Genomic DNA, 72,089 nt, shown 5'->3' with positions numbered 1-72,089 from the left:
ATTTTTTTTTGTTAGGGTGAGTTTTCTGTTACAAAAGGTGAAGATTATGAACCTTAGCAACATTGATGCATCTGTAGGTGTTCAGTTTGGTAAATTTTGCCCTTCCTAGATCTGTGCGTAACATTATCCCATTGCAATATTTCTTGCACGATGCTTTTTCAGACAACAACAACTAACAAATAATCTAAACAAATATAACCAATTCTCATAACGTATGAGAGAGAGCAAAATACAAAATCTTAGGACACAAACCTAAGCATAACTGAAATAAATTCAAATTAAAAAAGGTGATTCACTTCTAACTATGATTAGAGCAGGGGGATTTAGTTAATATTATCTCTTTGGGGGGTGTGTGGGGTGTGTGTGTGTGTGTGTGTGTGTGTGTGTGTGTGTGTGTGTGTAAGAGAGAGAGAGAGAGAGAGAGAGAGAGAGAGAGAGAGAGAGAGTCTCTTTCAGCCCAAGGACTGAATTCCATTTAGGAGGAGCTCTTGGGTAATGCACTCCAGTGGTGGGCGGGGCTGAAAGAAAAAGGGGTGGGGCCAAAATCCCCAAAATACAAGCACATTGTAGCCTAAAGCTCTTACTGTCAACAACTAAGCCTTAGGAGACATATTTCAATCTTTTAGAATGGTGGGTGGTGGGTGGGAAAGATGCACAAAAGCCAGGACCCCACAAATGATCAGCGATTCAGGGAAGGAGGTGGGGCCATCTTGTGGGCCAAATTTGGTAACTGGCTTGAGGTTATGCACCCCTGCTTTATAGTATAGACATATCTAGTACTTACCCCAAGAAGTTCTCTTGTATAGAAGAATTGTTCCGGAAGGTCATATATTAAGTAGTAATGCCAGAAGAGGAAGACATTTAAACCCAGCCATACTATCTGAAGGAAGAAATATATGATTCAAATAATTTTTAGTCCTTTGTAACAGAGCTGAGGAGACTTCAGGGGGGTCGACTTTGTTTCCTATTAGAACCCCAAGGTTCACTAATCAGAGTCAGTTGCAAAGTTGGGAGTGGGGTTGGAGTGGAGTAAATTGCCTACCTCACTCAATGAGCCTTACACTGTGCATATAAACATCCATCTGAGTTAATACACATCAGGGATTGAAACATAAAACTCTCAACGTGGCCAGCACAGCTACACAAAGAGCTGGTGAAAGACAACCAATTAATACTCCTATTTTACAGATGAGGGAACTGAGCCTAAAAGATAAACAATTAGCACAAGGCAAGCCATCACAGAAACCCCTTGTGATCTTCTGCAAATCACCTAGACATCTACAGATATGTTCATATCTATATTCTGTCCACCTGTGCTTTACAATACCATGGCAAAACTTTTGTGTGGTCGAGAATCCAAGGGCTTATGGTGGTCCACAACAAAGTCTAAATAAGGGAGGTAGAGGGTTCCTTCACACAAGGCATTTATTGTGCACTCAGGATGGTGAGTGCACTCAGGATTTTTCATGATCTCGTCAACCTCTGGTGCCTCTCCCATCATTTTTCAGCTTTATTCCACCATTTTGTAACTCATCAAAAATGCAGTAATATATAAAAACTGTTATCAAAGAGGTGGTATATTTGAGAATCGCGTAATGTTGCACAATATTGCAGCTCCAACTACTGGCTGTATAAATGATCCAGCATGTCTCTTCTTATGTTCTTATTTCATTGGGATGGGTGGGGAACTAGGCTGGGTGCAGAGACCCCACTGCCTGCTCTGGATGCCTATATGCAGTGCAACTATGTTGTGATCATTCCTAGCCAGGCTTGGTGCCAGCAGGCAGTGCCCTTGGGAAGCTCCTAGTGCCCCATCATCTAGGCAGGGCCCACTACTGCCATTCCAGGCAGCTGGATCTCGGAATGGCCTTTCAAATTTCCAACCATGTCCGCAACATAGTATTGCCATACTGGGGGTAGTTAAATGACAGTTCCAAGCCACGCTCCACACTGATAGCAGTACTGTTACCTCCTTTCACTGCTGCCACTTGCTGTTGCCAAATGAACTCTCAGGACCTACAAAGCAGGAGGAGAGGGCACTAATCCCCTCCCCTGATGGCACATTGCTGAGAGCCACCTCAGACTTGGAGTGGGCCTGTTCCTGGCCCCTTCTTCATGTTACTGGTAGCAGCGAAACATCCCATATTCTGATAAATCCACCATTTCCCACAGCCAGAGATCACAGCCATTTTAAAGCTGAAAGAAGTGCAGGATCTTGTCAAAACTATAGTTCGGAAATCTCAGGGGGTTTACATATTACCTGTTCTAGTTTAACTCTAGCAGTTTAAATGGTCTGATAATTATCAATTCCAAGTGCTCCATTTGTTTATTAACCAGGTAGTTTTAATGCTAGTTACACTGTAAACTCAAAAAATATTATTAATAGTACATTATATAGAAGGGTAGTACTAATTTCCTGTGTGATGTGTAATGGAGATTTTTGAAGTTTATTTATTATTCCACTTCTTGAGATCCCAAGGCCCTGATGGCAGAATGATGGTTGTCAGTTATGAAGACAGCATCTTGTGAAGGGGGGTTTGTATCAAGACCAGATACAAAAGAGGGCAGGGCTATTGGGAGGTATAGAAATGCAATAAATAAATAAATAAATAAACAAGGGCTGCTCTAGCTTTAACTGTAATGATAAAGAGGGAATTTCACCAGGTACTGCATACATACAAATGACACCTGCTGAAATTCCCTTTTCTATATGACTGTTAAAGATACAGGAGCCCTGTCCTCCTTTTGATATGGTCACCCTAATTCTTGTGCATAATCAGAACTTGGGAAAGTCTTTCATAAGCCATGGTCTCTGTGCCCAGCCTAGTTCTCTACTCATCCCAATAAAATAAGATCATAAGAAGAGACATGTTGGATCAGACCAAAGGTCCATCTACTCCAGCACTCTGTTCACACAGTGGCCAACCAGCTAACAACCAGGGATCCACAAGCAGGACATGGTGTAACAGCACCCTCCCACCCATGTTCTTCTGCAACTGATGTATATAGGCTTACTGTCTCCATTACTGGAGGTAGCACATAGCCATCATGACTAGTAGGCATGGATAGCCTTCTCCTCCAGGAATGTATTCAACACCCATTTAAAGCCATCCAAATTGGTGGCCATCATTACAACTTTTTGCCATTGTTTGATTTTGATGGGACTAAACTGGATAAATCCTACAAGTATACATCTTCTTAAGTGGGCAGCCCATCTTTCAAATACTAATTTACACTGGCCAATAATCCCTTATGCATTTGTTTAAAGGCAGATCCAAACCTCTTGTTTTTGGTAAGCCTGCTTTCTATCACATCTGTTCCCCCACTAAGAAACAGTGTATTCCACAGTCACATCTGTGCAATTAATGGAACATTTTGAAAGCCATAAGACTTTTCATGCTTAGACTTCAAGCATTTATTAAAGCACCTTCTGCAGCTGAAGAGGTTTCCATGAATCTAAATCAATGATAAGCACTAGTCTTTAAAATGTATAATTATTGTACTTACAATGACAAAAATTGAGAGTCCTTCATTCTCCACCCAGTTGCCCATCTTGATGGCTGCTTGAATAAGAACAAACTGGCGTTGATCATTCTAAGGTAGGCAGGGCAAGAGTTTGTTTTCACTCCAGCAGAAGGAAATGAAAGCAAGAGTCTTGCAACAAGCAGGTTCCTGTTTTATTTTACATGTAATCAGTGGGACTTACTAAAAAAATGACAATACTTGCACATAGGAAAACCATGCTTGCCCATAGGGAAACGTAAGACAGTCCTTGTCCATAGGAAACGTAAGACAGTCCTTGTCCATAGGGATCCATAGGAAAGCACTTGTCCATAGGGAAAAATAAGATAGCTCTTCTCCATAGAGAAACCATACTTGTCCATAAGACTGCACTTTCCCATAGGGATCCATAGGAAAATAATTGTCCATAGGGAAACCATACCTGCCCATAGGGATCCATAGGAAAGCACTTGTCTATAGGGGAACCATACTTGCCCATAGGGATCCATAGGACTGCACTTGCCCATAGGGATCCATAGGAAAGCTCTTATCCATAGGGAAATATAGGACAGTTTTTGTCCTCAGGGAAACCATACTTGCCCGTAGGATCCATAGGAAAGCACTTGCCCATAGGGAAACACTGGACAGTCGTTGTCCATAAAGAAACCATACTTTCCCACACTTCTATGGTTTGTCTATGGACAAATGCAGTCCTATATTTCGCTATGGGCAAGAGCTTTCCTATGGATCCCTTTGGGAAAGTGTAGTCCTGTGGATCCCTATGTACAAGTATTGTTTCCTATCAACAAGAGATGTCCTGCACAGCACTTCTGTCTAAAAACTGGAGATCCCCTTGATGTCAAGGGCTGAATCTACTCAAGGTGCAAGATCCCAAAGAGGAGGTTTGACAACCTGAGTTTGAAGGGTATGACTCCAGTGGTTTTTAATAATAATTACTGTAAAACCCTGAACTTTTTTTAAAAAAATTCTAAAAATAAAGAGATGAACAAGGTGCCAAGTTTCATGTCTTTATCTTTAAAAATTATGGAGATGTAAGCATTTTTTTGTTAATTTCTGGCCTTCAACACAGTCACATTTTTGGGTCACTTATATTTTTGTACCCACACCCAGCCCTATAGAAATTTTGTTAATTTCTATAGACAATGGAGTGCTTATTCCAACTTTTAAAAAATCCTAAAAATCAAGGGATAAACAGATCTGTTTCAAACTTAGCATGGCTAAAGCCCTACTTAAGACCTATCACGTTGCCAAGTTTCATTTCTTTATCTTTAAAAACAATAGAGTTGTAAGCATTTTTGTTAATTCCCATTGACTATAATGCAGCAGTTATTCTAAAACAGAGTGAAACGTCGTCAAAGCTTTGACAAAGTGGAGTAACAGCGCTACTCCAAAATTTGGAGTAGAGTAGTCCTTCAACAGAGTTTGGACCTCAACAGAGCTGCTCCACACAGCCCTACTATATACACCAGTTGCTTGGGAATATGGGTGGGAGGGTACTGTTGTACTCATGTCCTGGTTGTGGATTACTGGTCGACAGCTGGTTGGCCACAGTGTGACCAGAGTGCTGGACTAGATGGACCCATGGTCTGATCCAGGATGGCTCATCTTATGTTCTTATGGCTTTGGGGTGAGGTAGTCAAAGAAGCCTTAACGAATTTTGTATGTGAGAAAGAACTCTCTCTAGCAGCAAGACCTTAGTTTGCCCAGTATACATACATCAGAGTGTAGCAAGATGTAACTTGGGGAGATTCCACACGTCGTACTGAGGGCGCTTCCATGCGCCCCCAGTGTGACCCCAAAGCGATGGTGTAGCTTGCCTGGAGAAGAGACGAGGAAGAGGTGTCCTTGCCGCTGCCACCACCCACCTACTTCCTTAAATTATAACCTTCTATTTGTTCCTTACAACACAGTTACAATGGGTTCTGGACAGCACTGGTGCCTGGGTATCATCATTTTTAATGAAAAACAGGTTATCATTGTGGATTCAAGTATAAACAGAGCATGTACCAGAGAAAAAGGAAAAGTACTCCTTTCCATTGCAGGCCTGTATTTCCGAATGGCCATAGGAATACATGGGAAATATACCTAAAGCCCCACAGGAAACAGAGGGAGCCCCAAAATGCTTGTGGAGGTTCAAGTTAGCACCTCTCCTTCTCTTTGTGAACTACCCAGAGAACCTGTGTTATGGGGCAACTATACAAATTTATTTAATAAGTAATTAAATAACACACACTCACAAATGGGCAGTCTGTAATACAGGGGTAATTAATATACTTACTTATAGTATAGATTTCTTGTAAATATTACTAAGATAATGTATGTGAGGTGCTTAGAGAATTCAGGAAAGCACTATAAAAATAGTACTAATTAATATAAGATGATGTTTTGGCAGATCTCCAGATGTCTCTGACTACGATTGTGTTGCATGGTTTATGCATTGGCTGCCTATACGTTTCTGAGCCCAATTCAAGGTGCTGGTTTTGACCTATAAAGCTTTACATGGCTTGAGATCAAAATTCCTGATGGAACGCCTCTCCCGACATGAACTTACCCGCTCACTGCTCTCTACATCTAAGGTCCTCCTCCGAGTGCCTACTCTGAGGGAAGCTTGGAGGATAGCAACCAGGGAGAGGGCCTTTTCAGTGGTGGCCCCCCAATTTTGGAATGATCTCCCCGATGAGGCTTGCCTGGCACCAACATTGCTATCTTTTCAGTGCCAGGTTAAGACCTTTCTCTTTTCCCAGGCATTTAACAGCATTTAACAACATGAGCTGTTAAAAAGAGAATAGCTGTTTTTATAAGGATACTGTTGTTTTTATGCTTTTTATGTTTTTAAACTTTGTATATTTGTTTTTAATGTTTACTGTTTAAACTTTTGTAAACCGCCCAGGGAGCTTTGGCTATGGGCAGTATATAAATGCAATAAATAAATAAATAAATAAAAATTCATTCTGTACTGCTCTCTACTGGTCCCCACAGATGTCAGGAACCCATGTGAGTCCTGCAGAGGAAATTTCCCAGAGGAGAAAAACGCAATCTGCTATTTTTCAGGACAGTTGTACTTACTTCTGCCTGAACACTACAGTGTGCAATTCTGAGTCACTAGCATCTCTGTTAGGGGAACAGATTCAAACATCATAGAGGACGGAAATGAAACCCAGGTTGCAGAAACCAAGTTGCCATCTAAAAATATCGCCATTGGTGTTCCTTGTATAACTTAGCCTGTGTGGCTGTCCCTCCCACATAGCCCTGGCCCCACACATCATGCCTGACAGTCATAAACCCCTTAATTGGGCAATTCCCTTAGGCTCAGCTTCCCCATCTGATTGTTTTGAGGGTGAATGTGATAAAGTGTTATATGACTCATGAATAACTTGTTTCAGTCACAAATAGAATACAATTGGTGCTAAATAGGTCAAACTATGCCCCTCCAGCAAACATGTTTTTTCACAAAGGGCTGGATTCTCACGTAGTGCTGCTTCACAACAAATTTTGCCCCATGTATATACCAAGGTAGTATGAGCACTGGGCTTTTCTACATGAGGCATTGATCATTTCCCACTCACAGTTATTTACAGGTTCTGTAGAGTTTCACTTCTATGTCTAACCAGCACTTTCAACAAGTTTTTTAGAGCAGGGAAAATTCAACATTTAATTGTGAAAATGAAAGAAAGCACGGTTTCCTCTTGTGTATTTGCACTATTTTACTACAGCACAGTGCACTTAGCAGAAAATCGGGAAAGGAAACACTCCTCAATGTTGTGGCGAAACTGGAAGTAGATACAGCCGATTAGCAGCTTCTTATAGAAAAGCTTAGGTTATCACATTTGAAATGATCCTCATGGTTCCCTGACTTAAGCATTCAAATTCACTGGCCTTCAACACTGTCACATTTCAGGGTCACTCATATTCTTGTACCCACACTCAGCCCTCTATCCAAGATACTCCACCTTCCCTATATAGTCATGATATTTACATCTACTGAATTTTGCTCCACCTGAACCTCAGTACAATGCAGCTGCCAGGAGGCCATTTTGGGCAACTCCACTCTCATCCTTCAAAGGCCACATTGGACAGGGGGTCCTCTCTGACCCTCCTAAGAGGCTTTGGGGCACAAAACGGGCCAGGCAGGAGGGGAAGTTGTGACACTAGTCATTATGCATTGCATCAAGAAGTGGCCAACAGGTCTCCAGGACTCTCACATAATCATATCGCACAATAGCAAGGAGTGCAGCATCTGGGAGGAATAGTTCATTTTCTGATAGCTGAATCATATTGTGATTCAAATTCTGGGGAAAGGCTTTTGTTTGCTTAGAAGTCCCTCTTTCCCTACACCCTGTAGTTCCCTAAACCAGAACTTTCCAGTGTTCAGACTGAAATTTTCAGATTTCCTACAACTCCTCTTTCCTGCTCTATACTTGTCTATATTGAGGTCAATCCTTGCCACCACACACTCTTGGGCTTATCCCATATTAGGTTAAAACTGTTAAATGATTGCATTCAATCGAACAAACATTGAATAGAAGCAAGACCCAGTGATCAGACCATTGTCACTAAGACAATGAGAAAATAACAGCATAATCCTATATGTATCTAGTCAAAAATAAGTATTCAAGGGGGCTCATTCCCAAGTAAATGGGTACAGGACTGCAGCCTGAGTGTAATGTTACATAGATCAACAGCAGACAAAAAGGGGTTGGACTCGATGGCCTTATAGGTCCCTTCCAACTCTACTATTCTATGATTCTATGGTCATTATAAAGGAGATTACTATTTTTGAAATATATCTGAGAGTCAGTAGCTTATGTTCATGTAGTGGGGGATTGTGGACTATTTAAAAAATAAGCTACTGTGCATAGCTTATTAACCCATTGTGGACTATTGTGATGTCTGAATGAAGCAAGTGTGGCTTTCACCCCAGTGATATAGGGCGGGATACAAATGTTTTAATAAAAGAATTAAATAAATTGACAATAGGGTACTAGAGTTGGCTTTCAGATGTGAACTTCATTGGATGGACTTAAGCAAGCCCACTACTTCTCAGATCCATTTTCCTGTCTGTATGAGGGAATAATGGGGATACGCCTTACCTGTACAGAGACTGTTTGAGCATATGAGCAACACACCAAATTCGTTAAAAGCATATCAATAACATGATATTCAGAAGCTTGCTGGAATTTAAAGTCAGGCAGGTTTGATGCATATCCTTTAATATCTTGATATCTTACTGAGTGGCTGTTATTAATTCAACATTTTTTCTTTCATTTATTCCCTTTTCATTTGCTTTTAGAATTTCCAGAATATTTTGCCAGCTCAGTAGACACGATAAACACAAGCAAAAATGCACCATTCAGTGAGAGCCTCACTCTGTAACTGAGCTAGGAAGCAAAGTAGGCCAAAGCAAGGAATTGCATGAATTGATTAATAAGATCAGCAGACTAAAGAAGGAAGCAAAGAAATCGCACCAACATATTGCAGCAAGAGATGGCCAGGCATCATGTGGTTCAACACTCACCATGAAGAAAGAGCGCCCTTTTGTGGACAGCAAGGGAGTTTTGTACACATTCTTAAAACCCAGCTTTCACAATTACTTTACTTACTAAAGACACAAAAATACTTGGAAAAACAGATGGAAGTTTGGCTGCCAGATACTTGGGAGGTTCACAAGGATCTCTGTGTTGGAACTGCGCACATACAAAGACAATTTTGTCTGGCATTTTAAAAGACATGGGAAGGAAAAAATAATATCTGAAACACACCTGAGAGGTCAAGTTCGAAATAAAAACTGACCAGATTAAAGAAACAGTACAATATTCTGGATGCATCCCCAGCGGCAGCTTCTTGACCTCTAAGACTGGAATATGTGAGGGAAAGCATGGTGTGGACTAATTGAGTATCTTGAAAAAAGCACACAGTACATCGTTTATTTCCAGGCTCAGAGTGAAAATCTGCACATGCTAGCCCCACAACTGCTTTGTGGTAGTATAAAAAAGTGGTCTGACAGGTTTGGCAGCTGGGGTATAGGAGGTGTTCATCAAGGAGAATTAGGGAAAGTACATGGTGGATTCAAGTCCAAACCTGTCTTTAGCCCTATTCAGGCATTCCAAAAGTTAGTGAACAGCCCTGTGGGGGAAAAGAGTGTAAAGGAGACAGGAGCAGGCAAAGGGAACATCAAGGCCTGCTCCAGTTAGACTGCCCCCCCTCCACCAAGATGAGGAGGGAAGCAGGGTCAAAAATCAGCGTTCCAAATCACATGAAGAGCAGGGGGGTTTTAAAGCAAATTTTCCAACTGCCAAATGCCCTGTCAGACACTCTCTCCCCACCCCAGCCAAACACATTATTTCTCTTTCACGAGTGCACAGATTATCACCAACACTAGTAGCACCTTAAACTTAAAGACAGATTGATAGGGCCATATGCATACCCAGGAAGGACGACAGACCAAGAGAAGTACACCACTGGTTGTCACCTACAACCCCAAATTGAAGCCACTGCAATAGATCATCAGTGAACTCCAACCCATCATCAGCACAGACACTTCTCTCACACACAAGCCTTGGGAGGCAGACCAGTCCTGGCCTATGCACAACCTCCCAACCTGAAGGGGATGCTAACCAGCAATAGTACACAGGACAGAGACACAGACAGAGGGACCAGACCATGCAACAGACCCAAGTGCCAACTCTGCCCTCACATCTATTTTGGCAACACTATCACAGGACCCAACAACATCAGTCACACCATCAAGGGCACTTTCACCTGCATCCTTGCATAATTTGTGTTACATGCCATCCCTGACTTCGTCTATTGTTAAGTTCTTAATAAAACTCATACACATAACATGTGTCTTATTTTTTCACCATTTTTTTCAACTGTGCATTATCTGATTTCCAACTGCACATTTTTCCCCAACTGCACATTGTCTTCAACCAATTGCACACTAAAAAAAAACACCTCCCGATGGAGAGCCTTTACAGACAGAGAAGGCACTCCCCTTCAGTCATCCTCCAGATGCAGGGGGCAACTGAAATGATGACGGAGGAATGCAGGCCTGGCACACTCCTCCCCTTCTCATGCATTTACTTTTCTCCATTTTAGAACAACTGAATAGATTTCTTGTCGCACACGAATTTACATGTACAGTTTTTTTTATTTATTAATTGCATTAATACTGCCCAATAGCCGAAGCTCTCTTGGCGGTTCAGGTTAGAATTAGTGTAGCTAGGGAGTGTGGCAAGTTTGTTTCTTTTGTTCCTGCTCTTTTGTCTGTGGATAAATAAGCCCCATTTTGAATGGTCAGTGAATTTCATAACATGATGGTAGAGATTCTTTCTTCACAGGCCTCCCTACAAGGCCCCTGCTCACTGTATTCAAATTTATCATTGTTCGGACAATGATGTTGTTCGGACTTTATACTGTTAGTTTTACCCTACCCTGTGCCTGTTTGCATTCTCTTCCCCTCCTTATTGTTCTACTATGATTTTATTAGATTGTAAGCCTATGCGGCAGGGTCTTGCTATTTACTGTTTTACTCTGCACAGCACCATGTACATTGATGGCGCTATATAAATAAATAATAATAATAATAATAATAATAATAATAATAATAATTATCAAGAGAGCTTCAACTATGGGGCAGTATATAAATGTAATAAATAAATAAATAAATAGTGCTCACAGCCCAGCCAGGTGAAATGGGGCGTGGCAGGAGTAATACCAGCTGAGCAGACTTTTGGTGTAATTAGTTATTTATTAATATTGGAGAGTTTCCTAAGACATAAGGAGTTAGCATGAGTTATAGGTAACAACCACCAAATACTAACAAACTATTTTCTGCTAAACATTAGTTGGACTTCGTTTTGAGTATTGTTTGTTCAGCTAAAGGTAATATTTACTTGGGGATATTATCTGCTAAAGAGAGATTATGTCAGGTGTTCTGGCAGAAGCAAATGTTGTAAAGAAACTAAAGCTTTCCTTAGGTTGTGCTACATTCCTGCAAGTTATTATTCTGTTAGTTGAACTACACTGTAGTCCTATGGAGTTTTGAAAATGCCAAGGAGTAAGTTTCTCATTGGCAATTAGCTCTTTAGTTCAATTTGTTTCTGTTAGCCTAGGAGAAAAAAGTGTTGTATGCATGGATTTAACACATAACTGTTGGAAGTTTATATTTGCATTGTTAACTCTATAAATGCCTGTATCAAGAAGTCAGTCTTAAGATTTACCATCACTCTATGTTATGATGGCACTTGGTGAATACAATCCTGGGTCTTTAACTTTTGTATTTTATAGCTTGGAATTTCTGTTATTTATATGACTCCTGAGTCCTAAGAGGCCTGGATCAGGGTTTCATCCTGCTTTGCAGAACTCTTATGTTGTTATGTCTGAGACTTCCTCCAGCACCAAACTGAGGTGTCAATTCAGACAGCACAAACACAATCAAAGCAACACAACAGGGAGAACACACTGCTCATTGTGTTTATAATATAAAAGGCAGCCAGAAAGCTCATTTTCATTAGAAATCTCTGTCAAAGATGCAGCCCTTATGACCAAACTATAGCAACATCTAACTGAATGTACTAAAATCACTACATAGGTGTAAGGTAGGCACTCAGACTGTTTAAGCATGAATTTCACCAGCAGTTACCCAGGCTAAGAGAACTGGGCTGAAATTTGGCCCCTACTTCTCCCAGGCCTCCTCTCTTAGCCCATGGCTTCCTTCACTCACCAGTATGAATTAAAAATGCAGTTTCTTTAACCATTTACTGAGCTGAAATCTCTGAGAAATGCTCTTGAAAGCTTTGTTTTTCACTAACTCCTTCCCCTGATTTGTTGGAGAATTCTGCCTCCTTGGAGAATACCTGCAAATAGAATAGAGAATCATGGGAGGCCATTTTGCTCAGCCCTCAGTTTTTATTTCAGGCACAATGTCTGCAGTAACAACTGAGGTCTCGGGTGAATGTGATTTGAACCAAACCCATTCCCACCCAGCTAATTTCCTATACCCTCTACCTTCTCTGTTTTTCAACTGTCAACATCTCAGTTTTTGTCCCCCTTCCCCAACTGTCATTCTATGCTCCCCCTTCAATGTTACCTCCCACTTACCTTAGCATATTCCAAGCAATTTCATCTCCTCCAAACAGGGCAGGTCCAAGACATTTTGCTGCCTGAGGCAAAAGACAAGATGGTGCTTCCTCACCCCAACCTATGTACAAAAGCTGACTGGACTGGCGGCTGAATCTTACCGCAGAATTGGTGATCCTCCACCTCACTTGAGGGCAGCAGGTGAGTTTAGGGGGCACGTGGATGCTGGATAGTGGAACCAGGTCTCACAGAGATGCAGTGCAGGCACTTTTTGATTAGTAGGGGTGCTGATGTCATCTGCCACCACTCTCAGAAATCCCTCTTCCCTCTGAGCTTAGCTGCAATCCTCAGAGTAGCTGGGTGGAAACCAATTTTATCAGCAACAATATATAGTTGTGAGCTATCCCTGTTGTAATGCACAGTATTTGGGGGTAACCTGGTCTTGAATGGTCAAATAAGACCCAATAGTTTCATAAAAGGACCTGCTGCGGATAGAGATGAAAACTGCTAGAATTGGTTTGTTGAGATGGACAGCATTTTTGGCCTCTCCTTGGGTATGTAGCTGTGATAGTCATGATGAGAACCTGTCCTTCAAAATTCATCCCTGTACCACTCTAGAGAAGACTGCGTGGCACACAGAGCTCTGCCTCCAACACCACTCTGCCAATCTCTGCCCAACAGCACCTGCCCCTGAGGTGGCCACTTCACTCTGACTAATGGTGGAGCAAACCCCAAACATTGTTCATTACAAACGTACATACAGAGACTTCTCTCCAGAGACCAATGATTTTATTCTAGGAGCAAATCAGTCTACCAGATATAAAACAATAATATCTTCTCTTTCAGAATAATATTATTAGGGGGAAATGTTGGCTACACGTGCACAAATGAGATAACAGTATTATATTTGATATAAAAAAATAAAATGACATACAGCTTTGTCATGCTAACATACGTGGATGCTTGCCTGCTGGTCCTACCTGCAACACAGTTGTACTGTTCAAGATCACTAAGAGGGTGCTGGTTGAAGACAGCACTGTTATTATGCATGTTTCAACAAAAAAAGTGGAGGCACAGCAGGATGGTTCCACCCTGAACCAGCAGAGCACAGCATGAATTTTAGCTGCCAAGGTGCAAACAACTGTCAACACTGTGGTAGTGAAAGCTGGACTTTATTATTGTTAATTGATTTGTTTCAGTATATTAAGATGCTTAAAAATTCTTACTTCATTTACCTTCATAGTAACCCTGCGAGTTAGGCTAGTGTTGGGTCTGGGAGTGGGAAACTCTAGCTCAAATCCCTGCCCAGGGATTTGAACTCTAGTTCAAATCCCTAAAATTTGCTAGGTGGCCTTGGGCAAATGTCTCTGATATATCTCGCAGAGTGAATGGAGGCTAAGACTGGGCCCCTATGCACACTTTCCTGGGAGTAAACTCCCTTGAACACATAAGGACTTGCTTTTGAGTAAATATATACAGAATTGCTCTGTAAATCACCACTGGGCAACTTGGATGAACATGGAAATACAGAAGGTAGTAAATAGCTAAAGATAATGACTTGTTCAAAGCCCACCTAATCAGCTTTTGCAGCTAACTGGACTTTGTACCAGGTTCATCCCTGTTATTGAAACCCAGCTTGCCAACCTGGCCCCTGCTTTTACGATCTAATTTCAGTTTAAAATAACAATTCTAGCAATCAATCCATTTCTTTTCTTTCATTTTAAGGAGTTTGATTTGACAGAAATATTTGGAAATATTTATATAAAATAGCAGATATTGCTCCTCAGACATCGCTAACACTTACTTTCAATGACTTAAAACTTGCTTAATTACTGCTAATATGGCATTCCCATTGTACCTCTCTGCTGGAGCTTTCTCAGCACTGTACAAAGCAGACACACAATTAATCAAGCCAATCAAATGAGACAACAAAAAAGCAAACCTAAAACCAGTTTTTAGGCTGCCTTTTGGAAAGAGAAAACAGCTACAGCACTTTGAAGGATGATTTGGCAGAGTTGTGCTGAATGTCTGAATTAAGCAACTACATTCTTTTTCACATTCCGCTCTGGATCCAGAAGCCCCCAGTTTCAATCTAGACAATTGGGATGAGATTGTATCAAATGTAATATGGAGAAACTTGGCACTGGGGGAAGAAGTCCAGTCTGTACAATGCTTTAACACACAGCCTAACTCAGGATGCCTATTCCATTGATCTATTAAGTCCTATTTCCATTTATTTATGCTCCTGGCCTGAAATAGAGAGTTCCTTGGGGTGTCCACTTTGTCATCACATTGTTTCACGACTTGGTGAGGCTCCCTGGGAAAAGGTTTATGAACCTCCACTCTAAAGTCAATGCCCTGGGAAGCATATTGTCCAGAAGGGAGGGCATCTGTCATGATCACCCACCATTCCAATTATCTTTACACTGTCTGAACAATCAAACCAGTATCGCAACAGCTTGCTTGGGCAATACAGCTCCTGACAAGCAGAAGGGTAACTGGAGATCCTTGTTGTTGTTTATTCGTTCAATCGCTTCCGACTCTTCGTGACTTCATGGACCAAAATTACTGTGTTGCATAAGTCTACAACCATTTGTTCAGTCATACTGCTAGTCATATGCCTAACTAGGCATTCCCCCTTCAACAGTCAAGGTCTCGAAGGGAGTGACCGCTGGCTTTATGTAGTACTTCCTTGACATCAGAAACCTGCTCTAGGCATTGGAAGAAACACTCTGGTGGGCATTTCCATTCTGGGATTCATTTGCCTTGTAACTGGCCTGTGTGTCATTTTCCGTGTCCTCTGGTGATTTCAAGTCTGCCTTTTCCACAGAGGTGCTAGACGCAAGAGGTTTGCAGACATAGCAAAATAACTTGAAACACAGCACCAGTCCTTCTGAAATATTGGATGAAAAAAGCTTTTTGCACGGGTGGCAAAACTGGTAGAACACAAGCATAAAAAGGACAGCTATGCAATAGCCAATCAGCAGCTGCAAGAACAGCATCGGGGCGCATATGTACGTGTAGACGTCTGTCTTGTAGAGATACCACATCAGCAAGAGAAAAGCATTCTCCAGGAACCTCAGGATGTAATACAAAGCCAATCTGCACCAGTTTTGGGATTTGTCAATTAAATCCGAATCGTTAAGCTTGAGCTGCACGGCTGACCAGCAAAACATATTGATACCAGCATAGAGGAAAGTGAGAAGGCATAAGACAATGGTGGTGCCCACTTTGCTCAAAGCCTTCTCGATATTTTCTGGCAAAGTGCACTTGCTTTGCCAGAAGAGAATCCACGGGTGGAAAAAAAATGCAAAGACATTCACAAGCACCACAGGCAAGGTCCAGATCTGAAGGACTGAACTGAAGAGGACAAGGACGATCACCCGGGTAGCGATCTCAAAGCTTCTCCAGAGGAAGATGCAGAGGTAGGCAGCAGGTTTCACACTGACATCATAATCGTCATACTTGATCTTAATGGCCAGGATGTTGCAGCGCAGCGCGCCATAGACAATCGACAGGAGAGAAAGGGCCATGAAGATACCTGAGAAAAGAAAACGCCATCAGAGCTGCCCGAACGCGGCACTGTCCAGAAAGCATCCAATGGCAAGATCATGCTTCCATGGGAAAGAACTCGAGTGGCACCAAACTGAGGCAGCTTCTGTTGTCTTCGCAAATGCTATCACACAACACTTTCCCCCAAGCCTAATGGCCTAAAACATTTTACTTGGAAATGCTGGCAAATAGGTTTGGGGACTCAAATGTATGCATGCTTTTTACCACTGAGCTGAAAGCTTTCCTGAACCATTACGTTCACAATGGGAGGACAGGGGCTTCAGCTAAGCCTAGCACATACCAGCACTTTAGGACTCAGGAGAAGCCCCATCATTATCATCATCATCATTCAGGAGAGACCTTGAAACCTTCACATACAGCTGAACTTGCTTTCAGAATTCCCATGACTGAAAACCCTGACAAGGCAGGCTTTGCGATCATGAGAACCCTTAAGTGTGTTCAGCTGAACGTGTTTACAAAACCCTCTTCAGACTTTTTGTGCTCAGTACACAAAGGTCTAATTGGGTACCAGCTGCATGTGGACACTGGGCTTACATGTGTGCTCACATCCAGCTCCACACTTTAGCCCTACACACAAACAGGCAAATGTTTGCATAGAGCTTGTGACTCTCCCCCAAATCATCACCTGCATCCATTTGATTTAAAAAAGGCTCCCATGGGCTCCAATTGGAGGGATTTTTCAAGCGTAATTGCTGTGGTGGGGAAGTGTGTGTGTGTGTGTGTTTGTCTGTGTGTGAAAGAATGAGAATGGGGGAGTTTGTGGATGGATGGATTGATGGATGTGAATAGCGGTGGTTTTGGCCCCACTAACCATATTTGTCTTTAGCTCTGCTGGCATGCAGCTCCAGAAAGTTACCTATAAGGTGCTGTGGCCCTTGAGGTGAAAAGGGTTCCCCAGCCATTTTAACTATAAGCATTTCATGATTCACAAGTCAATACTGTAGCTTTATCATTAAACTAAAATAAAATGATAGCTACTCATTACATCTGAGCCTCAGGTAGGCAATGACCAAGGACTTTCTGGGATGCTTCCAACCTTATGTTTGCCAAAAAGATGACTGCTGTAAGTCACTTCCATATCTCCAGGCAATTTTTAATATTTTATTTCAGAGAGTAATAACATGTCGGCTGACTTCCTGGGACTCAAGCTACAAGTGACAGTTGCATGATACTTTCCCCAGTATGCTGCTTTTTTAGGCATAACAGCACCAGATGCTGCAATGGAGTGTGGGGAGAGCATGGCGGGAGAGGCTGCTTCGCCCTTTCCCTCCCAGCCATTTGAGGAATGGTTAATCAACATTTTCTCACTCACCGCTTCCCCCCCACCTCACACTTTTGACAGCAGCCGGTCAGGCTGCTTTGCATTAAAAAGGCAACCCACTGTAGGAAAGTGTCACACAACTGCCATCACAGCGTAGTCTAAGCCTCACAGGCCTGCAAAAACGGCCACCATTTGGAAAGGGCGTTGCACATTCATTGGACATTTGCAAGATGGCTGTGTGCACTGACCTATTCTGCAAGAGATTTGCAGGCTGGGAAGTCAGACGCTGAAAGCATAACATGAGAAAGATCCTTCATTGGTCCTGCCGTTCTACATGCTACAAATTTTGTTTTCTTTATTTGCATTAGGCAATCATTTCTTTTTACCACAATTGGTAGAAATGAATGAAATACAGAATTTGATTTTACTTGTGCCAAAGAATAAATGTGATCATCTCAAATTACTCAATTTGGAGGATTGATTCTGAAATCAGTGTGGTTGCAAATTCAATCTTCAATTAGTTCCGTTAGTAAATGCAGCCGAGAGGTGCGTGCAGAGATCCTATGGAAAGATTCTGCAAGTGCAATGGGAATCCCAGCACATTCACAGATTATGTCCATTCACAGGAGAGAATAGGAAGCCCCTGTATGTGCAGCAGCCTTCCCCAACCTGGCATGCTCCAGATGTATTTGAATGTAATGTATTTTAAACTAATACTGGACTTGTTCCAACCCACTTCTTTCACTGATACCTTTCAAGAGGTAGTTTGCTGTGTTATTTTCCCATAGCTCTTTCAGGTGAAGATTATTTTAAAAGATGGCTTACATTATTATTTATTTACTAAATAAATAAATAAATACAGCACACCTTATTTGCCTATATATACTTATTGCCGAGAGAGAGAGAGAGAGAGAGAGAGAGAGAGAGTGATATTGAGGCCTTAGCTAGACCTAAGGATTATCCCAGGCAAATGGAGGGGTCGTCCTTGCCTGCTCCCAGGATCCCCTGTGTGTCATTTGGATGCACAGGGATGATCCCGGGACAACCCCGGGATATATGCCTGGTCTAGCCATGGCCTGAGATTCTTTTATCCTGTTTAAATTGTTTTTAACTTTGTATGCCTCCTAGGGTATTTTGTATACAGGTGAGGTATAACTTGAATTAAAATAAAATAGTACTCAAATTATACACCACAAGAGAGAAAGAGATGCAAGGAATTAAGGGCCAATTTGGTTGGCTTGAGCCACGAGCAGTAGAGACTTCTAACAGCTCCAGCACACTGCACTTAGGTTAACCACCAGAATGGGCAAACATTTTGACTTGAGGACCATGTCTGAATATGGAAATTGTATAGTGAGAAACAAACAAACGGAGCTCAAATAAACTTGAAACCATACTTATTGTTATAGCTATACCATCATAATGATGCATTATAATAATGAAGAGGTGCAGAACCTCTTTCAGACCTAGGGCTGAATTCCATTTGGGAGAAGTTCTTGAGGGTCACATTCCTTTGGCAGGTGGAGCTGAGGGCAAAAAGGGCAGCTCCATATATAATGCGATGATCGAGGACCATACAGCCAGGCTTTCTGTCTAAGAATAAACACAACTGATGAACCAGCCCAAACTGGTGAGAAGCACCTCTTTTTCATGCCGGGCATGGGAGGTGTGGTGGTGACCTATTGAAAATGTTGCCTTCTGCCTGTCACCAACCTGTGGGATTGGGTGGATGAACTTGTAAGGCTCCCTCTGTCTCAATACTCTCCCCTGCCCGAGGTCCAGACAAGGAGATGAGGGGCTTTAACAGGTCCTGATTCATCCTCCTCTCAACTACCTTCCCCATCAGTCAGTGGGAGAGAGAGCTTAGCTCCCAGCCTCCCTCCCCTCACTGTGTGACTCAGGAAGTCATATGGGGGCATCCCAGCCTCGCGGCATCTTGCAAGACATCCAAGTCCTGTCCCAAGGCCGCTGGAGTCCCTCTCGCCTTGACCAAAGAGCTGCAATTGGTCACAATAGCTCACATTTCTTCCACAACAGAAGTAGAGATGGCATACTTAGGGTTCCTAGGTAGTCACCCAACCAGGTACTGACCAGATCCAAAACTGCTTAGCCTCTGCTAGCTTGCCATATCATGCACCTTCAGACCATGATCTGGGACCACACTCCAACACATTGTGTTCAGATTGCATGCTAAACTATTACATATTTATTGATTGATTGATTTGATTCTCACTTGCCTTTCTACCAAGAAAAATGGAACTCAAGGCAGCTTACAATCATACATAAAACTTGATTAAAACAATAATAAAACAATGCATTAAAATGCAACAAAAGCACAGCAACAACAATATTTATTTATTTATTTACTACTCAAATATGAATGACTCAGAAGGTAGCTGAAAAAGATAAGCCAAACAACGTTGCAATTTTCATGCTAGGAAATGCTTAAAAGTGTAACCAGTCAACAAAAATTAAACCAGCAAATAATCTAGACATTTTGACTGGGTCAGACGACATGATAACCAACGCCGGATTAAATAGTCAATGGTGTGTTATTGTGTCGTCTGTCGGGACTTTTTCACACCACAGTTGTTTATTTGGCCAAAATAGCCAATGCAAATAACCAACGCTATGCAAAATTGATTATTTGAGCAACTGTTGGTTATGGTGTTGTGCACCGTTGACTATTTTGTTGCACACAGTTGGTTGTTTTTGGTGACTACAGATTCTCCAGGCAAGAGTGGCCAAAGCAGTGGCTGCCGCTCTAGTCCAGTCAGCAGAACTTGCGGTGGCTGATGGGATACCAGTGGGAAGACTGAGGGTGGGGGATGTGTCAATCAAACACACTGTTAACTAATTGTCAACTCAACTCTGGCCTTAATCTACACCACGGTTGATTTTAATCAAGTTGTGTGGTTGATAATCAACCGTGGAGTTCATCTTGGTTTCTGAAAGAAAGTGCTTCGAACACGTTGGTTGCCTTGTAAAGAATAAGAGGTCCATTTTACAAATTACATGGCAGTTGAGAACCATATTGCAGTTTATTTGGAAGTGCCTAAATGTGGATACATGAGTGACACATGGGTCTGCTTTCTGAGTCTCTAAACCAAGGGTTGGCAACTTATGGCCCTCCAGATTTGGCCTACAACTCCTATTGGTTGTAGGCCACCATTGGTTATGGTGGCTAGAGCTGATAGGAACTAAAGGCTCAAACATCTCCCCATCCGTGCTGTATGTAACATGCAAAGGGAGAATTTGCCCACCACCCCACCCCACCCCAGTACTACCAGCAAGATATGCGAATTTCAAATCTAGTGAAAGTCATGCATCTTGTCACAGGAGAGATGCACAAGTTCCCACTTTAGATTTACCTTAGAAAAGACGAGCAGCGCATGAGTCGCTGCACCTTCCCTTTATGTGCTTCAACCATTACACGCAGATCTACTTACACTGTCCTGGAGGAAAAGGACGGCGGATCACGTGGCTCACCACTGCTCCCCCATTTATTTCAATTCAGTACTTAGCAACCACTTGTCTGTGGCCCTCAATGAGTTTGGTTCATTAACCCCTTGAAAGGTCATGTTCACTGACATATTACAGGCTCTTTCAGTGTACTCATGAGGTTTTAATATCTTTTTTTATTTTTAAATCAATTAATCTTTGGACATGAGTTTGAAAGTGATCTAGTTAATTTAGAATGTCCAAGTAACCTGCTAATACAATTCCCGGCACGTATTTCTTGTAGATATGGATGTCTTCAAGCCGTTCTGTTGAATTAATTTTCTCATAGTGTGACAAGAAGCTGTCCATGTATCCAAATCCCCCAATATGTAACTGACTACTGGGCCTGAGCTGACCATTTTGTATACATTTGTGCTGCGAAACTGCCTTTGCCTGCTTCCCACAGCAACATTTTTAGCAGCTCCTTCATCAAAAATCCCTGCAAGAGAATAGTCTAAACATTATCCCATACAGACCAATCATGATGATGACACCTCCTGTTACAGCGAGAATAGGGAACTTCTGGTCCATGGACCCTCCATGGATTCCCTGGCTCCAATCCCTGTCCCCAGGAGGAATCTGCAATCGGATATAAGAGCAGGGACTTGGGCAGCAGGGAACTCAGCTGGCACTGAAGGAGTTGCGGCTTCATCTGTGTGCCACCTTCCCCCATTGGGAAGGACATCATGTGGGTGCAGCTGGAGCACTCTTCTGAGTGCCAACTCAGTTAGGGTGGCTTCACTGTGTGCAAACTTTCATCTGATGAGAGAAGCACTGTGTGCAGTGAAGCTGGATTCTGGCTAATGAGCCAGGTAGATCATCCACTCAGTGCATCATCTAGGAAGCAAATGACGTCAAGGAACGTGGCCACATCCCCTAGCATCATCCAGCATAAGGATGATGCTAGGGAGGGGGTCATCTGCCCTCCCCCCAAATTTAGTTCCTCACCCCTGCTTTACAGGAAGGTTGGAATTTGCTTTGGGATGGAAAAAACAAAAACAAATCAATGACATGATTAAATGGGAAGGGGGGGCAGGAATTAAACTAATCCTATCCATGGTCTTGTCTATACCAGCCCTATATCCCAGGGTCATCCCTGGATCATCCCTGTGTGTCCAAATGATGCACAGGGGATCCCAGGGACAACCCGGGATGACCAGACACTTTCCCTGGGATATTGGGGACTGCGGAAAACCTGATTTTTCAATGGTTCCAGGACCATCCTGAGGAGTGCAGGGCATGTGGCCGCTGCTCCTGGGTCGTCCCTTCCTCCCTGCAAGTAATGAGGCACTTAAAATGGGCATGAAACAGTGCAGGGGCAGTCCATGCCCATCATGGGTGGGGAGCAGGTTTGGTTTTTTTGGGGGGGAGGTTGAACTCCCTTTTTTGGAGGAGTGCAATTGCACTCCTTCTGTTGCTGGGGGGGGGGGAAATGGCGGACGCAATGTCCTCTTACCTTCCGAGACATCGTGCGGTCATCAAGACAGTGGGGGAGGATTACAGAAGCAGGTAAGTCTGCAATCCTCCCCTCTCCCTACGGTGTAGACATGCCCATAGTCAGAACACACTCTCAGCCCTGCTTCCTTACATTTGCCCCAGGAAGCTCATCAAGCCTATCAAGTTCAGCTGCACCCTTCCTCTCTCGGGCCCAGCTTCTCAGCAGCTCTACAGGGTATGTGTGTAGGAAGAGTCTCTTGCTTCAGTCTTTTCCTTGTCCCTTCTTTGCTAACTTCGGATTTGGATACTCATCTGAATTTTGGATGACTGTCTGTGCCTTTTGATGATTTGCTCTTGATCAGCATTCTCAATGACATCTGAGGTACCTATATTTAGTTTCCAATCTGAACAAGAGGGGTTGTATTCCTCTCTGGAGGCAGGGAGGGGGTGGGATACTGATCCTACAAAGCAGCAGCAGGGCCAAAGCTGTGCAGGACACTATTTGAGAGGATAAGATGTTGCTGATATCCCACCTGGACTAATGACCAGGGCCATCCCAAAACATTTTGCTTCCTGACGCAGAATGGCAAATGATGTCAAGGTGCATAGTACCCAAGGCTGGCCAAATTACTTTGGCACCTGGGACAGAAAGCCCACAGGCACCTCTCCCTGCGAGTAAAAAAATGCAAGAATGACAAATTACATAACTTAACCATTTGCTACCTTTTCATGACACTCCAAATCAGCTGCTTGAGGCAGCAGCCTCACTCTCTCAAATAGTAGGGCCAGCCCTGCTAATAACCTGGTATACATTCAAGAAATACCTCTTATGGAGCTTTCTGGGTTAAGTATCACTAGTCCAGCTTTTACCATTACATTCAGTATTTTCCGAATGGTAGTTATTCTTTCCTATGTACACATGTGGGCTCTCTCCACACATTTGAATGCACTCACTTAGGTTGTGGAAGAACCCTGCTGCTCTCCACCTCCTTGGGCGTTCATAGAAACCCACCAACATCCAGAAAGGGTTAAGATTTCCTATAAATATGCTCCCCACAACCAACCTCCAACTATCTGGAATTAGAGATGAGGACAGGCTGTATGACTTCCACATAGGCTTGAGCTTCAGTGCTTCTACTTCTAGAAATAAGCTTTGGGAAAACTTTATATGCCTATAATGTGTAAAATAGTTGTTTTAAATGGATATTGTCTGTTTCTGTTTGTATTTTATCCTTTTTATAGTTTTAAATTTTGTATATTTGTTTTTAACGTTCACTGTTTTTAACTTTTGTAAACCATCCAGAGAACTTTGGCTATGGGGTGGTATAGAAATGTAAATAATAATAATAATAATAATAATAATAATAATAATAATAATAATAGAATGGTTATCAGCTTCTTATAACCAGCCATATTAGAGGGATTCCACACGTCGTACTGAGGCCGCTTCCATGCGCCCCCAGTGCACCCCCAAAGCGATCGTGTAGCTTGCCTGGAGAAGAGACGAGGAAGAGGTGTCCTTGCCGCCGCCACCCACCCACCCACCCCCTCGCCAGCCGGAAGCGCCCTCAGTACGACGTGTAGAATCCCCCTAAGACTTAGCAAAAACAAACACCCCCTGCTGCGTAATGATTTTTCCAGCATCGGGTTTCCTTATAATCCAGTAAGGGAGAAGATTTAGCTATTACTAGCCCATGATCCCCATCTCAAAACACTCGCCCAAATTAGGAATAGTAAAAATTAAACATACTTCTAGCTGCCGTGATCTCCTGCTGCAGGACACAGATGTACAGCTGAAGCGTCAGTTGCGGTGCAGAGCCCAGGAAAGCTTGGATCACTGACGCCCGGCTAAATGCAGACCGGTGGGTAAAGAGCTTGCCCTCTGCCTGGCCCACTTCCTTCTCAACCTCTTCCGAACGTCCATCTTTTGGCATCTGCCTCTTCTTGGTGATGCTGACATAAGGCTCTTCCACTCTGCCTGCATTAAAGTAAATACAAAAGACTTCCACGCACCTGGAGGGAAATAAGCAAGAGAAGCTATCACACAAATTAAATTCTGCTGAAATCTCATAATGGATTTCAATCGTTTTTTTTAATGAAATAGCTGTTGATCTCTCTAACTGCAGCCAAGGCATGATTCAATGCTCACTGACTGAGGATCCCCTAGTGCGGGGCCAGGAATGTGCATGTGCCCAATTTATATTTTCTTTTTCTCTCTTTTTTGTAGGAAGACCACATTTACCAGATTACGTGCTACAGCTCATCATATATCTCACATGTGCACAGTAGGGGACATGCACATTTGCTCCCCTGCTGTGTGTACAGGATCTCTAGAAGGTGAGCAGGTGAACCAGCCCTTTAATCTAATCTTACGAGTCTCAAAATTATATAATCATATTCAGAAAGGATTAGTACAAGAAAACATCCCAGATAGCTCCCTGACCAACTCTTTCTTGAAAAACATCTAAGGAAATGCATTCCACAGCTCTCCAGGAAGTGTATTTTTTAAAAATAAAATGGACTCAAGTTATGGAAAGCCAGATTCCAGCTAGACATCAGGAAAAACTTCCTGATTGTTAGACCAGTATGACAATGGAACCAGTTACCTAGGGAGGTCGTGGGTTCTCCCACACTAAAGACATTCAAGAGGCATCTGGACAGCCATCTGTCAGGGATGCTTTAAGGGGGATTCCTGTATTGAACAGGGGGTTGGACTCAATGGCCTTGTAGGCCCCTTCCTGCTCTACTATTATATAATAATAATAATAATAATAATAATAATAATAATAGATGTGTACACTTCATGGCTATCTCACACAACTGGCTTTCTCCACTGTAGGCACATATGTCCTAGAGAGAGTCGTTTGACTAAGGCCACCGATTGAGTTTATGCCCAATCTGAATTGAGGACTTATTCCCCACACACAGTATCTAGAGCATTTGGAAGCTGCTACCAAAGGTCTCACACCAGGCACAATCATTTGTAGCCACCTGTTTGGGAATTCTTAGCTTGATTCCTTCCTTTCCTCTCCCCAATTCTTGCCCCTTCTTTCCTTTTCATGCACACCATGTACTAAGTCAGCAACACGTGGCCCTCCAGATGTTGTTGGACTGCAGTTCCCATCAACCCTCAATATTGGCTATGCTGGCTAGGGCTCATGGGACTTGTAGGCCAAAACAACTGGAGGGCCACTAGTTGCCCAGCCCTGTGTTAGGGGGTTGGTATATTCACCAAGCTGTGTTTCTCTCTGGTGACCCATAGGTGTGTCTCTGTGTATTGTGGGGTAACATCTGTAATCGAGACTTAGTCATACTTAGCATAGACTCAATAAAATCAATAGAACTGAAGTGATGACTAACTTTACTCCTGTAGATTTCAGTGGTTCTGCTCTAAATATGACTAAATCTAGATCCAACCCATGGCCTGTAATTTTTGTCTTGAATGGTAGTTTGAGCTACTTCCCCCAATGTTAGAAATAGCCTCCCCACCTCACTTTGTTGAGAAACAGCGCACACATCTGCTGGGTGCTGCCACACATTTGGTAAAGGTCCTTTCCCTCCCATATTCATAGTTACACATGGAGACTTGTGAGTTCATGTGTGGGCAGGAACAATGATGGAGCAACAAGGGAGAGCATGGAGAAGGCCCTTTCCTTCATCCCCACCAACTGAACTTCCCTCAGACAAAGGCCTCAAAAGCTGAGCAATGTTCTTTGGGGGCTTACCTGCGGGGAGGTAAAGCCTGGAATACCCTCATCTAGGTCTGTTTAGAGCAGGGGTGGGCAACGACTCCCATCAGCCTCAGCCAGCATAGGGAATGTGAGGGATCATGGTAGTTGTAGTCCAAAACATCGGAAGGGCCACAAATTGCCTGTGCCCGGATTAGGGCTTTAAAGGCTAATGTGATGCCAACACCTTGAACTGATCCCAGTAACAACTTGACAGTTAGTGAAGTTTAAATAAAACTGGCCATTCTGCTAGCCTACGGTATCAATCTGGCAGCATCTTTTGGGATCTACTGAAGTTTCCAGACTCTGATGGAACCAAGCTTCAATACTAGAAAAGTTTAGAACCCTTTTAAACAATTGGATTCCATTAACATTTGTGAATGTTTTTCCCCCTTAAAGGTGCCTGAAAACCTGCTGTACTTGATAAGACATTGCAATCTAGTAAAAATATATGAGACTTGAAAGTGAGAATTGCAAGTCCTGCCTTTGATAACATTGCCTCTGGAATGATGCAATATCTGGGTGAATATTTTGTAAAAACAAAAATCAAAGAGATTCCTACAGTGTTGACATTATAACAAAAATAACAAGTTATGTCAGTTAGCTTCCCAGGAGCTTCACGATTCAAACACAACAGAAAGAAGCATTTTAGTGCAACCCACAAGAAACCCACAGTCGCTGCTCTGACCATGTAACTCCACTTCTGAAATCTCTTCATTGGCTTCCAATTCACTTCAGAATCCAATATAAACTTCCCCTGTTGACCTACAAAGCTTTTCACTGTCTAGCTCCTTCCTATCTCTCCTCTCTCATCTCACACTATTGCCCCGCTCGTGCTCTTCGCTCCTCTGATGCCATGTTCCTCGCCTGCCCAAGGGTCTCTACTTCCCTTGCTCGGCTTCGTCCATTTTCTTCTGCTGCCCCTTATGCCTGGAACGCTCTTCCAGAACATTTGAGAACTACAAGTTCAACTGCAGCTTTTAAAGCTCAGCTAAAAACGTTTCTTTTTCCTAAAGCTTTTAAAACTTGATTTTGTTCTGACTTTATACTGTTAGTTTTACCCTACCCTGTGCCTGTTTACCCTACCCTGTGCCTGTTTGCATTCTCTTCCCCTCCTTATTGTTTTATTATGATTTTATTAGAATGTAAGCCTATGCGGCAGGGTCTTGCTATTTACTGTTTTACTCTGTACAGCACCATGTACATTGATGGCGCAAATAAATAATAATAATAATAATAACAGTGCAATCCTACACAGAAGTAAGTCCTATTGAGTTTACTTCCAGATAAATGAGTACAAAGGAATACAGCTTCAGTTCTCTCACACAGACTTTAAAGCTCAGTCTTGTTTATTGCTTCAGATATTTTGGTATAAGCCAATATTTTCTCAATATTAGCTCTCACTACTTTCTTTCAGTTGAAGCTGGTGGCTCTGATATCAGTGGGGTGGTGAATCCATTCTGGGTTTCAGACAGAGCCAGCCAGGACCCTAAAGGAGCTGTCGAGGCATCTTGGATAGCTCAGAGTTCTGACTGAAGTCTGGAGCAAATTCACTGCCCCATTGACATCGGAGCCCCCAGCCCCCACTGTTCCCATCCTCATTCATGCCTTATAGAGAAGCTTTGCAAGGCTGGAGAACATGTGGCCCTCCGGATGTTGTTGGACTGCAACTCCCATCAGCCCAAGCCAGCATAGCCAATGATGAGGGAAGACAGGCGATGCAGCCCGACAACATCCGGAGGGTCACCACATTGCCTGTCCCTGCTTTACAGAAGCACATCTTAGAGGCGCAGGCATCCTCTTTTGCCATGGTTACAGCTCACATGCAAAGCCGCAACTGTGCAGGCATTCCACATCACAGATTCAGAGGATATTATTCATAGCCCAGTTCTGTTAGCATACAGGACCACGTTCAAAGAAGGAAAAAAGAAAAGAAAAGAAAAGGGATTTCCAGGTATCCAAAAGGAGAGCAAGCCCTGATGGACACAGGGAAGGATGCAGCTCTTTACGGATGTTCCCTTCCTTAATACGTTCTTCTCTTATCATATAATTCACCATTAATTAAAGGGATCGGAAGCTGCCCGAGCCATAAAAAGGAACTCCTACCCATCAGAAGCTGCCTTCTACTAGTCAGTCCATTTAGCTCAGTATTGCAGACACTACCTGGAGTATTCCAGCCCTACCTGGAGATGCCGGGGATCGAACCTGGCCCCCTGTGCACGCAAAGCAGGTGCTCCCCCTGGATGTTCTGCCCCGGCCCTCGCGTTCTTGTGGGGCGGCGCTTTCCCGGCACAAGGGGCGCTCCCTTGGCGGAGAAGGATGGGCGCTTTCCCTGCCTGAAAGCCCCCCGCCCCGCCCCCGAGCTTGGCTCCGGCCTCAGGCTGCGGCCCCCGCGGCCCCCCCATCCACCCACCTGACCAGGGGTCCCAGCTGCAGGATGTGCAGCAGCAGCACGAGCGGCCTGTCCCTGCTGAGGTCGCGGTGGATGAAGACCAGGCTGAACTGGACCAGGACGCAGGGCAGGAGCGCGAAGAGCAGCGTCAGCGACTGCCAGATGCGGTCCCCGGCCGAGCGGTAGGTGCTGCTCAGGTACAGGGCGGCCACCGTCTCGGCCACGAAGAGGAAGAGCGAGACGAGGACGGAGCCCGGGAATTTCATCGCCTCCGGCGGCCGGCTGGCCGGCGGCTGCTCAGCGAGCTGCCGGGCAGGAGGAGGGCGGCTGCTGCTGCTGCTGCTGCTGCTGCTGCTGCTGCCGCCGCCGCCGCCCAGGCACACAGAGCCGCTGCCGTCGCCGCGGCCCCCGACAGACGCCCATCTCCCTCCGCGCGCCGGAGCGCCGCTCGCTTGGGCGGGGAGGACCCAGCGGCGCCTGCGTGAGATGGCCGCTAGAGGGCAGGCCTGGGGCTGCTGCGGCGCCGGCCGCCCAATTGGGCGAGGCGAGGCGTCGCGCCCCTCTTCGCGTTGTCTTCGCGGCGGTTTTTGCTTTCCTCCCGCCCCTGGGGTTCAGTGAGCGGTGGGTGCGTAGGGTGAATGGACGTCTGAATGCCAGGGCTCGAACCTGCCTCAAAACCGCTACGTTTTGCACGTTTTGTACTTTCCATAGTCTCAGGTTCTCGGGGTTTGACTGGCTGGTTGCGGTGAGGTGCTTGGACACAACGCTGCTCCGTACATGGGCAGAGGTACAATATTTCAGAAGACTTCACATATCCCAGGCTCTGAGTCTAGCTCAAAGGAAGTCCTGGTGTACGCCATGTTCATCTGTGCTAGCGAAAGACAAACATGTTATGTGCTTTGGCACATTGATGTGGCCATTAGCGGGGCTCCCCACCCCACTGCCTCAAGGCTCTGTGCCTCCCTGACAGTGTTTCCCTGGTGGGAAAAGTCTGCACCTGTTGAATTTTTTGCATGTCACACAGATGCCCTATGAGCTTTGTCAGAAAAAAGCTGGCAACCCTACTTACCACAATAAACAAGTAAGACTGCATACTAGGGTGAACATATTTTGGAAACCAAAAACGAGGACAACATAGTCGGCCCCCAAAGGGGCGTGCCCAGCACCAAGGGGGCGTGCCCACCCAAACATAGCCTTGGTCACTACATAACATCTTAATATTAAAATCATCTGAAATTAACTTCACTCACTCCTACTTTTGTAGGTTTTGCTGTACTTTGACGCTTTTGCTATACTCTGAGTGTTACAGTCTTCCCTTCCCTCAAATATCTTTTCTGACTATCTTCACTCATTGCAAGCTGCTGTTGTTGTTAACAGGGTTTGCTACTGGCGGACCGGATGTCTGGCTGTTTTTAATTTCAATTTTTTAAAAAAGCTTGTGTATAATTGTCACAAGTTTCTCTGCTCTAACATTAGGGTGGGTGTTGTGGCAGTGAACACTGCTTTGCCCATTCACACTTCTCACTTATAGACATTAGCTTCTCAAGGCTTGTGTGTTGGCACCACTTCGCACATCCAGACTTTGAACTCCTGTCTACTTCCTGCACAAACATGTGACTCTGAGACCCTCTTCCTAACGCCCTGCGTTTCATGCCAGCACCATGGGGCTAAGTTACAATAGATGTCTCTGGGTTGTCTGTGCAGCCTCTGTTGCCTCTCACTCTAAGTCATTGCAGACAAACCAAAGCCTCCAGCCTCAAACAATCTCTCTTTCTCTCTCCCCCACCCCAAAGTCTCCCAATGGTCCAGCTAGGCTGCACGCTTGGGCCTTGGGATATTGCTTATTGCAGGTTATTGCTTGGTCATGTCTGGTGACTCTTACATTATTATTATTGTTGTTGTTATTATTATTATATCCCACCTTTTGCCCAATACTTTAAAAACCTCTGCCACCAGCCGCCTCCACCTCCTCTCCTCCTGCACAACTTTGATGCACTCTTAAAACACTCTGCGTGGCAAGCCAGCCTCAGGGCCAAGCTACAGGTGCATCTGGGTTGCCTTCAGCCTCTCTCTGCCTTATGCCAGCCTGCCAACATTTCCAGCCTCAAATAATTCCCCCCTCTCTGCCAAAGTCTCCCAACCATCCAGCCAGGCTGTGCACTTGTACCCTGTGGCTGGGGGTAGGGCAACAGCTTATAGCTTGGTTGCATCCGGTGACTCTTGTTGTTGTTGTTGTTGTTGTTTTAAAAAAACACCCCCAGCCTCCTCTGCCTGCACCAAAACTAGATTCTGAGATACTCTTAAAAAGGCTCTCTGTGGTACAGCAGCCTCTCATGGCTCAGCTACAGCCATCTCTGAGTTGTGTCTTCAGTCTAACTCTGTCTCTAAGAGATATGCCAGCCAGCCATAGACACAAATCTATTTTTCTCTGGTATGCATTTCAAATGTTCTGCATTGCATCCCAGCAGTGCAGTCAGAGCCTAGCTCACAAGTGTACAAAGAGAAGTGGAAGGAAAATGGTAGCGAAGCAAAGCAATGATATGCCAGGTTCCAATATTCGCAGCAACAGGGCATCTGCAAAGAAGAGAGCTTCTCTCTCAACTGGCACCTTACTGTTGGTCGTGAGAGTTTTTCTCTAAAGATGACCCTTCATCGCCCATGATGTGGAAATTTGAGAAAAAGGCCTCTGGCCCATTCTGGTTTGCCCTGTGGGCTGCTTTGACTGACCTCTCCTTTCCCACATTTTGATTTGTGGATGCCTTGCCTCTGCTGAGCTCCAGGTACCTGACTGCACACCAAATCTGCAACAGGAAAGGTGCCCTGCTTGCCCAGGACTTCTTACCTAAAGACTGGAGATCCCCTTAATGCCAAGGGCTGAAACTGCTCAATGTGCAACACCCCAAAGAGGAGGTTTGACAACCTGACTCCAGCAGTTTTAAAACACAATAATTTTAAAACTTTGAACTTTAAAAAAAATTCCTTAAAAAACAATGGATGAACAGATCTGATTCATACTTGGCATGGCTAAATCTCTCCTTAAGAGCTATCATGGTGCCAACTTTCAGCCCTTTATCTTTAAAAATGACATTTTTTAAAAATAATAATTTTAAAACCTCAAACTTTTAAAAAAATCCTAAAACTCAATGGATGAACAGATCTGTTTCAAACTTGGCATAGCTAAAGTCCTTGTTAGGAGCAATCATGGTGCCAAGTTTCATCTCTTTATCTTTAAAAATAACATTTTTAAAAAATAATTTAAAAACCTAAATTTAAAAAAAAATCCTTAAAAAATCAATGGATGAACAGATAAGCTTCAAATTTGGTATGACTAAAGCCCTACCTAAGAGCTACCATTGTGCCAAGTTTCATGTCTTTATCTTTAAAAATGATGGAGTTATAAGCATTTTTGTTAATTCGCATTAGAGCTGCTCTTTGGCTGGGGAAGATTGGGAAAATCCGGATTTCCCCTTCCCCTCCTGGATTTGTCACCAAAAACCCAGAGAAATCCGGGCAAATCCAGTCATATGGCCACCCTACACATACATTCATTTTCATCACTCTCTTTCTCTGTAATATTAAGTGGTGGCTTGCGTGTGTGAAACCACCATCTCAAACCAAACACCCCAAAAAATTTTGGAGCACTGTACAGTGTACAGTGAAGCACTGTACAGTTCACATTTAGGACAAAGTTATTGAATTATGTGCCTGTGTGTATGGGGTGGTTTGTTTTAATGTACAAGAATCATTCAAACATTCTGACAGCCCCCTTCAGTCCAGAAAGCAGCATTCCAGAAAGGGCTGTACCATGTGCTATGTTTCCTAACTAGATCGGGGCCAATGACGCCCAAGCATCTGACTGGATGTATTTCTATATACCCAGCCTTTGTAGAATAGGGTGGGTGGGGAACTTCTAAGAAATCCGAAGATCAAATTTTCCAGCACACTTCTAAAATCCAGCACTCTCAGGTTTATTTTCCTCACAGGACATACAGTGCGCTTGTGCTACATCTCTGTGGATTACCCCATACTCACGGGTGGATGCCTCATTTACTAGTGGTCCTAGATCTTTGTCACCAAAATTGAATCATTGATTTTCAGATCTCTCTCTCTCTCTCTCTCTCTCTCTCTCTCTCTCTCTCTCTCTCTCTCTCTCTCGTTTATTATGTCCAAACCCAGACACACTGTGGTTAATCTTAACTATGGCTTATTGAAACAAGCTGACTTCAAACTATGGTTTCTGAAGGTGGCTTGTTTCCCTAAACCATAATTAAGATTTGCCTAAGCCACAGTTTAGGATTCAGACATAATGATCGAAAACAGAAGTGAAATCTTCTCATGACTGTCCCAGAGGAGAGGGCAGGGGATAGTGCATGAAGCTGAGGCTCATGCACATAACATTAAATCATAGTTTAGTGTTATGTATGAACCAGGTCATTGTTCAATAAATATAAAAAAGCCACAGCACATACAGTTCTGCTTTATTTGAATTAAGGCAAAATATCACATTGGTTTTATATAAATAACATGGATAAATGGCGAATTCTTCTGTCATTGCTAAGCCAATATTTTGACCACTGTTTTACAAAGCTTTTAAAAACCTATATTTTTATATGTCTCTAGTTTACAATACAAAACTAATACAATAAACACATTTTGAAACATCACAGTGTTTTAAACATTATAGTGGCAAGAGTTTTTATTTAACCTTAAGGTGCAATTCTGCAAGAGTAAGTTCATCTTGATTCTAAAGAGACTATATTATTTGCTGGCAGTGAGCACAGATCAAAGCTGAGGATACACAAGGTTCTTATTACGTATGATATGAATACGAAATGCTGAAACCAATGAACAGAGGTTACCATCCATTGTACATAACAGCAACACAAAATAGTTCTTCCTCCACTTTGCTGGTTCTTATATACATTACTTTAAGATGACTTTGTGTACACTGGTGCCAAACTGGGGCTCTGCCAATCTATGGTCTAATGTCAGTAACTCCCCATGGTCTTCAGCGACACATGGCATTTGATTCTACATCTGCTTCAGTCAATGGCAATTCAGTCAATTTCTAGTGAAATTAGCGGTGCAATACCTGATCCTCAAAGGCAATGGCTTACACATGATTTTGATTCTCAAAAATCAAGGTATACAAGATTGTGCTTAACTTCAAGCAAGTGGACATTTGCCACAAGCCAATGATTAAGTGCTTTTGTTGGTAATGTGAGGTCACTGGTACTTCTGAGAGGAGATGCTGCCAAGAGCAGCCTCAAATGCAGAATCAAACCCATTATTATTGCACCCACTTTCTCCCTGTCAGGCATTGCAACAAAGATTAAACATGGAACATAATGTTTGAGATTAGTTTCCTTCTGAATGAAACAGAAGGATTTGAGAAAACCTTCCCCGCTGTATGTATTATATAGTCATTGTATAGAAAATATATTTTGGTCTATCATTATATAACATTACTTAGGAATAACACTGCATTATAAAATATTTTTGACCAGCAAGCAGCATATTGGTTTGCAAAATAAATTTTAATTAAATCTCATAATCTGCTATATTATATTGCTAAATTCTAATTTAACTGGTAACCAAGTTCTTTCAGAGTTAGCATGTGAAAAATAGGGAATCTATATAATTTTAGAATCAGAAAGCACCACCTTTCATTCCCAAGAGCTATTGTTATATATTATAACTGTATTTTTAAAATATTGCAAAATATTACAAGACTAGGCATGCAACTGCTAAAACAATACACTCTAATATACTTCAACTTGGCTACATCTTGCCTACAGTGAATAAACACTCATAGAAATGGAATCTTTTATCACAAGATTGTTCAATAAGACAATACAGTTAAGTAAAATGTACAGATTGAAAGCAGTAGATACAACTACCGAGAAATTCAGTGCAAACAGAAATTCCTCATGTATACATGCACACGATGATGAAAGTCTGTTATGATTGATGTTGACATGTATCAAGACATTTTAACTCTTAAGTGCATTGTATGGGCTATAAATAGTCATGTGATGAAGCACAAACTGTGCTACTTAGTTGGAATATACCTAGTCACATCCCTTAAATACTGTATTGTTTCACAGGCCCTGAGTATTGCTGGCTTATGGCTTTGCATAATATGTTTTTCTCTTAGTCTAGGGTTTTTTGGTTATTTATTAAGGCTACAATCCTAAGCACATTGAACTTAGATGGATATACTTCTGAGTAAACATGCTAAAGGTTGTGCTGTAAGGCTGCCATTCTATGCTTGCTTACTTGAGAATAAGACTCATTGAGCTCAGCAGAACTCAGTGGAACTTACTTCTGAGAAAACATGCACAGGATTGCATTGTAAATTTCTTGCCCTAAATGACCCTTATACTACTACATAGGTAATCACATCTCTGCAAGAGCAGGTCAGTTCCATGGTTTGTGATGCAGGACTGAGACAGGAGATGATATACCTCCTCATAAGCACTTATTTCTTCCTTTACAGAAATATTGACTTCTAGAAGTCCAACAGATCCTGATTATGATATTTCACTTTCCTCTCTGGAGTTGGGAAATACATGCTCTGTTATATATACTAGGGTAAACCTGCTACTCTCATTCAAAAAGTATGAGGCATACAATGCAAACATCCTAAGCACCTTTTCTTTAAAAAAGGATGGCCATATGTATGGAAATCTTGCTAAGACTGATTTTACAGCCATCCTTAATTATAACTTTAAAAGCATACAGTTTGGGCCTCATTTACTTGACCACTTGTGATTGTCCCAGGAGATGTGAGATGCTGTATAACTGGACATCATGACCTGTAGATTCTTTGTTCTGCTGTAGTCAATAATTTGAATATAATACAGTATGGGGATGATTATTTGCCCTGGCAGAAAAATAAGAGTTCATACACATACCAGAAGTATTGAAATAACATGATGTAAATGAGCGGACAGTTTGCCTTTCAAATGAAATAAGTTACGTGGCACAACAGCAGAATGTAGAGAGATCAAAGAGGATCAGTGGCTTACCCATCTTCCACAAAATATTTGTCACATTTAAAAACAGAGCTGTGTCAGCTAAGACCAAACTTGTGACAACATATGTCAAGATTATAGAAAAAACAATGGGTATTTGCTAAAATGTACAAATATGCTACTGAAACAATTGCTCAGCTCTAATAATAAGAATAAGAACAACAACAATAGTAACATCAATAATATTATTGTTGTTTGATATTTTTCCTTTACAATTCTATATTTAGTTGAAATAATTTACTTTACTGTTGCTCATCAGTCTCACATAGTAATAGCCCCTTAGGGTAAAATCTAATTTCTTACACACTAGCAAACAAGACATATGCATTACAAATAGGCACACAATGTTTGGCAAAGATTAACAATCCTTTTTCTTTAAGAAAGAATAACTGAAAAAACCATTATATTATTTAAATTTCTATTTAATTAACCATATAAGCAACCTAGCACATTTAAGGACTTAACTTGGGCTGCTGCAATGCTAACACTTCTTTGAGAGTGAGTCCCATTGAACATGGTGGGACTTCCAAATCGACACACATATTCTTGAATTCCTAAGACAGAGATCCCCAACATTTTTGGGCTGGTAGTCACATTTGGAGTTTTTGAGAAAGGTGGGAGCTGTCACAAAATGACTGCCGGGGGGGGGGGGCTTGCCCATTCATAAAATGGCTGCCATGGTGGAAATGGGTGGTGTCAAAACACGCTTTCCCAGAAGGCAAACTGGCAAGACTAAAAGAAAAGTAATTTGCTCCCAAACCAAATTACAAGACAGAGAGTAGCTCTGATCTCTAAAACGCAAACCCACTTTTTGAACCTGAATGAAGATGGCACTGGAGGATAGCACTTTTTTGCTGCAGCACACCACTCTCCCAGTTCTTTAAGAATGTTTTAGGGTGCAATCCCATGCATGTTTAGCCAGAAAAGCATCCTACAACTCCCAGCACTCCACAGCCAGCAGGGTTGACTTGGGCAAACTGGGGGCTCATCTTACACCAAGCAGGATATTCCACTATGAAAGTGGTATATAAAATGCAGGAGCCACACTACTGCTTTATAGTGGTATTGAAGTGCACTGACAACTGTTGGGGCCCATTGACACATACCATATACCGCTTTCATACCACTTTCATAGTGTTCTATCCTGTTTGGTGTAGATGTGTCATGGGCCCCAAAAGTTGTCAGTGCATTTCAGTACCACTATAAAGCAGTAGTGTGGCTCCTGCCTTTTCTATACCACTTTCATACCTCTTTCATAATGGAATATCCTGCTTGGTGTAGATGAGCCCTTGGAGTTGTAAGACTTTTAATATCTGAACATGCATAGGATTGCGCTCTTTATTTAAAAAGATAATAATTAAGAAATAAAATTAAAATGCACCATGTTGGAGATCCCAGTGCTAAAAACCCTCCTGCATGTCAGTCTGCATTGACGTTTTAAGAACGTATTGAATGTTACTGAAATAGTGCTGCTGTAGCATAACATCTCTTCACATTTTTTCCCCAGTAGTTCTAAATCTCCATTAAGGAAAGACAATTTTCACATCAGATGTCTGAGACCAGAGGTGATTATATCATATCTACAAAAAAAGGAAACTGCAATATTTTTAGGAGATTCTGCAAGGAAAGAGATAGAAGGAAAAGGAAGGGATTCCACCCTGCAAGGGGAGCTTTCGAAAATACAGCTCAAACCCATTCAAATCAGTGGGCACCAGGCTCCCATCTTTCATACACTTCAGTTCTATGCAAATGATGTGGATGTGTAATGTCCATGGAAACCAATGGGGATCTCTCTCAAAGAAGTGTGTTTTATGACTGTGATCATTATAACACAGGATAATCTAATGGGAAATATTCTCAAACCATTTAATACCAAAACCATTTACTGAGTTTTATCAATAATGAGAAAGCCATTTGTATAAACTTATGCTATTACTTTACAATTAGTTTTGTATTGGAAAATGTTAAGAAAGAATCCTTGTCTTTTGAGTCTAGACTTTTGTCTGTCAGGTTGGCTGAAAACCACAAATCATCAAAGCTAAAGCTTTTTCAAGATATGTATCCAAAGGGCTAAACATATACATAGCTGTACTTGGATATCTGTTTAGGCTGCAATCCTATACACACTTACCTGGGAGTAAGTGTCAATAAATTCTAATAGATAAGTATCTATAGGGTTGTGCTATCAGTCTTATAGAGCAGCCAAGGTTTGCAAGCAGAGGTTATAAGACTCTGCTTTGTCATAACAGCCCTGTGAGGTAGGTCGTCATCCTCATCATCCTCATTATCAGGTAACTCTAGGAAACTGCCACTGAGGAACTACTGTGATGCCCTAAGGGGGAATTCACAAGCCAAACCATTTTCCCAACATGGTGAGATTTTTTTCCCTTTGTACCTTGAGCTTACAGTATAAATATTTCAGTATCCACCAGCCCATTATAAGAAGTCAGAACTCTGCCTCATGGACTCTAAAGACAAGCAGAAAAATGGGTAAAAACCAAGGAGGAGATTTTACTTTAGATAAATTGCTTTCATCTTTTCAGGGGAGCCCCATTTCACATCTTGAGAACCAGGATGCTTAAGGCAAGCTTTGGGCCTTGCTAGACGAAGGGGTAGCTTAGTGCAAACCCGGACCCGGGCCCGGGCCCTGTGCATCCAGATGATGTACAGGGGATCCCGGGCTCAGGCAGGGGTAACCCTCACTTGGCTTGGGATAACCAGCACTGGTTGTGACCCGGTATTTCCTGACCACGGGCATGTAGTCCATTCTGCTGCTTTTCCCAGCTACCACATTTACTCACGAATAGCCAGGAAAAGCGGCGGACGGCATGCAGCATTCCACAGGAGCGCTGCGGCCATCAGGGCAGGGTGGGGAGATGGGGGGAAAACGGACCCAGGGGGAGATGGGGGGGATCAGAGATCGCGGGCAGGGAGGGATCGGAGATTGCAGGCTGGGGCATCGCGGCCAGGGTGGGGAAATCTTGGGCGGGGGTGGAGCAGGGAACCCCTTTTTTAAAAAGCCTACCTTAATCGATGGTGTGCTCCTGCGCACCCGGCCCTTTAAAAATTAAAAAATGGTGGACGTGACGGGGCTTTCCTGCAGCCCGTCGTGTCTGACGTTTAGACTGGGCCGACAGCCCGCGCTACTTTTAACGTGGGCTGGCCCCTCCTCTCAACAGGATTCAAAGGTAGGTCTAGGAAGGCCCTGAGTTTCTACCAGTATTAACTACATTCATACATGGTAATAATACATGCAGAAGAACTGTATATCAAAGATATTTGATTCTCCAAATTTTTATTGCCTGCCTCCCCAATCAGAATTTAGCATGGTGATTGTTTGTACGTTTTAACCACTAAGAGTGCAATCCTATGCATATTTAGACACAAAAAAGCCGTACAACTTTTGCTGCTGTTAGAGGACCTTTTGTTTGTCTAAACATGCGTAGGATTGCACCATATTTCAGTTAACATTTTGTTTCCCACTTGCAGTTCCCTTAATTTCAAATTTCCATGTTGTCACTCCAAGAAATCCATCGTTTTAAAGATAAAATATTGCTCCTTTTTATGAAAAAGTCATTTTAACATCCTATTTATCTGAATTTCTTTTCAGTTTTGGATAAATACAGACCCTTTGTTTAGCATTGTTACTTACTATTTGAAGTTACATCCTCCCCTTCCCAAACATGTGTGAGTGTGTGTGTGTGTGTGCGCGCGCGTGTGTGTCAGGGAGAACTTTCACCTGCTTCATTCTCCCCCACCCCGGAAAGTATAAGGCTATCTCATTAGTGGTAATGCCGAAATGGATGTATTATTTTAAAACAGGCTTCCTTCATAGTGAATTGAAATTGTGCCTCCAGAATGGCTGTCCTGGCACGGCACTGGACAATGTTCCATTTTACACAAAGATGCTGAAAAGAGGGAACTCAGCCTGGTTAGGTTGCAGCAAGTCAACCAAGAAACACATTGTCCCTGAGGAACCTTCAAAGAGACTGTAAAGACTTTCCAATGCCCTGGAACCAGCCTTAAATTCTTCAGTAAACAAGAACTCTGCAAACCTAAGAAATAAGGATAGACAAAGAAAGCATTATTGGCTATATCAAAGAAGCTAGTTTCAAAACTGTTCTTAACTCAGAACAAAACAAAACTTACTCGTATGTTTATGGACATATACCACTTCTCAGATCTGTTCTACTGCATCTGTACTATGACCAGGCCCTGCTCTAGCTTACCTCTGCCCTTTTGTATCTGTATGGCATCATCAAAAAGACATATCTGTTCCCTGCCTCCCCCTGATCAGCTCCAGATTGTCTGCAACCCTAAAAGGAAGAGGGGAGTGATTGGGAGCTCAACAGTTGTTTCCTGAAGCTGCTGCTGTTGCAAAGAGGATAGGTCTGGACTGGAGTCTTCCCCCCCCCACCCCATTCAGCTTGCCACATTGAGCGTCATCACACAAGGGGAAATCACGTTTACTTACCGTCACTTCTCCGCCCTCACATTTGTGCCTCATTACTTCCTCTTCTGAAAGAGGAAGCAAACAATGTGCACGTGACCGTTTTGATCTCACTGCTTCTCCTGCACACAGCAGGAGATAGTGGTAACTTCCACCTTTATTTTAAATCGGACTTACCAGTGTGTGTTTTTGTGGCGCAAAGAAGGCAAGAAGGAGTGGGAGGCGCATGGGAGGCAGACATTGTTATGAGAGGGACCTTCAAAAATCTGTGAGTGCCCAGTAATGAGCATGCAATAAACGCTTGTCTGTTGGAGCTCACTATCTGAACCTTTCTAGCTCTTGTCCCAGCTTTTCCCTTCTGCTCTGACTTACACTGCTGGCTTTAGACCCGCCTGTTCTACGTGGTCCCATTTCCTACTGGGACCTAACTTGGTTCTTCATATCATAATCCAGTCTTCCCTTGCCTCTGACTCAGATCCAAACTGACACAATTTGATAATTCCACACACAACCCAGGCTGGCTCCAACCCTGGAAGTCTTACTTGCTTGGCGCTTTCTCCATTTTTAAGTTTAAATTTCCTGTAGCAAATTGAGTATCATATCAGGAATGTCAATAAAGTATCCAGAAATTACTGAAATTAGAGAGAACTGAATAGCTTTCATGTCAGAATTTGTTAATGTTTTAAAATTTACAGATTAATTGGATTTGGATTTACAGATTGATGCACATATGCAGGGAAAAAAAACCACTTAAAATACTTAGCCGTACAAATATGAAATCATTGCTCCCATCCTGGGCTATCAAAATATGCTCTTTTGCAAGATGCTCAGCCACAGGGTAGGACAGGAATTCCACACAAATCTGACATTCAGGGAGCGGGGATTCCCCATGCTATGTTTTAGCCCACAAATGATTATTATTCCTCAAGAGTGTCTATATCTCCAGCCTTAGCTAGACCTAAGGTTTATCCTGGGATCATCCTGGGGTCATCCTTGTTCATGTAAATAACACACAGGGGATCCTGGGAGCAGGCAGGGACGACTCCGGGACGATCCTGGGATAAACCTTAGGTCTAGCTAAGGCCTCTGATTATTATGGGGTATAATATGGGCTAAACCAGACACACATGTTTATTAAACACACATTCACTGGCAATAAAGCAAGGGTGAGTGGGTTTAACTAACACTGAAGGGATTGGGTGGAACTTGACTCTTCTCCCACATTAGCTCCCAACACTCTACTGCTTTGAACTTTTCCCCCCTAGCAGGCTTGGAGCTGGGTTGGAGGGAGGGGAGTCTTAACTAGCAGAGTGTTGCTTTAGTGTTAAAAGTTCACTCATCTACCTTGTCCAGACTTTATTGCCAAATCAGCAGCCATGTGTTTAATAAACACAAGCATCTGTTTTGTTTCTAAATAACCACAACAAATATGCTGACTTTAAGGTTTGGGTCCCCCGTCCCCGCAATTTATTCTTGGAAGTATCAAGACCAAGCTTTCAAATGTCATTGTGAATCTCCTTCCCAGAATGTAATCTCTTCACCCTGAAATTGTGGCCCTGATTCCACAGTGGTGGAACAGGTGCCAAGATCACCCCTATGTGTCCTTCCAGCCTTTAACTTGGTGCAGGGATAAAGAACTTAGGAAGGTGATCTTGGTTATCTTACAGTTAGCAACAAGATGTTGGGTTGCATGTGTTTTGTAACATAAGCATGCACAAGGGGTGTGCCAGGTGTGCACAGGCACACCCTAATGTCTCAAACAATAAACGTCGAATTGAGGGGGCCATTGAGTAGGGATCCAGAGGGGAATCCAGGTGCAGTGGAAGAATCACTGCCTCCGAAAGAGCACCTTTGCTTCCGGCAGCAGGAGTGAAAAGGAATTGCTCTGCTGGGAGCCTCTCTGCTGGGAGCTGTGCTTCAAAGAGGTAGGAGGAGGAGCCTCAAAGGCTGATATCGCCTTGTAAGCCCCTTCTCCAGCTAGCGTTACCAATGCTGGGGCTTGAGGAGCATTCCCCCCTCACCTGCAATGGCCCTCCCGTGATCAGGCAAACGGAACGCTGAGTAGGGCATCAGTGTCTACAGTGTTTAATAAATAAAGGAATTAAAATGATATCCTTTATGATTGAGTATTCAATAAATGTTCACCTTTTTAAAAAAAATCCCAGGGTGCACACCCTAATGAAATGAGCTGCGCACGCCTATGTTTTGTAATTAAAAAATAAGCCTATGGCTGATAAGATTATTAAAATCTACTTCCAAAAGCAAGGGTTTTTGTACATTGTAAATACTACTCCAGAAGCAGGAACTCTGAGATAAGAAATCATGATGTAGATAACGCCCTTTGTTCCATTCCTTCTGGGTAATCTAGTTTCCCCTAGGTAGCCACTTGATTGTTGGGACCAAAGAGTTACAACAGCCTCACAGAGGAGCTATTGTACTACCACGAGTCTGCAGTCTGATACCTCCTTAAATACTGTAAATGTTACCTGATGCTCAAGGTGGCCACTTATAGGGGTTAGCATCTTTGGCAAAAGACTGTTAATATTTCTTAATGACTGTGGATGTTTCCTGAATGGGCAATGCAACTTTAGAAGGGGCAGCTGTGAATTGGAAGTTGTAATGTCCCAGAAAGAGAGAAGGATGAGATGGCTGAAGGGGAAGCACTTTAGGGGCAGGGTCTCTTTCTGGAGATTTGGTGTATGATAGACGCTCTGGTGCTTTGTAGGAGTGCCTGCTTGCCTCCACTTATGCCCTGCTTGTATATTTGTAAATAAAGCAAATATTACACAGACACCATACTTCTTTGGGGCTCTGTTACTCAAAGAGAGTGAAAACCTATAGCATAGCTCCTGGAACTCTGTGCTGCTTAGAGAATTGGGATCAAACTTCACGTGTCAGGAACGTAGGAAGCTGCCTTATACTAAATCAGACCATTGAGCCCAGTATTGTCGACACTGACTGGCAGATGTGGCTCTCCAGGGTTCCAGGTAGGATTCTTTACCCTACCTGGAGAAGCCAGATATCAAACCTGGGACCTTCTGCATGGCAAGAAGGAGGAGGAGGAGGCGGAGGAGGAAATTGGTGTCATGATGCATAAGCAGGAGAAGACCTATGGTGGGTCCTTTCCCCTTCTGCTGTGATCCCAATGAAACTCTCCCTCCCCACCCAAAAGTTGTTTGTTTGTCTTTTTGCATTGGGAGGAAAACAAATAAATACCAATATAGATCTACTACATTGAAAGAGTGCACTACACAATGGTTACAAAGATGTTCTGTGTTTCACAAGGACCTTATTAAAAATCAAAGCTTCTTTTTCAGCCTACCAGTACTAACCTTTGTGCTCTGTACATGTATTTAGATTTTCCTGTGAGCCTGTAAAGGAGAAGGAACACATAAGCACTGCCAGCCACACCATGACATATTCCAGGCCCTTTCTTCAGCAGTCCCTTCTGCCAAGTCAGCTCTCCACAGCGGATACAACTATCTAGATACTGGGGTTTCTTAGAAACCAAGTATGCTTTTGCAAACATGTATGCAATGCCTGGGGAAAGAGCAAGGAAATGTTATAAGTACCATTGAAGAAATAAAGTATGAAACAACTGCTATATAAATTCCACCCAGAGTGAAGAAATATGCAAGTCAGCTGACTGGTTAAAATTTTAAACATTATTTCCTTCACAAGCCCACCACTGCTCATTAAAATGTCTCCTTCTATGATGAGATACCGAAAGGTATTTTGTGAACCGCCCAGAGAGCTTCAGCTATTGGCGGTATAAAAATGTAATAAATAAATAAAATAAAGGTGCCATCCTGTGCACATGTAGACAGAAAAAGTCCTACAGCTCTCAGCATTCCCCAGCCAGCACGGGTCTGGGGTATGCTGAGAGTTGTCAGAGTTTTTTTCTGTCTAAACTAGCATAGGATTGCATGTCTAAACACTAAAATTTCCCAGCTATTCGTACTAAATTTCTCTTAGCTCAATTTCCTATTGCCTGCTGAACGAAAGACTGTTCTGATCCCTGGATGCAATTTAAATAATATGTGAAGGTTGAATCAAGAAAAAAGTGAAGGCTGAATGAAAGATATCAGAGAATTAATGGGACACTAATGAAGACTTTGCAGAAGGTGGGATCTAACCAAAGTTTTTAGACTGTGTTGTCTGCATTACTGCAATCCACGTATTGCTTCTCCACTGCACATGTAGTAATGCACAACAATTCACCTGTGGAAAAGCCAGACTGACCAATAGGCAGAGCCTGGCCTTAGGGTTTCATAAAAGGAAAGCAAATTGTTTCTTACTTGTGTTATTATTGTTGTGTTTTTTTCTACCAGGGATGGAAGAGGTGCTTATACAAATATAGGTGTTTAGGAGCGCTATTTGCTGCTCTGCCTCAAACAGCAAAATATCTTGGGCTAGCCCAGAATGCACCACAGGCCAGTTTTGCATGCTGACCAGAACTACTATACACAGGAGTATGGCAATGGAGGCTGATGGCTCCTATTTCAGTGAATCCGCTCTGGGTTTCAGTTGGAACCCGTCAAAACTCTAAAGGAGCTATCCAAAGTGCTGAACCCATGAGGGGGGTTCAGCACTTTGGATAGCTCCATGAGAATTCTGATGGATTCCCAGAGAGCATTCACTGCCCCCATTGAAATAGGAGCCACCAGCTTCCACTGAGGTACCGGCATTGTGAGATATCGAATGCAGTCATTTGCAAATGTGAGTGCCCTTGTTTGATTTCTCACAAATAGGTTTGAGTTCCAGCAGAACCATTATGCTCTTTGTATCAATTTCTGCTAGAGAGAAGGCCCTCTGAGGGAAAATATGGATTCCGGTAATGCTATTGTATAGTCATATGATCAAGCTATACTGTGGTGCATATGGATTTAGCTGCTCTAGCAATGGTTCCACCACAGGCTTTCAGACTGCCCTTCATTGCCTGATTTTTACAGTCAATTCGGCAATAATAAAAATATTTAAGGTAAGAACATTGCAGTGACAGTGTCACATGTAAGACCAGGGCAGGATCTACATTACTGCTTTAAAGCACTTTAAAGCGCTTTATAACAGTTTTGACAACTGTTGGGGCCCAGGACACATGCCATATACCGTTTTCAAAACTGTTATAAAGCGCTTTAAAGCACTTTAAAGTAGTAGTGTAGATCCAGCCCAGGGGAAAAATGCCCTGCTTTCTCAGCAAAATAACATCGTGTGAAATGACATTATAATGACTAATTTCTTGATCTACTTCACAGAACCTGGAGCTCCATGACACCAGTGTACAAGCTCATTCTCCCGCTCAATCATCTCTCCTAGTTCTGGAGGCCAGTTGCTATTCTGTTCTTGATCCATGAGAAAGTCAACACTCTGCCATACTAGCTCCTGATCAGCAGTCGGGAGATATTCATAATAGGACAGCAGCATCTGAAGGATGGATGAAAGTCCATGAGCAGCTCCTGTGAACAACAGGAATAGTTAAAGTTAGTGCTGCACCAAATTTCCATGGGGTTTGATCTTGAGGGGGGAAAGAGTTGCTGCTGAGTTCCGCAATTTTCTGTTATGTTTTTCTGAAGGTATTAACTATTATTCACTATAATCATGTCTCTAGTGAGTGGAAAAGGAGACAGCCATTTTCTATTTCCCAACATTTAAAAAGGACCTCAGAAGTGGAAAACAAGATACATAATGCTTGAGAATGAGCCTTAATTCAAACCCTGACAAGTGGAAAACAACAAACAGAAGCTATTACAAGTGGGGAAAAGAAAAGAAGGGAAGAATTTAAAGATGGGCAATATATAGTGTCCTACAAAATTGATAAGGGTGCAATCTTAATCCTGCTTGATCTCTCATCGGCTTTTGATACCACCGACCATGATATCCTCCTGGATCAACTCCATGGGATTGGCATCGGAGGCATTGTGTTACAGTGGTTCCGTTCCTACCTGTGGGGTCGTTTTCTATGGGGTAGCATTGGGTGACTACTCCTTGGCCCCTTGGCAATTGAGCTATGGAGTGCTGCAGGGCACCAGCTTGTCCCCAATGTGGTTTAACATCTATATGAAGCTGTTGGGAGCGGTCATTAGGGGATTTGGAGCTAAATGCCATCAATACGCTGATGACATGCAGCTCTATCTCCCTGTGACAACTGAATCAGGTGAGGCTGTGCAGATCCTGGACCAGTGCCTAGACTCAGTAATGGGCTGGACGAGGGCCAATAAACTGAGACTGAATCCTGGCAAGATGGAAGCCCTGTGGGTGAGTGGTTCCTGAGTCCAGGAGACAGGCTTATTGCCTGTTCTGGATGGGGTTGCACTGTCTCTGAAAGATCAAATTCATAGTTTGGTGTTACTCTTAGACCCTTCTTTGTCCCTGGAGGCTCATGTGGCCGCCGCAGTTTGGAGTACCTTTTACCAGCTTCGACTGCTTCGCCAACTAAAGTCTCTCCTGGACAGGGATAGCTTGGCCATGGTAGTACAGGCATTGTTAACCTCAAGATTGGATTACTGCAATGTACTCTATGTGGGGCTGCCCTTGAAGCTGCTACAGAAGCTGGAGCTGGTGTAGAATGCTGCAGCTCCGCTGTTGTCTGGAGCTGCCCCTTTCCAGCATGTAACTCCTCTACTGAGAGAACTGCACTGGCTGCTTATTCACTACCAGGCCAGGTTTAAGGTTCTTGTACTTTTGTACAAAGCCCTAAACAACTTGGGACCAGGATACCTGAGAGAGAGCCTTCTCCCCTACCATCCTGCCCAGTCACTGAGGTCATCCGTGGGTCTGCTTCTGGTGGTCCCACATAGATCCATCCTCTGATTGGAGTCCACCAGGGGAAAAGCCTTCAGCGTGGAGGCTCCCCTCCTGTGGAATTCCCTGCCTCTGGAGGTCAGGCAGGCGCCAACTTTGTACTCCTTTCAGTGCCTCCTGAAAACATCATTATTCCAGGAAGCCTTTCCTTAATGTCCAGCCATGAGTTACTGTATTTGCTTGTTTTAAAATCTGTTTTAAGTGTTGTATTCTGTTTTTATTTTCATTTTATCTTGTACGCTGCTCCAAAATTTTCAATGGGGAGATGTATATAAATATTGTAAATAAATAAATAAAAAATAAAAAAAATCTTATGCTTTAGACTGAAAAATGTCTTATACTTCCATGATGGCTGGGGAATGCTGGGGGTTGTAGCACTTCCCTCCCTCATCTATACATGCATTGGATTATGGCTTAAGAATCTCTGAGTTTGTCTATGCAAGGGAAAGTCCTTGGTTGGGGTGAAAGGGCAAGTTGAGAGGAAGGACCTGGAGCCACCTGGGGGATCCTGGAGGTCTAGATTGGGACCCTTGGAGGGGCAGATTTGGCCCATGGGCCTAAGGTTCAACACTTCTGAATCAAGCGTTGCCGCTCTAATGTAAAGTATTCCTTAGATTATGCACCTGATCATTTCTCAATTGGACAGAACAAAAGCTGTACATACTAGCCATATATACTGTATATATTATTTTCATTTTATCTTGTACACTGCTCTGAAATTTTCAATGGGGAGCAGTATATAAATATTATAAATAAATAAATAAATAAATAAATAAATAAAATATATACTGTCTCTGTATACTATATTTCTGTGGTGCACCGATTTGATATTGAACAGTTCAATCATCTTCCTGTGTACTCTGAAATAAATCCTGTTAAGTTTACATGGGCTTACTGCAGCCTTAGTCCTTGATCCTTAAATCATTAAAACACAATAGAAGTATGATAATACATCAAATGGCAGACTCCTAGAAAGTTTAAACCCAAGGTCTACTCACCAAGATATTCTGTTCCATAGTAAGAGTACATGAGGGGAACTGGTTTCCTCTTCCTCAGTGCATACTGTTTCCCAGATTCTAAAATTGCCTGACAAACTGACTTGATTTGTGCTGGAGTCAACACCTAAAGAGGGGGGGAAAGTCCCATCAGAGGTGATACACATTCATAACCAACTCTAGCATATCCTCCTAAAGTGTCCTTAACTACACTTAAGATGAATGCTTCCCCAAAACCTTATAGGCAGATCCACCTATTATTCTAGGTAAGTTTCGGTATGATGCGGTTATCCTGCAAACTCTTTTATGAAAGCTACTGGATAGACATACAGTTGAATATCTGGCAGTGTCTTTCAGATTAACATATAAAACTAAGCCCCTCTTGTTTACATGGAGCTTTACCTTTAGGCCTTGCATGAGGCTTTCCCAACAGTAAAATTATAAACACCTTTGTTACCCTTCACAACAACTGAACTGATTGTCAAGCAGCAGTTCTGATCTTTACCCCTCAATAGTTAGAATGTTCATGAGCATTCTTTGACATTAGAGCTGGAAGGAGGAAAGTTCATTAGAGACAAATCCCTCCCTCCTGCTACCAACTGTCTCTGGAGAGGCCACCAGTGAGGGAGGAAGCAGCAGCCAGGCACCTCTCCACCGTGCCTGGGTCCAGCTCCAGCTCAGAGCCCCCTCCCTCCTGCTACCAACTGTCTCTGCAGAGGCCACCAGTGAGGGAGGAAGCAGCAGCCAGGCACCTCTCCACCGTGCCTGGCTCCAGCTCCAGCTCAGAGCCCCCTCCCTCCTGCTGTCAACTGTAACTGCTGAACTTTCCAACTAAGATTGTAGTGCCTGAATTTGCTTTCCTTTTCCCCCTCCTCCTCCTCCCTCCCAATCCCCTTTCCTTTTGTGTCATGTCTTTTAGATTGTAAGCCTGTGGGCAGGGACTGTCAAGAAATACTTTTGTAAGCCGCCATGAGAGCCTTTTTTGGCTGAATGGCGGCATAAAAATCCTTAAATAAATAAAAATAAAAAATAATCCAATCTTTAGCTGATGTTCGTGAGCATTCTTATTGTCCTACTTCTTTCTGAGTAACCCCTCCCCCCCACACACCCCGTCATGTTCTGCACATTACAAGTATCTACTTTGCCAATAACTCCAAACCTGCAATTCATTCATAGGCATTCTGTAATTCATAGCACAGGAATTTTTTTATGGGTATAGCAGAAGCAATTACAGCATGGCAGTTTTATGTGCCTTCAACATGTTTAAAGATCTAAAAGCTTTGTGACAAACTGGAAGACAACAGCTTGGACAGCGCTACAATTTGTGAAAGTGCTCATGATACTCTCCTAAAATTCTACCAACTCAAAAAGGTTGGGGATCCCTAAGTGGCTGGATCCATTTTGTTTTTGAAAGTTTATGACGTGTAAATCAACATGTGGTGTCAGGTTACCAAGAAGTATAGATAAGGATGCTTTCTGACACCATGTAATAATTCTTGAGGACTTGTATCATGTTATGGATGATAAAACTTCAAAAAAATAAGTTGTCTCAGCATGACAAGAACACGTCTGAATCCAGCCTGAATTTTTTTTTATTTATTTTCTACAATACTTAAACATACACATTACATTCACATAAAAACAACAACAACAACATACTGCATAATGTTCAATTTTGAATACAAAATATCTTATCTTAATAACATAATCAAATAAAACTTACAAGTGCACCCCCCCACCCGGGATCTCATTCCTGATTCCAGAATCTCATACTTTCTTCTGCTGGTGGTTTCCCACTTCCCTTAGAAAACACAAACACTAGGAACTGTTTCCAAATTCCTTCAAAATCATTTGATTTAGCTATACCTCTTCTCCATTTGATATTACTTGTTAATTTATCATTAATAGCTATATCCCATACTTCTTTATACCATTCTTCAATAGAATATTCCCCTTGAATCTTCCAGTTCCTAGCTACAATTAATCTTGCTGCAATCAACAAATTCGTTATCAGTTCCTTAATTTCCTTTTTACATTTAAAATCTTCTTCAAATAGTGATAGCAATGCAACTTTTGGTGTTCTTTCTATCTTCATTTCCACAATTTCTTCAATCCAGCCTGAATTCAAGGAATTTGATGAGGACTTGATTTATGAACAGTCAGAAATCCTGTCCTTTGCATATTTATAATGCCTTGTGTTGAACTCTAATAGCTTAGTAGCAGACTCAGTCAGATTTCTGAAAGCTATTTTTTAAAATAAAAGTGACAGAGGCAGACTATTGGTCACTTGTGGGAAGACAAACAAAGGCAGCAAAGGAATTAAAAATGAACATTTAATTAATGAATTCATTCTTCTGCTATGGGGTGGTATAGAAATAAAAACAACAACAACAAGTGGAGTTTATTTTTAAAGGGTCCCATTTAAGTTCAATGAAACAAAATAAATTGGCTACAATTAAGAAGACAAAACCTGCTTTCCCCCCACCCAAGAAATTGGAGTTACCATCTGAATGGTGTCCTGGGTTGTTGTTGTTGTTGAATTCTTTAAAACGTCTTTAAAATAATATGTAGAGCATGAGGACATAAAATTTGTTGGATGAAGTATTAACATTATGAAAAGTCTGTTATGCATATTTAGATTATTTTTGATACTTTAGAACAATATCAACAACAGATGTTTCTTTTATTTCTCACAACTTCTCAGAAAGAACAGCAGAGGGAGCTTTTGCAGCAATTGCAGTATGTGCAAAAATGTCCTAAAGTGAGGAACATAGTTTGTATTCAACAGGCTAACTTATTCCAGCATATAAAGGGACTTGGACAAGTCCAATAGGAGTCTCGCAGTGTGCTGCACTGCAGCACATCAAAGACTGAGTATCAAATACCCTCAAGTCATATGGCTTGGCTGATGGAGTCTGTAGGAATAGTGGTTTCATCTGTCATGGAATGCGCGTCCTTCTGTTTCTGAATTCTTGCTGATGATATCCAGGATCAAGGATTTCAACAAGTGTGTTGTTAGTTGTTTTTCATGAATTAGGATGAATCCTTCAGCAAATGCACCTCAACGTTACCATGGCCACTAACTGCATTCTACCACCTTCCAGAGTTTCAAGATAGAATTTTTCCAGCCCTACCTGGAGATGCTGGATACTGAACCTGGGACCTTCTGCATGTAATGTGTCTTACCGCTGAATGATGGTTCCTCCTTTAATATCCAGGTAAGTGTGAAAAGAAATGGCCCTTGAGTTATCCTGGTCCTAAGCTGTTCAGGGCTGTGGCCGCTAAAACCAACACCATGCATTGAACTTGGATATGGGATAGAAGTCATGTAGCATCTAAGGCCCTGTTCAGAAGACACGTTAAACTATGGCTATAACCATGGTGGATAAGCCAGAAAGCTGGGCTGTGTTCAGAAGACACCTAAAACCATGGCTTTAATCATGGTGAATAAAGCAAAAAGTCTTATTCACCGTGGTTAAAGCCATGGTTTAAGGTGTCTTCTGAATGGGCCCTAAAAGTCTATCTGACTAATGGAGAAATTCAAGAACCAAAATACATGTCCAGAAAAGCTATGATTAAATAAAGGCAGTCACATCAAATGTTCACTAAAAAAAAAAGAAGTTATAAAAAATGAAGTTGATCATTCACATACAGTCAGCATTGTTAAATTTCCTCTGGTGCTAACAAACAAGCACAACAGAAGAGGACTGTACATTGGCAAGGAGCCACTTTTCTTTTGCCTGCTGATTTGCAATTTGTGCTGCATAATCAGCCCAATGAATGAAAACATCAGCTCAGTCTACAGAAGAATGCTGATTGGTAAAAGAGAGGAAGATCAAATGAAGGTTATGAAATCTGCTAAAACACGTTATTTTTATTCAATGCCGTCACTCCTTAGAGAGTGGTAAAATATTTGACCTACTAGCCTCCGTGTCAGATCCATGCTCATCTCTTGCATAAGATTCTCTCTCTCTCTCTCTCTCTCTCTCTCACACACACACACACACACACACACGCACACACACACGACTATGAAGGACAACAAAAGAAACTCCTGTGGCATAAAGAGACAGTTGTCATTGCCTGGAACTAAGCCCATGAATCCAAGTACAACGGAAGTCACATCTTGAATGCAGTAATCACATATGGCTTGATATTGCCCATGTTCCAAGGACAAAGGAGGGTGGGGGAGAATGAAAGAATGCCAAAAGAAGGTTGGAATAACAGTGAAAGCAAGGAACACATCCTTCCATTTAAAATGCAGGGGAAAGGGGTAGGAAAGTAAATTCTCCTTACGAAACATTTAAGCCTTAGATACAGGCTAGGTTAAAGCTATGCTAGTCTTGTCTTCCTGCGCCTCCTCAGCTGTCCGTGCATATAAAATAAGTATTCCTTGGGGGTGGGAGACTGCTTTGTCAGAAAATGTGATTCAGTCCACTATTTTAAAAATCCCAGTAGGAAACAAAGAGATTTCTCCCAGATAAAGGACAACCCAGAGCTTCACTTGAAGCCAAAGCAGAAAGTCCTTTGCATGCAAGATGTATTTGAGAAAGCACTGTTATTTGGCATTATTTGTTTGTTACATTGTTTAAAAGATTTAATAATAAAATAATTACTGTAATGCTTTCATCGCATCTATAGTATATGGTTCTAGTAAGGGCAGCATAGATTCACTTTGCATATTACAGCAATAGAAGATTCCCTTTTGTCCATCTGCAGAGGGCATTTGCATGCCTGAAAACAAGTGGCAAACATGCACACAGGTGCCTCAGTCAGACATAATTAGTTGAGACTTCTTTTTAATGTGTTTTTAATGCCCTTCAAATGTTATGGAAAAGGCACAAGTAACCCATAGAGACAATGTACAAATCTGTCTTTAATGTAACTCAGGGCTAGGGGAAGAACATGGTAGTAGCGGATGCGGGGGGAAAAAGAGGGAGAGGGAAAAGTGGTCCAGGAAATCTTTATATAAGGTAGCTCCAAAGAGAAATATGGAGAAGAAGCTGATGCAACATTTACATTGGAAGCTGCTCCAGACACAGGAAATAGAACAAGTTGCGGACATTGGAGTAAGAAAAGGTAACAAGCTAGTAATTCATGGGGATTGGGTGGCTTCACATGACAAGGCAGTGGGTGGCTTCACATGACAAGAATAAGCTACGCAATGTGGGTTAGTTTTTGGAACAACCCATGGTGGACCCAAGAGATGATTGAGCTCACCATGGCTTGTTCTCCCCTTCCTTCCCCCTTGGTCCTCCACCAGGTATGTATACAAATCTCTTTGAATTTTTTTTAAATTTAATTTTCTGTTGTAGGTTTTCAGCAGTTCTGCAAGTGCACATTTGTGGCTCTCAAACTGTTTTGTATTGTCAATTTATTTTATTTATTACACTTATATACTGCCCCCTTAGCCAGGCCTCTCTGGGCGGTTTACAGAATGCCCTTGTGTGTTTCAGCTGTCAAAGGAACCAAGTGCAGTATGAAACATACAAGGAAATTGACCACGCATGACTGCATATAGGCTAATTTGTCAGCCCCTGACAGTGGCAGGAGAGGTAAAAAAGGACAAGATCACCTACTTAGCAAGGCGATCCACAGGGTTTTAAGTGTTTAACTGACACTTGTGAGTGCCCTGCTCCCATTTCACGCTTCCTTGAGTTCTAGCAAGTCCTTTTTGTGGCTCCCATTCGAAACAGTTGCTACCACGGCACTGTAAATGGCAATCATGAAAAGAAGGGAGCAGTTTTAGAAAACATGCCAACCCATCCTGTACAACAAGCCATGGGTTGTCAGGTTGGGTTGTTGCCCCCACATAATCCAACCTGAAGGAAGTGGTCTGGATTTGGTCAACAGGACAACCCACCGAACAAACCCAGTCAGTGAGAAGGCAAACAAAAGGAGAAGGAACTAAGACCAGAACTCCATGCTACAGTGACAAACAAAAGCTTCCTAAATACAGCCCTACTAGTTAACTGAGGCCATAGCTAGACGGGACGAAATCCCGGGGTGATCCCTGGGATCATCCCTGTTCATCCACACGATGCACAGGGGATCCTGGGATCAGGGAGGGATGATCCCTCCCTTGCCCCAGGATCTCACCCTCCCCTTTAGCCCTGGTTTTTCCACGGTCTTGGGCGGAATCCGAGACTGCGGAACGTGTGGCTGAGCACCGTGGGTTGACCCAGCTCCTTGCAATTCCTCGCGCCGTGCACAGGGTGCAGCACTCCTCAGGAGCACTACGCCCATTGGGGGTAGGGTGGGGGGAGCAGGGAAAATAATTTAAATAAAAAAAATACTTACCTACTACTTTAGTATTTTATTTATTTTATTTATTTTATAGTATTTTATTTATTTTATTTATTTTAATACTTACCTACTACTTTAGTACCTACTACTTTAGTATTTAGTATTTTAGTAAAAATACTAAAAAATACTTTAGTAAAAAATACTAAAGTGCATGAGCATTCATGTACTGCTGGCCCTTTAATAAAAAAATGGCGGGCGCAACACATCTCCTTCTGAGGTCATCGCACGTCGCGTGTAAACACAGGAGGGATCTCGCAATAAACACATCATGAAATCTTTCCTCCTCTGTCGCATGCTAACAGGGAGGTCTAGCTAAGGCCACAGATGCAGTAGTGGAAAGGTATTTGCAGGAAAGGATTAATGGGCTGGTATTTGATTCCTCCATAAGACTATTCTTCTTGGACCCCAGGTAGGAGGAAATCATTAAAAACAGCAGGCATGGGAAATGTTCTGCAAATGTCCCAGAAGCTGTATTAGCACTATGACAGAAACATGGGACTGGGAATAGGGCAGATCACACAGTAAAATTGTTTGTAGACTGTATTGCTTTGGACTAACAGTGAGGAGAATTGTATGATTAAGGGGTCATCCAAATAAAAGCTACCTCTTCTTCTTCTTCTGCACACAAAAAGCTAGCACTGGAAAAGGGGGTTGTAGCTTAGCCTTCTCTTGGACATCTTTCTTTTTTATGCATGGTTTTTTCACCCATGCATGATGATAAAAATAGTAAGTGGATCAAGTTCATTTTTAGTTGAATCTCTGTCAGTAACCCAATTTGTATCGATTTAAAACCCCTTCCACAATGTCACTTGTAAATTAACACTTCAAAAAACACCTCTAGACTATTACTATAATGCCTTTCTATCACTATATATGGGAAATATTTCACTTCAGACATCAGTGACAGCTGTACTGGATCCAAAGAGATGCATAATCACTGTCTGTCCCACCAAATAGACTCTGACCTAGAAGGAATATTCTCAGAAGAGGAGAGTGAGTCATTCCCACCTGCATGGAGCCTGCAGTCTCGTGGCTATGGAGGATGACCCACCACAGGCCCCAGTAGCCACAGGGGCAGGAAAGGTCACCACATCCTGCTAGGGAATCTGGGATTCCAGTCCAAGGAGGCAACTGGGAAATCTGATGCTCCATCACTAGTTATACATACCAGTTCCATATGTTCTGCCATTAGAAGAGACAGTGAACAGTCTGAGCTGAAGCCCAGACTGCATGGCAGGTAGAATAAGGTCTTTCATCTCTGAGCCCTACTTTAGAGGAGGGATCACAAACCCAAGGGCTGCACTGATGTTCAAGGAAAGGGTGGGATAGCAGAAGCAGACATAAAACCTTTCATCTGCTACCTGGACATTTGCAGGCATCAAAGCTTTCACTGGTGCAACATCTCTTCTGACCAGTTTCATGTCTTTAGTCTAGACTCCAGCTCTAGCTCCCTGACTGTGTAAACAACCCTGCTGTGTCAGCAACCTTGGCCTGAAATTGACCCTACACCTCCTGGATAGCTCTTTTTGTTCAAACCTTACAGCTCTCATACAGAATGACCAGGTTTGGATGACATGCTGCAGCTTGTCATGGGTTATTTAACCCATGATGAGCCATGATGTTTGTGGGCACCATGTTGCAGATCCAATCCAAACTCAGGGGTTGTCATGTTGTGCACACCTTTCAAACATGGGTTATGCAAGGGCTAAATAACCCTCAGATAACCTTAAAACAGACTGTTGGTTATGTGAGGTTGTTTAACCCTCACATAACCCACACTCATGGGTTCACATGACATAACAATACCCAAGCAGGAGCTGCATATTCAAAATGGTGGCCACACACAGCCCAGCCTCACCATAGATTAAATAACCCACGTTGGGCTTTTGTTTCATGCAAATAGTCCCAATGACTAATTGTGTGACCACAAGGGGCTTTGGAATTATGTTTCTCAATTATCAGCCCCTTTCCCCTATGCAACAGGTCAAAGAAGAGTTCCAAAGGCAATGATCTGGTTCGCACAATCACCATGGGTTAAACCAGTCATGGTAGTTTGTTTAAGCCATGGTGTGTGCTGGTTGCTACTTGCCTAATTAGCCCATGGGTTATTTGAGGGTTGTTTTCCCCTCCAAGAAGCCACGCTTTTTGAGTTCAGATGACACAACAACCCACACTCAGGTGGGTGACTAGGTAATAGCATCCAGCACACAATGTGACTTAAACAAGCTACCTTGGCTTGTTTTACTCAGAGTGATTATGAGAACTGGTCCATGTCATGAAATGGGGGAATGGGGTCCTGCTGATGAAAAAGAAATAGCCCCCCCACACACAATTCTTAGCCCTTTACCGGAACTTCTGCTCTCTGTAGCATTCTACAGGATTTAGACACTGGGGCTGTTCACATGTAACACTAAGCCATTGTGGGTTAATTGCCCTGCAGGGCTTAGTGAAGCCCACCGGCTGCCATTCTGAATATGCAAGCAATGGCAGTGCACTCGTAGCTTGCTGGTGTCATGGGTTGTTTGAAGGGGTAGACAACCCTCGAGTAATCCAAAGCTTATGTAAGGTTTATTTGTGGGTTGTCTACCCCCTCAAATAACCCATGATGCTGGGTTCACATGACATGGCAAACCACAGCAAGCAGGGACACCCGCAGGCGTCATGCAAAAAGGGTGCTTGTGGGCACCCAACACAACACAATAGCCCCTGCAGCTAAATTAAGCCATTGTTGTATCATATGAATTGGGTCACTGTGACTCCAGCAGTACAAAACTATTGTGGTACTTGCCACAGTTTTGCAAGAGGTTAGGCTTAGGGAAAAATTATCACATTACAAATGAACTTTGACTCTCCTAAATATATTACATGAAATTAAGTTCCACTGAGACCGATAGAACTTACTTCCAAGTACTGTGTTTGGTCTGAAGAGTTAAATTTACCATTTTAAAATCTGCTGTCCATATACTTCACAGATTGCTGGAAGTAATCCGCAAGTGAAACCCCCAGTTTATCCCATAGTTATGCTGGTGAGTAATCTACAATTGGTGATGGAAACTATCCTCCTTTATAAGGTCTGGTAAAAGCTAAGAAACTTGGGACATCCTTCCAAGAGATGAGAAAGTTACCCAAAAGAAACCTGAATAACTGTTACCACATTATATACCACTGGCCTTTAGTAGCTATAACATACCTGTTGGTTTGCAAGAGGTAGGTTATCAATTGACAATCTAAAATATATCAAGTCAACAGCTTGTGCAGTAAAGGGATGTGGAATTAAATTACATTGGAAAGCAACAAAGCTAATTGTGGGACGGACGCAAGAAATAAGAGATGACACAAGTGCTGGAATTAAACTGGGCCACTTTTATTCAAGATCTGCAAAGGGGGGTTCCCATTGGGCATCCAGCCAGGCCTGCGTTCAGGCCTTCCTAAGTGAAGGGGCGAGCTTTCCTGGCCCAGCGGGTGGCGCTCAGTTTCGCCGCCCTGCTGTCCCTCCCCTACGTGGGGTAGGGAGACCTTCCCTTGTCACCCCCAACCCATGCCCCACAGGCTCAAGGTGGGTGAGAGAGGTCGGCCTCAAAGGTCGTCCTTATCCCCCAGCTTGGCCACAAGGCTCAACACCGGGAGCCCTCGGGAGTCACCTATCACTGTAACAGTGCCTTGGAAGCTCACCATTATATTCCCTCTGGATGCCCCTTCTCTACCTGCCTGTAATTAGGTGACCAAATTAACTCGCAGCCAAATGGACCTAGTTATGCTCCCCCGATGTCTTACAGTGTGGAGTAGGCGAAACAACTCACGCCCAATTCAGAGCGTGAGCAAAAAATTCCTACTCGGCCCCCTAGTGGCAACCCATAGTACACACTGTCTACAGGGAGGGAGGGAGGGAGCCGCAGAAGCAAGAGGGCTTGGAGGGGTCAGGCACCTACTCTTGAAGGCCAAAGACCCTGCCCAGCCCCAGTGGCGGGAAATCCTGCCAATGCAGGATAGCCACGTCTCTTCCCTGCCCCGCCCACAAATCCCTCCCCATGCCCAGGCTTCGCCGGGCATGGCAGAATGGGCCTTCTGGGGTAAACACTTGAAGTCCCAATTTCACCTTGCAGTGATACAGTGGTACATGAGTAGCTCAAAGGAAGAAAAAGGCAAACTGCCTGGCTTCCTTCTTCAGCACACTTATTATTGTCTGTATCTGCAAAGGGACACTTACAAAAGAGTCTGTTCAATTTCAATTTGCAAGTGTGCTGCCCTGTCAGCACAACACACTGGAACAGTGTAGAAAAACAGAATGTGAAAATAGACTGTAAATGGAAAGGAGGCACACTGAGGTGACACCAGATTGGTGATGCCTGGGGGGACTGGACAAAGCTGGAAGAGAAGGACCCGAAGGAGGAAAGATGCAGGCAGCATGCGGCAAGAAGAATGAGCATAGTAACTAAATATAGACAAAATAGGATAGGACCGAAAAAGAACCAGAAGGCGAATGCTGCTCCAGATTGTGTAGAAACGCAGAACGACATAATTCTGTACTTAGTAGAATAGCTGCCAGAAAATTGAACAACAAGGTGTTTGGGAAATCTAAGTAAAGCAAAAGAATCTCTGTTAAGTTAGGAACTATTGGGCTTTGAGGATTTATTTTCCCTAGCATTCGTCTTGCTTACTCAGCCTGTCCTTTTTGTCACACGGTCAAGTGAGCTTCCCACAAGCATGCAACGTCAAGATCTTCATCCCTAAATTGGACTGAACCAATTTAGCCCAAATAAATGGGCACAGCTTACCCAAACTTACATTTTTTGGTTTTTTTAAATCCACTGATTCTGTTGGAGAAGTAAGCAAACTATTCTCACTGAAATTAATAGGAACTGAAAGAGTTAAATTTAGGTTGAATAGTGCCCAATGTTAAGATGGCACAAATGTTTAAGAGGTGGTTACCTCTGCACTGTAGGCATGCATAATTTAAAAATTGCTGTTATGTCTAAATCTGTCTATGTATCTACATCAGGGATGGGGAATGGATGGCTGTCCAGTTGTTTTTGGACTGCAACTACCATCAGCCTTGGCTAGTATAGCCAATGGTCAGGGATGCTGGAGTTGCAGTTCAACATCTGGAGGACCTCTTGTTTATCACTACTGATCTATCTTCCACACATACTGTATATCTCAGAATGTATAGAAGCTCTACCTGTTTCTTGTCTACAGTATGGGCAGAATAGCAAGCCAGAGCTCCAGCGTGGTTCTCGGAGATATGCTTGTTGAAACAATGTTAATAGCAAAATCAGAACTTCAGTGAAAGATGAATTTCCGACCTATCCCAGGCAAACAGGATCAAGGCTGAATAGGCATGATTAACGCTGTCTTGCAGAAAGGTTTTGATCAAGTTTATCATGCCCGATGAAAAAACAATGTGCAGGGAACTAAAAGAGGAGGAATGATTACTTGGCATGTATGAAATGTTGCTTCTTAAGTTTACGGGAAATTGCTGATACTGTAATTGTGTAGACTGGAACAAAGCTCTTCTGTATCTATGAGCCTTATGGGGCACAATGCAAACATTTTGTTTCAGCATTTAGAAAAAGCACATTTCCCTATATCTCCAGTGTTGTAGATCATCCTTTTATTAGTAGGAAGACTGGTTTCACTGTACCACTAGATGCAGAACATGAAACAATGGATAACATGTTGTGCATTGACTGAACAGAAGATTGAAATACTTGAAATCAATTCAATCCCCTCATACCTTTTTAACTTCAGGCCAAAAATTCTTCTGAATAGTTTTAATTCTGTTTCCATAGATATAAATATGTGTCCATTGTGTTTCAGCACACTGGGAGCTGAAAAACACACCCAATAATTCTCCTTAAGTTACAATCTGTTGTCTGATAATGCAAATCTACTGCGTTTGCAAAAGATGAAACGTTTTAGAGAAGAGATAAACTGGCCAAATGTCTTCAGTAGCTTGGAGGTGTATTTAAAATTCAACCATGATTAAATTAATTTTATTGTTGTTGGTCATCCTAATGCTTGCTGACATTCAGTTAATCTTATTCACACTGTATTAAGCCTCAGCAAAATATATTAATACATTCATATTGTGAATTCAAGGGATGCTGATTCACTGAAAGAAGAAAATACTTGCTATTCTGATCCCATATGAAGAAATATCCTGAGCTAAGAAATACAAAATGTTTTCGGGCCTATGCAGATAAAATGGCTGCAAAGCAAAGGCTGCTTTTTATATCCCTTTAAACTCTGTCCTCTTATCTAAATAAACATCAGCCATAATATCAAGGGTTCATTCAACTATATATCCTCAACATGATATATGTCATCAATTGCCAGCAGGATCCTTCTGCTGTTTACACAAGCCAAATAGGTCAGTCTCTATGCAAGATAAGAAGCTGACACAAATTAAGACATTAAAAATTGCAACATTCAGAAACTGGGGAGAAAGTATTTCCCTCTGCTGCTAACCTTAAGTCACCATACTATAAGGAAAAGATTTCAAAGAAGTGCCCCAGCATGAAGCTGCTGAGTTAGAATTGATTGGCAAATTTGATACTGGGGAAATATTGGGTCGAGGAGTAGCTTTCTCCTTATACTTCTTTCTCCCTTTCTCTCTAACTTTTGGCTATGCTGATTAACCACCTACTAACTTGAACAATGACACCTACACGGGTTAGATCTTGTATTAATTTGAGATCTGCCTTCAGGATGGGTGGGGGAGGGGGTAAGCAATAATTTTGGAGTGACACAACCATAAGGCATCCACACTTCCTACTGCATGGAACAAAAAATTAACCACAGAGCCACAAGGGCAGAAGAGAAGTTTATGATGGGGCCTTTGTAGTCTCTAGGAGCCTAATCCATCACACACACACACTTGCCATGCATAGGACGATCCCAGCTATACTGAACAGCACAGATTTCTGAGATAAGTGCCCCCATGTTCAATCCCTGGCTGCAGACAACTGGGGGGAAAGGCTGGCAAGCACTACATACACGCACCAGTGTACCACTGTTGTGTAAGGGCCATCAGTGGTCTCATTCAGGTAACTTTCTGCCTGAATTGGGCTTCTAGGTGCCTTTAATTTTACACAGACCCCTTCACCCCAGCTAGACTCACCTTCCTCATGTTTCTTTTATTGATTGCTGAGCCTCACTATTCATTTCCCTGCCTCTGCTTCATATAACTCAACTGTTTGGTTTATCACACAAATAGTAATTGGGGAGGCAGGAAGATAGTGAGCAGTGCTGAAGCCCACCCAGTCATTCTTACTAATGCTTCAGCAGCTAGAGATGCCAAGGGACCTGCAGATTCTCAGCTGTGTCTCTGTGTGGCTCCCCCCCCTTGGCTCCCCATCCTTGGGTGCATGTCCCATCTTGAGGAGAGCAGAGGTGAAGAACAACCAGGGTGCTGGTGCTTCCCTATCTGCTAATCCTCTTTAGGACAGACATATAGCTGCAACAGCCAATGCTTTTATTAAATAGTGTCAAGACTGGTGTGAGTTCTGAAGCAACCCAGAAGACTAAATTGGGCGTCCTTTTGTTCTGGGGCTGTGGGCACTGTATCTGAGAAAGTTGCCTGATTGGGAAAGGAACAACAGGTGCTCCTGTCCTCACCACTTCATCTCCACTGGTGCTACTGATGCATCTGATATTTTTCAGCCTGTCATATACTCTGCAAAGGCACAGGAGCCCAACTAGAACATAGGGCCAGCTATCTTCCCGCTGCTGTTAATCACTGCTTTTGTTGTGGGCCTCACTTGTGATCTGCATGGCACTGGGGCGGGAAAGATGCATGCCTCCACACATGTTGAAAGTCTGCGAAGAGACAAAATAAACATAGAGGCATTGATAAGTCATTAATAGCTGCTGCAATGGATAATTCCTGTGACTAGAGGTTCATTAGGAACTGGAGAATGAGTATTTGAGAAAGAGTAATGCCACCTAGTGCTCTCTCATTCTTCACACCTCAGCACAGCTCCAAACTCTCTGGATTCCCCCTAGTATCTACTTTGGAAGATTCCCTGGTTGGGGGAGATAAGATCATCAAGCTAATGCTGACCCATCAAATAGAAGAAACTGCATTGGAATTCTGCTTGCTATTTCTGTTCACTCTGCCCCATCTACTCAAGGCCTCATCCTTCAAGAGAATATATTGTGGGTGTTTGGCAATGGGAGGGAATGGGATGCCTGGTGTTCACCAGCAAAGGAGGATGTGCTCCCCTTTGTCTTCAACAATGTGTAGTGGGAGCTCATATCCATTGGGGAGTTTGTGACCAACAGGGAGCATTGGTCCTCCCTGTAGTATAAGGGATGGTTGCAAAGCTTGTACAGTTTCCCTTAATTTCAGTGGGGAAAGAGGGAATGGGTGTGTGGGTGTTCTGCATACCCATCTCCTTTCTTGGAAGACTTTGGGGAAGGATGGATGAAGAACATGCAGGAGTTCCGTTTTAAAACAGTGTCTTCAGCTGTAGGGATCCCTCTTGCTTGCTTACCCATGTGTGCTGTTCTATACTTCCATTCCCAATTGTAGCAGTAGAGTTTGGATCCTGGTGGATTTGTGCTTGGAGTCCTGAGAAGTGCTAGTAATCTGATTTTCCAAAATGTGCTACTAGCATTGACTTCTTTTCAGCAGAGCTCACTTGTGTGCTCTAAGTTCTCTAGACATGAAAGAGTCACTTGTTCCACATGTTGCACACATTGATATTTGAAATGTACATGGTCAGGAATTCTGGGAGTTGTAGTCTAAATCATCTGGATAGTGCCAGGTTGGGGAAGGCTATTTTCATGCATGATATAAAATACCTCTTTATAGTGATTTCCCCCTTCCCCCTCTCTCCATCTAAAATATAAGTTGTGAACCCCTTAGGCAGGAACCTCTTTTTGTTGTTTTACTTTTTATAAAAGGATCTTGTAAACCTTAGATGCTACATAAATAATAATAAAAATACTGATAAGAAGGGGAAAGAGTTGTATTATTACTTATATTAAGAATGATTATGCATTTATACTTCCTTCAGATATCTTTTCTGACTGCAAATCCTTCACTGGATGACCATAGCCTAACCTTTCCTAACATTTAACACTCTTTCCCTATCAACTTTCTCATATCCATACTCACAAATTCAGCATATTGCTACCACTGAATAAATGAAGCAGTTACAATTCTGAGACAAGACAATACTTTGCAAAATGAACAGTCATAAACAAAAAAGAAAAACAGACTACCTCATTGACATAGCAATACCTAATGACAGAAATGTTGCAGAAAATGAAGGGGGGGGGAAGAGAAAAATGTAAACTACTGGTTATGGTTAAAAAAAACATGGCAACAGGAAAAAGTTACAATTATTCCATTAGTCACATCAGTCAACTGCATCACATCAATTCCCTCCACCCTGAAAACCTTCAGAAACTAGGCCTACCAAAATACATCCACACCAACATCCAGAAAGCACTCATACTTAAAACTTGTTCAATAGTCAGGAAAATTCTGAATCAGTAAAAGACAGCATGACTTGGCAAAGCCTGTCATGTTCATCTAGAAAAAAATACCATGAGCAAGGAGAGAGAAAATAATGATGATGATGGCAACCCTGTTAATATTTTTTAAAGATTTTTTTTAAAGGATCAACAATTATCAGAAATTGTTACAAAATATACCAATTATATGAAAGCAAATTGGAAAGAAAGGTCTATGGGTCAAAATGCATTATTAAAAAATGAATTACTACTCTTCTAGCACCAGCTAGAAACCCACTTCTTCCTCTGCTCTATGGAGCAAGTATGAAACTCACTTCCTTTGCAGTATGGAGCAAGCAAGTTAGTCAAACCACATACCATAGAGGATGGCTAAAAACAACTATCTATGTTTTGGGAAAGAATTTTCTTCATGACACAAAATTCCTGATCCCAAGTATGATGATCCAGGAAACGTTTTTTAGGAAATCTCACTCATATTGGCATAGGTTGAAATATTTTGCTGGTCAGAATATTCATCAGTAGAATGCCAATGGAAATACCTTAATGGGAGACTTGCCAGTGAAATACTGTAGCAAGGCAGTTGTAAAGTTCCACCATCCCTTCAAAGACCCTGGAATGATGTTGTGCAGCCCAGACCACACATATTTACTCAGCATTAATTCCCATAGAGTTCAATGAGATTTACTCCAAGGGTTCCAACTATGTGTACATAGGATTGCTGCCACTTATTGTTATCACCACTCACTCTCAGTTTCCATTTGCAAAAGAATAGTAATAACTCCCATTCCAGACAGAAGGTTCCTGACATGTGAGGCTAAAGTGCAAAAGGATGAGTTGGCAGAGGGTAACATTTCAATAGGAAAGTTGGGTTGCAATCCAATTACACTTCCCTCACTGAACATAGGTGGGACTTACTTCTGTGTAAACATACTCCACCGCCCCCCTTCCTCAGCCTCCTTCTCTTTTTGTTAAGCATAGTCAGTCAGGCCAGCCCAGTCACAAAATGCATCAGACTTCGGCCTCCTCTTCCTCCCCACTAGAACCCATTCACTCACTCACTGTCCTAGCATAAAGCCTTTATGACAAGGTGGAAGTCTTTGAGCATGCATGCATGAAGGCACAAACAGCGACAGCCCTGTTTCCACATGCCTATGAATTTAAGGTCATGGCAGCTCTGTTTTTACTATATCTACAGCTGCAAACTACAGCAGCCATAAAGGGCCATTCCTCTTTATGGCCACTATAGTTTGCAGCCATAGATATAGGAAAAATTGAGAACTGCCATGACCTTAACTTCATAGGCCCTTTGGGTGGGTAGGGCTGAAAAAAATTCAGATTTTACTTCAAATTACAAAAATCCCCCCCCCCCCTGGACTTGTTAGGAAAATTCCTAATAGATCTGGATTTTCCTGTCATTTGGTCACTCTACCAAGAGGGAAAAAACATCTTGTGGGTCAAGACAGGATAGCAGGCAGTGGAGGCAGTTCCTTATAAGATGAGAAAGACTCCTGATGGTTTGTAAAGGGAAGACACGGCCAGCATGGTGAACTACACCATGGGCCTTGCTAGATGCCGGATAAGCCGGCAGGGAAGCGGGGCGACGGCGCGCTAACTTTAGCGCGCACCGCCCCGCCTCATACACGCACGATGTGCAGGGACTCCGGAAGCCCTGCAGCGTCGGCCATGGTTTTTTTTTGTTGTTGTTAAAGGGGCCACGTGCGCCCCGAAGACGCCGGACAAGGTAAGTGGGTTTTTTTTTAAAAAAAATTATCCTTCCCTCGCCCCATCCCGTCCCCGGCTGTCCTTCCCTCACCCCCATCCCGTCCCCGGCTGTCCTATGAGCGCTGTGCCCAGTCCGTGGCTTTTCCCAGCTACTTGATGTTCCGCAGCCCTGGCCTCAGGCCAGGGCTGCGGAAAAGGCGCGCCATAAGTGAATTCATTTATGGCACATTAAGGGAGGTCTCAGCGCGCCCTGACCCCGGATTCCCTTGTGCGTCATCTGGATGCACAGCAGGGAAACCGGGCCTCACAGCGCACTAAGACCTCGTCTAGCAAGGCCCCATGTCTCTGCCAACATCACCATGCTTTACAGCATATTCTCTTCACAATTGGGGGAAGTTAGTTCACGGAAGTCTTCCACCATTTGCTACCCCCCTGGCTGCCAAGGTGTGTTCTGTGTTCCTTGGGGAATAGGGCTGGGGTAGCATGCAGCAGGGGGGTATGTATGTGAAGGAAGGAAAGAGAGTGAGAGTTCAGAACCAAAGTGGGTGTAGCCTGCTCATAGAGAATTCCAGTACGGTGCTTACATACAGTAGCCAAATACCAGTGCTCTAGTTCTTGCAACATATGGCTTCTCATTTGAGGAAAGAGTAGAACTTATTTCTCCCTCAGAATGAAGGCATTCCATGTTCCCCTATGCAGGTATTTATTAAAGATCAGATAAGAAATGATAATGCATTGTAAAAGCTAGTCTAAGTGGATGGCTTGGGGCTTCCAAATGAAGGCTTGGTATTCCGGACACTGGTCTGAGACAAATGTTTTAATTTTGGTTAGTAACTATGCGAGAACTGATGCAGTCAGTAGAGTTTCAAATATTACCATTTCAAAGTTTCTTAATGTGTGCAGCACAAGGTCCACAGGCTACCAGTTTTCATAATGCTAAAGCACTTCTTCCGGTCTATTTCATGACTTGTTCATCTCAGCACCAGAGTAAAAGACTGACTATGCATCAGTCCTCAAAGGTAACCTCAGCAATCTTGATCTGCATCACAAGAGAACAGCTTGAAGGAACAAGAGTACAGATTTCTGTGCTGTTTCTATCCTACAGGTGGGGAGTGCTTTAAATTCATCACTCCCTCTGAGCTGTATGCCTGCTACAGAGGCACCATTATAAATGTCACATTGTCAGAGATATGCTGACGTAGTAGTGGTGTCTGGAAATTCTAAAGAACTGCACAGAACAGAGAAGAATAAGCAGCAGAGCTCATAAAGTGTTGAGGGAGCAAAATGTTTTCTGTTAAAGAATGTAAAAGTGTTGTGTGGATTATATTATCCCCTAAAGCAGCTCTTTTACAGTACTTTGATGTTTCTATAAGCAGAGCTTTGTGGCAGTAATAGGTGTGTAAGCTAAAATCTTATGCCCCTTAGAATTGGCATGGCAAATATTTAAATGTATTAAACATCACCTCTCCTTGTATCGTCAGAAGATTGAATACCTATTGGATGTTTGATCTACCTGTGTTATAGCATCAAGGATGCCAGGTTTCAGCAAGGGTTCTCACAATTTGCATAATACTGAAGATCCACCTTTATCACCTTCTCCCATCACAGTTTTGCAGTGAAGGGAGAAGCTGCACCTGGTGGAATGTTCTCCTCTGTGCAAGTCTGAAATCTACAGGAACCCCTCTGCAGGTCTGTATCTAGAAACCCAAGTACTGCCTAATCCTCCTATGTACCTCCTTTGCATAGACATGCACTTCTTCTGTTCACACAAGAGCATAAGCAAAGCCCTATTGGTTCAGACCAAAGCATTCTGTTCCCCATAGCAGCCAACCAGAAGCTTCCAGGGAGACCATAATCATAGCATGAGGACAACAGCCCTATTGCTGCATTGCCTTCTAGCAACTTGTATTCTGACGTGTACATGGAGGTTCCATATATCCACTATGGCAAATAGCCACTGATAGAACTATCGCCCATGAATTTGTTCTAATTCCTTTTAAAGTCGTTAGCTAGTGGTGTTCTCCACATCTTATGACAGCAAAGAATTCCATGAATAAATTAAATATTCTGTTCTGTTCTGACATCAGAATTTTACAATATGTTTTGCTGCCTATTTTATGGAATGATTTATTGTTGCTGTTTAAGTAATTATTTGTAAGCAGGCTTGTAACTTATATGGCAAAAGACACTCTAGAAGTGATGATAATGACACTGCCAGTGTGTATGGAACTTTACTGAATACAGAAGGACAGGTCCCTGTACTAAGAAGCTGACAATCTAACATTTGAAACAACGGAGGGGAGGGAAAGGAAAGGAAGAATAAAGAGCAAATGAATATGTGGTTATTTTAGTGACATGTATTTAGGCCAGTCTCCCACACATAGTACCTTCCAATAGGGGATGTTGGATAAATCTGCAATGGAATCAAATGAGTCTGGATTTCTATGAATCTGGCCAATGGATTCTGGAACAAACTGGTGTTTCCCAGATCACATGGATTCTGCAAACTTTCCAGGATTTTAAACAAATTTAACAGTAGAAAAATACATTGCATTAAAAAAAACCCAACAAAAAATGTGCATCTCCCCCTTTGGCAAAGCATAAAACATGCATTTAGGGGATTTGGATGTGGGGTTGGGGAATTTACACATTTTCGCAAGTGCAAATTTGTGCAGTGGTGTATTTGTGCAAAATCAGGAAATCAGAAAAATTCCAATTCCATCAATAAATGGATGACGGAATGAAAGGCACCTGACAATCCATGAAATACAGATGGAACGGATTTTGCAAAATCCGTACATCCCTACCCTACAGATGTGCTGGACTACAACTCCAGTCATCACAAATAGCAACAGTTCAACACATCTGGAGGAAACATTACAATATCTGGAATTGTTTAGCTTAAAAAAAAGTAAAATAAGGGGAGACATGATAAAGGTGTACAAAAATATGCATGGTGCAACAAAAGTAGATATGGAGAAATGCTGGAGTAGATGGACCTTGGTCTGATCCAGCACGGTTTGTCTTATGTTCTTATGAGGGTGCCAAGTTGGGAAGTCTGATTTAGGCTTTATTAGGCTCTTTTGTCATAAGGATACAAAGAAGTAGCCAAATTCATTATGCTGCAGCATCTTGTCAACATTCTGAAGATAGGTTTGGGCACATGGATGCAAAGTATGGGACATTCCAAACCATGAGACAACTTTCCAAATCCATACACAAGCACAAACTTTGCACACCAGGACCAACTCCCAAACTTTTTGCAACCAGTGGTTGCAACCAGATGTCCCCCACCCCCCATACAAAAAGGAACCTACCTTTTGAGTCCATGTATACCACAATTGGCCTCTGTTCCATATGATGTGAACACAGTAAAAAAAACCAAAGGACTGCTTTCCTCTCACACATTAAAGGACAAATACTTGTACCTATGAATTCTCTAATGAAACATTCCTTTGAGCCTGATAATACTTACTTGGCATATAGATATAAATATACATTATTTTAGTAATTGTTACAGCAACACTGTAAGATAAGTCAGTTTGCTGTCCTTACACTACAGATGGAAGGGCTGAGAGCCAGGAGCATGCATAAGGCTACCTAGAAAGCTCATGGCGGAGTTGAGATCTGAGCTAGGGACTGTCTGGGTCACAGCTCACTCCTTAGCTTCTATATTACACCTGTCCCTTTAGCAGCTCAAGGGCAAAATGGCTCTGTACATTTTTATTTATTTATTTATTTATTTATTACATTTTTATACCGCCCAATAGCCAAAGCAGGTTAATAATGTATACTGCCAATAATACATAATTAAGGCCCTACTATTTAATAATCATTCACATATATGGAGCAGGGGGGAAAGAGTTGCAACTGGATATCACAATTCTTTCCTTTTCCTGGATGTTGTTTTCTCCTTGATAACAATCCCCCTTGCGTCTTACCTACATTCAAGATGTTGGGATATTCACCTAGGGAAGTATAGTGGATGCTAACACACCCAAATATTTACTCTGGAATACTACCAATAAGAGAGAAAAACTCTGTTCAGGCATTCATCCATGTAGACCTGAATGAACAGAAGACCAGAATTGTGCTCCCTAGTCCTGACCCCATCTTCTATGTAAACCTATGAACAAAGCCTACACGATATATAATTCATACACATGTAGGGTCTATTCACAAGCCCTTTACAGAATTCTAACAGTGGGCATCATCAGACAAATGTTTTATTGCATGCTCGTTACTGGGGACTCACTGATTTTCACGAGTCCCTCTCATGATGTTGTCTGCATCCTGCGCACCTCCCACCCCTTCTAGCTTTCTTCATGTGACCAAAAAACCCTACCCCAGTAAGTCTGACTTAAGTTTTGAGGTGGAAGTTGCTGCTATCTCCTGCTGAGTGCAGAAGAAGCAGCAAGATCAAATGTGCCACGTGCACATTGTTTACTTCCTCTTTCAAAAGAGGAAGTAATGAGGGACAAACACACAGGTGGAGAAGCGATGGTAAGGAAACGTGATTTCGCCCCGTGTGATGATGCTCAGTATGTTGGGGAGGGGGAAGCATTGTTATAGTGTTTGTTTGTACACCAGAAGTGACTGTATGTGCACAGGGCTCACGTCTGATGTTCAAACAAGTTTGGGTGGCATCTACCACCATGATGCACACATTATTATTATTTATTTATTTATTTATTTATTTCACGCTTCTCCCTCTAGATCGAGGCAGGGAACAACACTAAAAAATATATAATACATAACATTAATAAAATATAATACATAATAAAATATAATACATTCATTCTACACTGTTAGAACTCTTGGGCAAATATGTGGAAATCAGAGAAAGGGCCACAAGAACAATCTTATTTCCCCTCTTTCATTCATTCATTTCTACATGGATAAAGGCATGAGTGTAAGTGACTTGTGTAAATAGAAGATTAAATGCCATGTTCAGAATTTGGAAGGCAGGAGCCAAGAAGAAGCGTCATCTCACTGTGTGTTTCCAGCCAAGTTATCCCACTCATCACTGAAAATCAACAAAGAAACTTGTCACACCTTAAATAGCAATCCGTAAATTATGGCATATGCTTTCATGGACTAGAACAGAGGTGGGCAGAAGGTAGATCTCCAGATGTTTTGGACATCAACTCTCAGCATTCCTGACAGTGGAGGCTGTTGGGGCTCCGATTTTGATGAGGCTGTAATTCCATTCAGGGTTTTAGTGAGAACCAGCCAAAACTCTAAAGGAGCTGTCCAAGGTGCTGAACCTTCTCCCCAAGTTGAGTCCAGCATTTTAGATAGTTCCTTTAGACTTCTGAATGGTTCTGACTGAAACCCAGAATGGAATCACAACCCCACCAAATTTGGAGCCACTAGCCTCCACTGATTCCTGATCACTAGCTATACCATCAGGGGCTTACGGGAGTTGAAGTCCAAAACATCTGGGGATCTACTTTTTCCCACCCTTGGTCTGGAGTCCACTTCATCAGATCTGATGGAAGCCGGCTCTGGTCCACTAAAGCTTATCCCATAACAAAAAATCTTCAAAGCGTCTCAAGATAATGCTAGTTTTGCTGCACCAGACAAAGCTATCCTCCTGGAAGTTTGGAAAGAAAGAGCGAGGGAGAGAGAAAGAGGGAGAGAGGAGCGCTGAGGCAAGGCAAAGGGCAGGGCAGGGAAGGTGCGGGACGTGGCAAGGGTGCGAGGTGCGACTACCTCCATGCCCAGCTTCTGCTTCAGCACCAGGGCGGCGCACAGGTAGCCGGCGCGGCCCACGAAGAGCTCGTCGGAGCCGCACTCCAGGAAGGTGATGGGGACGCACAGCTCGCACAGCTCGCGGAACTTGCCCAGCGGCCTGGCCCAGTCCGGCAGCCCGAGCGCCTGGTAGACCAGCGTGGCCACGGCATACACGCCCGCGCCGCCCAGCAGGAAGGCGGCGCGGGTGTCGGCGTCGGCCTCGCCCCAGTCCTCCTCGTAGCGCACGCAGGCGTCGACTAGCTGCTTGGCCGCCCGCAGATAGGAGTCCCGCGCCTGGGCGAAGTACGGGCTCTGCGCTACGTGGTAAAGCATGTAGGCCACGCCGGCCACGCCGCCGTAAACCCCGCCTTGGCAGCCGCCCAGGCCGCCCGCCGCCTCGCCGCCGCTCAGCGCCGGCACCTCCTTGAGGATGCGGTCGATGGTGGCCGTCACCAAGGGCGTCACCGCCTCCTTGCACTGCCCGGCCAGCAGGCTGCCCTTGTAGTCATCGAAGCGGTTGGCGAAGCAGCGCTTGCTCTCCATGCTCGGGGCGGCCCGGGAGCGCGGGCGCGGGCGCGGGCCCGACGCCGGACGAGCCTCGCCGGGCTCCACAAGCTCGCCTTGGCCGCTCGCTCGCCCACCCGCTCGACACCGGGAGATGTTCTGAGGAGAAGCTGCTGCTCGCTGTGCGGTTGGGCACGGACTGCCTTACTCAAGAGCCGAGCGGGAGGAGGTGTGCCAGCAGCCAACTCCTCTCTCGCCCCTGCTGAAGCCAAGAAAGGAGAGAGCCCAGGGCAAGGCAAAGAACCCGTCGGTCACATCGAGCGTCGCCTTCCCCAGCCCAAAGCAAGGCTGTTTCGCTTCACAAGGACGTTTCGCATCCTTCTCTCTCTCCCGCCAGTCTTGGCTGAAATATCTGCAAAAGACAACAACAGCCCTGCTGCTGCTGCTGCTGCTGCTGCTACCTCTGGCAGCCGCTCAGCTCATGGGAGCAACAGCAGCAGCTGTCAGGAATATTGCCCCTGTTGAGAACGGACGGACGTCCTCCTCCTCCTCCTCCCCTC

At 43.1% G+C, this 72,089-nt stretch overlaps 3 protein-coding genes across 3 annotated transcripts in view; all 3 read right to left on the bottom strand.

Moving 5' to 3' along the window:
• Window positions 1-3,597, bottom strand: part of LOC134398887 (cytochrome b-245 heavy chain) — a 20,096-nt gene extending 16,499 nt beyond the window's left edge. The window contains exons 1-2 of the mRNA XM_063126502.1: window positions 3,508-3,597; window positions 785-880 (exon numbers count right to left, since the gene is read on the bottom strand). Coding sequence (XP_062982572.1) covers window positions 785-880; window positions 3,508-3,552 — 141 coding nt within the window. The 5' untranslated portion in view covers window positions 3,553-3,597. The remainder of the gene's footprint in view (window positions 1-784; window positions 881-3,507) is intronic.
• Window positions 3,598-15,169: 11,572 nt separating this feature from the next.
• XK (X-linked Kx blood group antigen, Kell and VPS13A binding protein) lies at window positions 15,170-28,761 on the bottom strand. The gene is made up of 3 exons (XM_063127544.1): window positions 28,517-28,761; window positions 24,126-24,388; window positions 15,170-16,144 (listed from the first exon to the last, which is right to left on the bottom strand). Exons 1-3 carry the CDS (start codon window positions 28,759-28,761, stop codon window positions 15,315-15,317), a joined length of 1,338 nt encoding a protein of 445 aa, XP_062983614.1. The 3' UTR covers window positions 15,170-15,314.
• A 10,599-nt stretch (window positions 28,762-39,360) lies between these two features.
• Window positions 39,361-71,568, bottom strand: LANCL3 (LanC like family member 3). Its single transcript, XM_063126519.1, has 5 exons — window positions 71,005-71,568; window positions 47,782-47,905; window positions 45,241-45,438; window positions 43,315-43,522; window positions 39,361-39,587 (listed from the first exon to the last, which is right to left on the bottom strand). Exons 1-5 carry the CDS (start codon window positions 71,566-71,568, stop codon window positions 39,428-39,430), a joined length of 1,254 nt encoding a protein of 417 aa, XP_062982589.1. The 3' UTR covers window positions 39,361-39,427.
• Window positions 71,569-72,089: the final 521 nt, after the last annotated feature.

The sequence above is a fragment of the Elgaria multicarinata genome, chromosome 5 (assembly GCF_023053635.1).
Source record: "Elgaria multicarinata webbii isolate HBS135686 ecotype San Diego chromosome 5, rElgMul1.1.pri, whole genome shotgun sequence".
Classification (NCBI taxonomy): domain Eukaryota; kingdom Metazoa; phylum Chordata; class Lepidosauria; order Squamata; family Anguidae; genus Elgaria; species Elgaria multicarinata.
This window is presented reverse-complemented; position numbering and strand designations above follow the sequence as displayed.

What these genes read in the sequence shown, in the direction of transcription:
- XK (XM_063127544.1), bottom strand. Translation starts at nt 28,761, where the DNA reads ATGAAATTCCCGGGCTCCGTCCTCGTCTCGCTCTTCCTCTTCGTGGCC. An exon ending in CAGCTGGGACCCCTGGTCAG is followed by an intron (nt 24,389 to 28,516) that starts GTGGGTGGATGG and finishes ATTTCCCTCCAG; the next exon opens with GTGCGTGGAAGTCTTTTGTA. An exon ending in GGAGATCACGGCAGCTAGAA is followed by an intron (nt 16,145 to 24,125) that starts GTATGTTTAATT and finishes TTCTTTTCTCAG; the next exon opens with GTATCTTCATGGCCCTTTCT.
- LANCL3 (XM_063126519.1), bottom strand. Translation starts at nt 71,568, where the DNA reads ATGGAGAGCAAGCGCTGCTTCGCCAACCGCTTCGATGACTACAAGGGC. An exon ending in CTATGGAACAGAATATCTTG is followed by an intron (nt 45,439 to 47,781) that starts GTGAGTAGACCT and finishes TGTTGTTCACAG; the next exon opens with GAGCTGCTCATGGACTTTCA. An exon ending in TACATGTACAGAGCACAAAG is followed by an intron (nt 39,588 to 43,314) that starts GTTAGTACTGGT and finishes CTTATTTCTTAG; the next exon opens with GTTTGCAGAGTTCTTGTTTA.